The sequence below is a fragment of the Giraffa tippelskirchi genome, chromosome 2, assembly GCF_054371585.1.
Source record: "Giraffa tippelskirchi isolate mGirTip1 chromosome 2, T2T-mGirTip1v1.2.pri, whole genome shotgun sequence".
Taxonomy (NCBI): Eukaryota; Metazoa; Chordata; class Mammalia; order Artiodactyla; family Giraffidae; genus Giraffa; species Giraffa tippelskirchi.
In genome coordinates, this window is record NC_137276.1 from 13,425,003 (window position 1) to 13,497,091 (window position 72,089).

A 72,089-nucleotide genomic window follows, 5' to 3' on the forward strand; every position below is an offset into this window, starting at 1 on the left:
CATAATTAGTAGATTAAGGTGGTATGTGAACCTTAGTCTTCTGAATGAAAACCCAACAATTTCCCACCATTGGGTTATGAAAGCAGAAGTGATGTCAAAAGTGACTTTTTTCCCAATGGATGGGTTCACTGATGCATGTTGATCCCTCTGCAGTTTATACATACCTTTCTTTTGGCTGTGCCGAGAGGGCTGTGGAGATCTTAGTTCCTGGACCAGAGATCAAACCCACATCCCTTGCAGTGGAAATACAGAGGTCTTAACCACTGGACCTCCAGGGAAATCTCATCTCATGCAGTTTACGGATGCCAAACACCACAGTAAAGGCTGCTGCTTCAGAGAGTATGCCAGGTATTGCAAGATAGATTCTTTTGCTTGCCTCTGCGCTTTCACTAACGCAGTGTTAGGCTCTGGGATTGTGTCAAGGATGCTATGATAATGCTTAAAGCCAATTGAAGTACAAGAGTTGTTCTAAGGATATGAAGAATCTGGTTTCCAAGTGTTCTGTCTCATCCTGATGTGAGCAGTGCCTGAGAGGACAGTCTCCCTTACAACCGTCCTTCTTCTTTGTGATGGGATAGGAAAAAACAACGGTGACTGATGTTGATGTTGGTTGTGGCTTTATCTCTTTCAAATTAAATGAGTATGTGATGTTAAAGAATTTATCATAAGGTAAGCAATCATTAAACAGTGGCTATTATTATTATCAATATAGAGATGCATGAGTGCTCAGCCACACAGTCGTGTCCAACTCTTTGCAACCCCATGGACTGTAGCCCACCAGGTTCCTCTGTCCATGGGATTCTCCAGGCAAGAATACTGGAGTGGGTTGCCATTTCCTTCTCCAGGGGATATTCCTGACCCAGGGGTCGAAACCACATCGCCTACATTACAGGCAGAATCTTTACCAGTGAGCCACTGGGGAGGCCCCAATATAGAGATAACATAATTAAAATTAGAGTGGTATGTGGAAGTTTTTGAAAACACTGATCAGTCACCGAATGTTTATGTTACTAGATGTACCAAAGGATGCCATGCTTTTGTTTTTAAATTGATCACAATTCTAAGTAAAAATCTAATATATTAAAATACTATCTGGTATATGATCTATTGAGTTTCTAATTCAGCTGCTTGTAGAGAAAGAAGTTACATGATTTAGAGAGTCTTCATTATTTTTCTGCAACTCAAAATCTAATTAAGTTGTTAAAATGATATTTTTAAAAGTTAACGTTAAATGAAGCTCTGAAATAGTAAGGAGTTATTTTATTTTTATTTGGAAAAAGTGTCTGATAACATTGGGTTTGGCTTGAAACTAAAGTAACTCAGAGTCTCCACTGGCGTATTCTCAGGCACTGAGCTAGTGAGGCACCTCCTGCAGCTGTGCATGTGTGTGCTGAGTCACTTCAGTTGTGTCCGACCCTGTGACCCTATGGACTGTAGTCCACCAGGCTCCTCTGTCCATGGGATTCCCCACGCAAGAATACTGGAGTGGGTTGCCATGCCCTCCTCCAGGGGATCTTCTAACTGAGGAATCGAACCCACATCTCCTGAGACTCCTGCATTGCAGGCAGATTCTTTACTGCCGAGCCAACTGGTGGGGAGTTCCCACCAGCTGCAGCTCCAGGTCCTTAACTCCTTGGTGAAGAATAGCCCAGAATAACTGTGCTGCTGGCTGTTGCCTTCAGATATGAGGAAAACTGTTGCAAAGAGAAGTGGAATTACACCACCAACCCAACAGCAATGAACATCTTTTGAGCACTTCCTGTGTGCCAGCTCCTCCCTGAACTTTACCTGGACTCTCATTTCATCCTCCCAACAACTCCTTTTGCAGATGAGGAAGCCTAAATTTAGAGAGTTTACATAATTTTCCAAAGGTCACACTGGTAGTTAGTGCCCAGGGGACAAAACCTTTCCTGGAATGGACACTCAATGAAAGCTGAGTGAACGTTTCTATCTGAGTGTCTGTATGCCAGGAACTTTGGAGAAAATCTTGCTTTAGAAAATGTTGCAGCCCTTGATTCCCGAGATGTCTCATGCTCCAGACTTCACATGTACAAAGCTGGTTTGTCCCATTCCTTTCCAGTGTTCAAATGTATATAAGAAAAGAGAAACAAAAACCCTTGAGATCACAAAGATGATCTAGCCAAAACTTGAGCTTAGAAATTCAAACAATGTACTTCGTAGTTTGGACAGGAGTTGTTTCTTTTTTTTTTTTTAACTTCCTTAATTTGTTTTTTAAATTTATTTTTAATTGAAGGATAACTGCTTTACAATGTTGTGTTGGTTTCTGCCATACACCAACATGAATCGGCCATGGGTATACATATGGCCCCTCCCTCCTGAACCTCCCTCCCACCTCTCACCCCATTCCACCCCTCTAGGTTGTCACAGAGCAGTGGATTGAGCTCCTTGCCTCATACAGCAAATTGCTATTGGCTATCTAGTTTACATATAGTAATGTATATGTTTCAATGCTACTCTCTCAATAAACGTCCTTAATTTTTATTAAGGCCTCAGGTTACAAGAGCACAGTTATCAGCACAAATTACACAATCTAAATACCTTATCCTTCTGGATAAGCTTGATCAACAACCACAGTAAAAGGTTGATGTGAGTCTATTGGGAAGCAGTTCTAGATAATCTGAGATCCAAGTTTGGAAGTAGAAGAAATTTACAGACTGCTATTTTACTAAAGAAGAATTTAAGTTGCTTAAGGTCATACACACCATTGGTTGGCTGAGCCAGGGGGCCCCTCTCCATTCAGTGCCCCTTCCATCATCGCCTCACTTCCTGGAAGCAAATATTGCTTTCAAGTCTCCATTGCCAGACTAACCTTGTGCAGTGCTTAGTTATATCTGACTCTTTGCGAACCCATGGACTCTCCTCTGTCTATGGGGATTCCCCAGGCAAGAACACTGGAGTGGGTTGCTATGCCCTCCTCCAGGGGATCTTGGGAATCCAACCCAGGGGTCCAACCCAGTTCTCCTGGATTGCAGGCAGATTCTTTACCATCTGAGCCACCAGGGAGGCCCTGTCAAACTAAGTCTGATGCTTAATTTTGGCTACATAGATCATCAGTGATCATTTCAATGATGAGAAAATGATTATAATACAGGTTCAAAACCGTCTGTCCCTGAATCATAAACTGTAAGTGCTTGGAAGGTGACCTAATCCAGACCATGTAAAAGATAAGCACCCGGTTCTAAGCCCAAACTACCTTTATTATCAGACATTCAGATGGACTAAAATACTGTTCAGGCTGACTGAAAACTGCTTAGCAGAAACAGTTTGAAATCTGACCTTGGGACAAGAAGTGTTGGGTCTGTCCCTCAAAATGCAACACTTTTCACCCGGTTTTATATCAAACACACAAAATATAACACGACTTTTAAAGTCCTCTACTTTGTTTTGTGTAGTTTAAATAAGTAGAAAGGGAGAAAGGGCACTAGATCTTATGCAGGGGGAGAAAATCATCCCACCAAATGTTTTTGCCAGCTGCTCACCAGTTTCATGCTCTCCAAAGGAACATACATGTTAGTTTCAGAAGTATTGTAATTGTAATCCTTTATTTGCTTTTTAAAATCCTCCATCTTGGATTTTAACCGGTCATGAAAAAATATCATCAGCTGTTTACAAAGTACAAGGATGATAAGTTTATGTTAGTCTGATAAACATTTCTTTCAGCAATAATCAATATGATCCAGTCCTTGTTAACCTCCACATAAATCCAGAAAAGTAAGCATGTTCTGGAAGATTTCAGCAAGGCTCCTGACAATGAGACAATTGCAACTTGAAGACAAATACCTGTGTATTTGCAAAATCTTCCCAACCCATGCATCGAACCGGGGTCTCCTGTGTTGCAGGCTGACTCTTAACCATTTGAGCCACCAGGGAAACCTGAAGGTGTTAGTTACTCAGTTGACTTTGTTGAGGGAACAAAAATTGCATAACATAATAGTATGACATTATGAAGAGGAAATTTTAAAAAACATCCATATAAAATATTTTTACATACAAATATGTATCCTGGTCCACAAATTCTTATCTTCTCAGCATGTCTTCATAGTCTGAAAAACCTGTAATATGAATAGAAGTTATGTTTATTACTATAAATGAAAAGTTTAAGGCTTTTCAAAATCCTTTCCTCCTTTATGTAATTTCTTTCAAATCTTGAGTTGTTAGTGTCAATTTCCTCATGCAGGGTCTATGAACACAACTTATATTTACTCCCTTTCTGTAATGATCATTTTCATTTGGGAGAGAGAGATCTTTTTCTGCTGAATTAGAAGATCCTTTATTAATAAATTACATAAAAAAGGGAATCTGCTTTAGTATACCAAGCAAATTCAATTATACAATGATAATACAATTTGCTTCCTTGTGTTCTGGATGGACTACTTAGAATTATTAAATGATAGAGAATGCTTTAAGTGGTTCCTGTTAAAGACTCTTACTTTACAAATGAATAAACAGAGGTCCAAAGAAGGAAAATGACATCCCTAAAGATATGAAACTAGTAATAGGCAGCCCTGAGATTAAGACCCAGGCTGTTGAGTAGGGCACTTTCAACTACACACCACACTGCTTCTCCTGCATCACAAACTGTGTCCTACACTGCACAATCCCAGAGGCAGATTAATCAGTGATGAAAACAAGACAATCACAAAAACCCCAATACTAGTTTATAGCAATTATAATTTCAAATCAGTTTTGCAAGTTACTTTTCAATTGATTATGTAGAGATTATCTACGTATGAATCTCTAACATAATTCTGAGTTTTGCCATATAGTGTATGTGTACAAGGGCTTCCCAGGTGGCACTAGTGGTAAAGAACCTGCTCGCCAATGCAGGAGACATAAAGAGAAGTGGGTTCAAACCCTGGGTCAGGAAGATCCCCTGGAGGAGGGCATGACAACCCATTCCAGTATTCTTGCCTGGAGAATTCCATGGACAGAAGAGACTGGTGAGCTACAGTCCATAGGGTCACAAAGAGTGGGATACAACTGAAGAGACTTAGCACGCACCCATATGTGTATAAATTTTATATACATTTGAGTTGTATATATATTTGAAGCGTGTGTGTGTGCATATATCTGAAGACTATAATGATACATCGGGAAAGCTTGTGGCCGTGTGTCTCTGAACTTCCATATGAAAAACAATATCTGTTACATAATCTATATGTTATGCAATGTATATGTGGGCTATTTAAAAAGTAAGAGCACTATAACTGTCCTACAATAGATATTTAAGTCTCAATTTTAAAGATGTTGATGCCCAAAGAGGGGGGTAGGGATCTTTCATGATGAAGTTTAGCATAAGTCTGCTTGTGGGATTTTATTAAAGCTGCAGCATTAGCAAATATTTTCATCTGTGAAATCCTCCACTACTGGAGAGTATTATTTGTACTTTCTGAACAAATAGTTTTTATTCATTGCAGCAGTATTGTTAACAGTTAGAAATTTCACCGTTTTCCTCTTTTATAATATGTTGTTTTCCCAAACCCTTAATTTTGGAATTTCACCAAACATTTCTGGACATATCATTAGTCATAGGATAACTTTAAAAAGTGACTCTCGTCCATTCATGAGGTATGTTGTCTTTACAACATATGCAATCCTTTTTCTCTGTCTAAACTATGGTTCATGTATATCTTTCAATTAGTAAAAAGAACCTTTAAACTGTAAGACAATAAACATTTTGTAGAACCACTTTCATCTCAGATCTTGCATAATTACCATTATATTTCACAATGAGCCAACCATATATTTGACCCAACTGACATGTTTTTACTCTTAATACAAATAATCAAAAAAGAAAAAAATCTTTCTTATGGGAAATCACTTTTATAAATGCAATTAAAGACTCTTTTTCGTTCATTTTGATTTGCTTATTTATTTGCTTCCTCTGGGGCAAAAATAAACTATTTTCTTATTATGGCTCAGAACATTAAGTCATAATTTGTGAACTTGCCAGATAGTAAAACTGAACAATTTTGTCTCTGGCCAAGTTTTGGGGAAACTCAAAAGAAACTTAGGTGCAACAGGAAGAGATGTTAGTAATTCCAGTTGTTCAGCTGTTGCCTTTAGAGTATTCCCTGAATTGTGTTCGAGTGTGTTACTGCATTGCTGTGAACCATAACTGCCAACTTCCACCCTAGAGATGGCTGTATTTCAGATGAATGAAATGATACTTGTAAACAAGTTTGTAATCATTCATAAAGCTTACCAAACAATTTATGCTCTTCAGAAACACACATTCACTATTGTAATCAGTTGCCTATTGCTTACTTAATTACAGCTTTTAATAGAGAGGAAGACTTTTAAAAATGCAATTTATAATAATTCTAAACTTAAATTTATTTTTATGATGTTTGTTTTGCTTTTGTAAGTTTCAGGTGTCAATTGACTTCTCCCTGGACAACCTGGTTGAAATTCCACCCTTGACTATTCCAATGCACTCTTTAAAAATTCCTCAGAATATTTTTCTTTAAGGCTAACAACTGCAACTTAGCAGCAGTAGCAGCAGCAACAGCTGCCCACTCTGGAATCCAGATGCAATATTTACAGTATGATGATTTTGTTCTGCTTTCCACACATGGCTTTTTCTTAGACTGTCTCTCAGAAATGGAAAATTCTGCCTCTTTTTCAGATTTTAACTTTCATCAGAATGACCTGAAACCAGGTCTTTTCATCCTAGATGACTCAAGATGATTCAAGATTTACCTGTATTTTGGTTCCCTGAATATCTTGGTGGTAAATTAATCTAGGGCTGCCCATGGATGGAGGAGGAGCCTGGTAGGCTGCAGTCCATGGGGTCTTGAAGAGTCGGACACGACCGAGCGACTTCACTTTCCCTTTTCACTTTTGTGCATTGGAGAAGGAAATGGCAACCCACTCCAGTGTTCTTGCCTGGAGAATCCCAGGCCGTCTATGGGGTTGCACAGAGTCAGACACTTTCACTTTCTTTAGGCTCAAGTGAGTACCTTCTTTCTGCAAGATTTAAATAATATATCATGTTATCCCCTCTCCCCCCAAGGTTTTTCAGCTGTATGATTGTTCTTCTGACACAAATGTATTGGACTCTCCCAAATCTCCACTCAAAAAATATTTAATGAAAAGACCTTGTTTCTTAAAGAGTTTTAAGTTCTGCAGCTATTATCCATGGTGACACTGAGGGGAAAAAAACCAAAACATGGAGAATACAATGTTCTTCTCAAGTAGGATGTTTTAAACCTAATCTGAAAATAATAAACATAATACTTTACACTTTTGTAGTCATTTAGAGTTGGAAATGTGTATGCAACTCTAGCATACGGTTTTACTCTCAAAATTAGTCTTGTAAATGAAGAAAGGCACTGAGTTATTCAACAACTGTCTATTGCCTGCTAAGCACTCTGAAGGGATGATCCACGATACATAGGGCAATCGAAAGAGATTTGACTTTGCATGGGAAGATAAGACATAAATAGAAGTAAATACAATAAATTATAGCCTGCCAGGCTCCTCTGTCCACAGAATTCTCTAGACAAGAATACTGGAGTGGGTCATTCCTTTCTCCAGAGGATCTTCTTGACTCAGGGACCAAACCTGGGTCTCCTGCGTTGCAGGCAGATTCTTTACCGTTTGAGCCACCAGGGAAGAATACAGTAAGTGTAGTATATAAATATCTCCTGTAATAGAGAAATAGAGGGACAAAGGCAGGCTTAGAATTATGTTCCATACGATGCCAGGAAATGTCCATGAATTATCTCTTAATACCTTCCTAACTCTGTAGTAGCAATCTTCTGGACAATTTATGGACAAGGAAATCCAGGCTCTGAGAATCTAAGTTCTTTGTCTCAGGAAGCTAAGTGCTCATCATGAGCTCTGGACAGGAATTTCTGGCAGTTAGGACATCAAACAAGGCTCCTGACTCATCAGTCATTACCTACCCTTCTCCCACTAGGTCAGAATGGTTTTGGAAAAAATGCAGTATTAGCACATCTCCATTTTTTTTCTCTTAACACAGTACTGGTGTCCATCAGGCCTTGCCCTCAGGGCAGGTAAGGAACTTGTCATCCCCCCTTGGTGAAGGAGGTTGTTTGCTTTTCTTAGCTGACTTCCTTGAATATGACCAGAATCACCTCTGGGTTTGGCTTCTGAAGTTAGACAGACTACCAGACTGAGTACCCGGGAGGTCCTTGGACGTTGAGTCCATAGAGTCTCAGGTACGATGGAGACGTGTTTTGCTTGTGAAGAAACCGAGGTTCAGGCAGGGGAAATGACCTGATCAGGGTCATACAGTCTGATGTTGGCAGACGTGGGATCAGAACCAGGTCTCCGGACTCCAGCCCAGTGCCTCCCGGGATATAATTAATTAACCCCCGTGTTACTTTGGAATCTTTTATCTGCTTGCCTCTACTGTCATTTGAGTTGGGGATGTCATTCCAGTCAATCAACAGCCTTCTCTCTTCAAAAAGAGAAAAGTGGATAAGGGGGGTGGGAAAAAGTATGTTTTCGGCCTATGAAGGTGACTGACTCATTTCACCACCATTCATCCGATGCCCGCTCGGTGCCGACACTGGGCATCCAGGGTACAGCAAAGACCGCTTCCAAAGATCGAAAATGGGTCTCTCCCAAGACCGGGCAGGATACGCGCCTTGGCTGCCTCCTCTCGGATTGGTCTCCCGGAGGTTTCCCGCCCCATCCCACCCCACAACTGCCAGCCCCTGCAGGTCCCCACGTCCCCTGCGCCCAGCGCAGTGCCAAGCCCCAAGCTGGTGCGAACCAGCAGGAGGAACACTCAATATACCAGCGCAGAGCTCTCCCGGTCTCCCGCGAGGCACGCCCCCGGTCACCAGGGCAACGGGGGAGGTGCTGACCCTTGACCCCGGGGCCCCGCCCGGCCCCGCCCCGTCGCATTCCCGAGAGCAACATGGAGAAGGCCAACCCGGAAGTGCCGCCGCCGCCGCCGCCGCCCGCTCGGTGCTAGGAGCCGCCGGCCCGGCGAGGTCGAGCCGCGCGCCCGCCGCCCTGCACCCGCCGCCCGCCCCGCGGTCCTCTCGCGCCGAGGCAGCCGGGGGCCCCCGCCCCAGGTCTCACTCTACTCCCCCCACCCCACCACACTCCGCCCCGGGCGATCGGCCCCCGCCCCCACGCCCGCCCGAGAGGAGGAGCCGAGGCGCGGGGGAGGAGGAGGGAGAGGTTTGCTAGAGGGAGCGAGGCCGCGCGAGCCGACGGCGGTTCGTATTACCGGGGTCGGGAGGAGGAGCCCGGCTGGGCCCGCGCGGACTCGTGCAGGGCGAGCGGGAGGGGGGCGGCCCGGTGGCGAGGAGGCCGGCGGGAGGCCGGGGGCTGAGAATTAGGGCGTGGGGGCGCACTCCTTTCCTCCGCCGCCCTCCGCCGGGGCCTTGGCGGCCGGGCCTCCGCTGCCCGGCAGGCCCGGGAGCCGCCCGCCGCCGCCGAGGGCCCGTCCCGGGGCGAGGAGGGGCGCGGCGGAGCGTGGAGGTGCGGACGCGAGGCCTGGACGGCGCGGCCAGGTGATGCTGGGCCCCTGTGCTTCTCCAGAGGAAAGGGGACCCCCCACCCTCCCACCCCCGCAGAGCAGCCGAGCCCCCGGGCTGCCCCAGCCAGGCGTTTGGACCTCAGCCCTAGAGGGAGTCGGGCAGCTGTGAGTTTGCCTGCCTCCGTTAAGTGCCCTTAGGATGCAGTGATCAAGGCATCAGGCTCTCCCTGCGGGAGGGGCTCTTCCTGCGCTGGTGAACTCGGTGCAGAGAAAAAGGACATAATGATGCTCTCCGAGCAAGCCCAAAAGTGGTTTCCGACCCACGTGCAGGTCACCGTGCTCCAAGCCAAAGATCTCAAGCCAAAAGGCAAAAGTGGCACCAGTGACACATACACTATCATTCAGCTAGGAAGGGAAAAGTACTCCACCTCTGTGGCTGAGAAGACCCTCGAGCCAGTCTGGAGGGAAGAGGCCTCTTTTGAGCTACCTGGGCTGCTAATGCAGGGGAATCCGGAGAAATACATCCTTTTCCTCGTAGTGATGCACAGGTCCCTGGTGGGTCTGGATAAGTTTTTAGGGCAGGTGGCCATCAATCTCAATGACATCTTTGAGGACAAACAAAGAAGGAAAACAGAGTAAGTTACGTAATTTATTTTGAATTGGGGGGAGCTTAACTATTATCTGAGTGGGTTTTCGGTTCTTGGAAATTATTTGTCTACTTGGGGCATTGGTTTTTGGGGGCTGAAATATGACCCAGTTTTAAGCACCATATTTGCATAAATCTGAGGTAAAAATAGCCCTTGTGAAGACACATTTTTTTAAGTGGAGTCTTGAATGATCCATTACCCTGGTTTGAGGTAAACGTCTTCAATAATTGAACATTTTGCGCAGAATTTTAAGTAAATTAACATTGTTTCACTACTTATAAGAGGGCTGGGCCGTGGTGTTGTTGATCACTTTAAATTATTACAGTCTTTAAACATCACAATTTTCAGAAAAGGGAACATCAGAAAAGTAAATCTGCCAATATGCCCTCTTCTCTCTCTCTCTCTCTCTCTATATCCACACACACACATATATATTATTTAGTAGTTGAACTCTGAAGCTGTCAAGTGGTGAATTACCAAATTTGAACTCAATATTTTATTTCAGCATCATAAACACAGTTGGCTTTTATTTTAGCTCAGATTTCAGGGTCAGTACATCTTGGTGGAGTCTAAAGCTATTAAAAGAAAAAAGTTTTAAAAGTATGTGCAGACATCCTTCCTCATTCTTGAACACAGTTACTTCAAAGTTAGTTCTGCAAAGCCAGTGTGATTAGACCGAATGAAATGCTATCAGAGTGGAAACAGTGATTAAATTCTTGTGATGAAATGACATATTCATTAAAAACATGGACTTTTTAATATGACTTCCAAACTTGGGTTAGATATATTCTAATTTAAAAAACCATAAGTTAAAACTAGGATATTACGTCTTAAATTGAAAAATAGTATGTTTTCTGAGATTGTGATACCCCTTTCTTAAACTTACAATTACTCTGAAAGAATGTTTAAAGTGGATGGAATTAATGGGAGAAAAATATAGGTTGAATTTATAAGGGGACGTCACATTTCAAAAATAGCTTTGCTGTTATAACTGATATTTATTTACACTTTTAAAAACTTTCTTGAAGATCACGTTATTTTCTTATATTTTAAAACAACCATGTCATGTTTTTTCTATACATACCTTCCTGCAGACTTCTCTTGATTGAAATTTTTACTTTTATTGAAAAAATGTTTTTTTAATCAGGTCTTTACCTAAGGACCTAAAGGTTTAATATATGTAAGGTAAAAGGGTAGAGAGAGATAAGTAATACTAGGAATGCCAGAGGAAACAGAAGAGATGAAAATATTTTAGAAGGAGAGAAAACGGTTTAAATAAAGTGTAAAGTTGAATATATATCAGTTTTTTAAATAATACTGGTTGATAATTATGAAGTAGCATTCAGTTACCTCTTACGAGTTCTTCATCATATTTAAACTGAAAAATGGATAATCACTGATGAATTTATATCAAATTGCCAATTTTGGATGACCTTACTAAATAATACTTAAAAGTGTTGTGAATGTAAATTTTTTTAAGTTTATTGCATCTTCAAATTTGATACTACATTTGAAGTACTTTTAGTGTTAATGAATGATATACTACAGGCCTCCTCTGAGATAGAAATGTTCCAAGTGAAAGTAGGCCCGACTGTGAACCCAGGGATTCTGAAGATGGAATACACTTTTAAAGTTTCTTCTTGTTTTACTCCTTATCTTTGGCAGCATCACAGTTACAATAAGTTTGGCTATAAGCAATACACTGATACCATCGTCTCCCTACAGAAATTCTCTGTTGGCTACTAAAAAAAATGGATTCGAATTTTTGGGGGGAAGAATGCGTTTAAATGTTATCAACAGTGCTTGTGATGTTATTGCATTCAAAGTGATTTTTTCATGTTATTAAATCCCTAATATTTTCTTTGTGGCTAAATGGAGACCACGTATTTAATGAGATCTCTTTATTCGTAATATTTCTAGTTTTTTAATATAGTTAATAGCTTCCTTTTGCACCACAGCTATACATACGGCCCGGTAAGAGACAGACTTGAGCCACCGGTGTATTGCAAGAAAGATATTTAACATTCTGCACATTGCTGGGCCTTGTCAGCATATTCCTAAGTGCTTTTTAGAAAACGGGTATGGGTGATGAAGGCGACCAGCTGATTTGGAAGTCCTATGGAACTGCTGGGTGTGACACTTACTACTCTTGACACTAAAGACAAGTATTTACAGCTTGTTTTCCATGATAAGCAAAGAAGTGTGCTGGCTAAATGTATCACTTTATTTATTTTTATACCTTGAAATTAAAAGCTTTTTTTCTTCTTTTAAGGAGAGGGATAAAGGGCCTGAGCCAGAACACTTTCATGAGTGGGGCCTAGAAAGAGAACTTTTCAGTATTTCCTGTTTTAATGGGTGTCTGGGTTGGTTCGGGCACAAGGTTTAAGGAAACAATATGGTACTTAATAATAGAATGGTTAAATTGTTCATGCTGTTATGTCGTATTGATTGATTTTTTTTTTAACAGCAGAAGTGGGCAATGTTGATTTTTTTGTTTGTTTTTAATGCTCATGAAAAGTAATAACCATCCGAGTCCCTAAGTTAGGTATAACTCAAACATATGCAGGTTTTAGGACTTGTGTGTGCGGCTGTGCGGTGCACCTGCGTCCTGGCCTCTGGCACTCTTCCTGCCAATCTTGTCCCATTTCTGACCACACAGCACCAATTGCTTGGGAATAGCTCCCACATGTGTGGTGGTTTTTGAACATGGACCTGTGCCCACTCAAAAATTAAACAGAGGCCATGTACAGTTTAAATCCAGCACTCCAGAGGTGAAAAAATAAAATCAGCATTAATCCACTAAGCTTCAAATGCTATGTCTTCCTTTTATCTTTTTTGAAGCCAGGGAAAACAAGTGCTATCTCTGGAATGACTCTTGAAGGTCTCATTAATACTTCGCTCTTATATCACTTTCCAAACAAAGCAGTTAGAGTTATTTGTCACGCCTATATTTTGAGTTGGTATGTTTGTTAAAGTTCTTTGCAGTTGGGTCTTTGGGGTTTTTTTGTGTGTTTTACTTTTTTTGGTCAAGGAGGATGGAAAATTCTGTATTTAGAGTTTATATTCAAACACTGACTTGCTTTTATCCATTAAAGCTTACGTAAGTCTTCAGCTTTTCTTAACCAGAAAACAAAATGGTGCAACATACACAAAGACATACACAGAGTTGTAGTATTGTTGTTTTAAGAATATAGCTCTAGAAATGAAAATTCAGTAAACATTTCTTTAGTGCAAGGAAAATTGCCTTCAAGAAGCTTACACTCCAGCAAGACAAAACCTACGTTGCCCTTGTTATTGGCTCTTGAGTCTCCTGATTAAATACAGTGTCCTGTGATATACCTGGTATGCGTTTAACCTTATTAACATATATGTGGTTCATTAAATACAGAAGAACTACTATTTTCTTGCAGCTGTTACTGGTCAGCTTTGTCTGTTTTCCTTGTTGACTCCAGTCTGACGTTAATAAGCTACTTATTCTCTGTGCCTGAGTTTCCTCTTCTGTGAAATAAGGATTTTGGACTAAATGATTTATTTGGTCTCTTTTCTAAAATTCTGTTATCGATTTTTTTCCCCTCAGATTTGCTGTGCTTTGTTACATACACAGATCTGACATGCTTGGTGTTTTTGTTGGGTTCTGTTTTGTTTGGGGATTTGACGGGGTGGGAGCACATTTTCTTGCAAAGTGGATTCACCTATTTTCTGAATAACCTGCAATACTAACAGAGCATTTCTCACGGGTCATCCATCAGGATTCCCCCGCATCCCGAAAATGCTCTGTTTTCCAAAATTGTGAGTTAATAATTGGGTATATAACCTTGCTTTGTTTTCAGGCTTTGTGAGTGTTCAACTTTGTGTTGTTGAAGGTTCTCTATTCCACAGAGTTTATTGCTGTTATTTTTTATTTCTAGTCTCTGAGTTTTCACATTTCACCATTTGCCTCAGATAAAGGATTTTCTCTATTTAGGGTCTCAGGTTAATGCTTTCTGTTATAAGACTTTCTGTTTTTTAAAAGTTGCTTGTTTGATGCAGCTAGATCTTAACTGATTAAATTGAAAATATTTCGCTTGCATGTTACTTTCTAAGATGTAGCTGGTATATATATATGTATGTGTATATATATATATATATATGTACATATTTTGTGCCAGTTTTCTTTTGCGTGGAAAGACCTTAGAAACTAGTGTTCCACTTAATAGTAAATGTAGCTTCTGGTGTATTCTGTAAAATTAGATCTGAGTTATTTAAGAAAATTTAACACTTGCAGAACTGTATTTAAATAATGACCTGTCTGCAGGAATGGATATTATTCTTCATTGTTTAAGTAATATGAAAACATTGTGGGAACTCTCATCTCTGCTGGAGTTTGTAGTTTTTTTGGCTGTTTGCCCTATAAACTGACCATTTATGACACCAACAACTGGAGAAGTTCTCATGGATAAAAAATACTGTAAATAAAGCAAAATAAATTTTGCATTTTACACATCATTTGAAAATGGGCAGTGTAATTCACTGACGTGACTAAAAGCATAAGATTTGGGTCCAGTTAAAATATGTTTTATTTGGCATTGTCACAGTAGCAAGTTACTGAAACAAAGAGATTCTAAGAGGAAGCATTTAAGCTTTCTTTTTTTCTTCAAAAATACTTTACAAGATTTATTACCATTTGTCACTTCTTGCATTTTTACTTACTTTGCATATTTTATTCAGGAAGAGGCTTTGACCCATTTTGTATAAATCTAAATTATATTGTGGGCTTCCCCGTTGGCTCAGTGGTAAAGAATCTGCCTGCCATGTAGAAGCTGCAGGAGACACAGGTTCGATCCCTGAGTGGGGAAGATTCCCTGGAGGAGGGCATGGCAAGCCACTCCAGTATTCTTGCCTGGACAGTTCCATGGACAGAGGAGCCTGGCGGGCAACAGTCCATAGCGTGGCAAAGAGTCGGACACGACTGAAGTGACTTAGCACACACGCACACAATTTACATCGTAAGCAGTTTTCATGATGAACAAGCTGTATGGAGTAGTCTCCCATGTTAACATTTTTTTAATACCTTTTACAGAAGAACTATTTTGGGACAGAGGCTGGATATTATTTTATTAAAAGTTTGGTTATTTATTATTTTATGGTGCTCAAAAATAGTATGTAGTGATGAATTATTTCAGGGTCTACCTCAGGGTCTTTTAATGCTAAAAAATATTCTTCAGCCACGAGCCACACGTGCACTAGATGGGAACATAATAGCTGTGATTGGTGAGAAATTTTGATGCGTGATTTTCAAATCATGAAAGAAAAAGTTGTCTAAATGGCTTTTCAAAAAAGACTGATTCCTTCTGTATGTGATACGTGGCAGAGACCTCCCTGTTTTTTTAAATGTAAGCCATGAATAAAACCAGAAGCCCTCTGGCTGACAGTTTCTCCTTCAGTGCTTAGATTGCCTTGATGTAGAGTAACTTTACCTAAAAAGCTATTTGTATACAACAGAGCTCGATAATCCTCTCTTCATTACATATTACAACCCAGTTTTTCCTTCTCTTTAAGGTGGTTTAGATTAGAATCCAAACAAGGAAAAAGAGCCAAAAACAGGGGTGAGATAAAGGTCAATATTCAATTTATGAGGAACAATATGACAGCAAGTATGTTTGACTTATCAATGAAGGACAAAACAAGATCTCCTTTTGCAAAATTAAAAGATAAGATGAAAGGTAGAAAAAATGATGGGACATTTTCTGATACATCTTCTGCAATCATTCCAAGTTCTCACATGCCTGATGCCAATACTGAATTTTCAAGTAGTGAAATACAGATGAAATCTAAACCAAAAAAGCCTTTCCTTTTGGGTCCTCAGCGACTCTCTTCAGCACATTCAATGTCTGATTTAACTGGAGCCCACGTATGCTCGGAGAAGCTGAAGTCTGGAACTGTTGCTCAAACGCATCTTCTTGGCCGCCAGATAGATTCCTTTGGAGCAGTTCCGGAGAGTGGTAAGTGATGTATGCATTCTTTCTAGTTGATCCTCCATGATCTGAACTACCTTCTTAATTTTTAAAGTTTGACTTCTAAAGTTAGAGAATAAAAACTGAGGTTTCTTGCTAGTATTTTCTAAATTAGTCAGCAGATACTTATTGAGTACCTGCTACACTCAAAATTGGTAAGTTTAAAGACAGAGCTTGTCTGCATTCAATACTGTATTTATAGAATTAGATAATAAAAGTGAATCTTGGTCTCTTTTCATGGTCTGGCTTTTTTTTTTTTCACCTGTCATTTCTCCTGCCTCAGAAGCCTGAAACATAAATGAATATTCCATTTCATCAGAATTTTCCCAGAAAAGAATCTTACTGTTCAGAAATAAGAAAGTAAATTTAATACTACTGATGAAAAAACAATGAGAATTTATGTAGCACTATAATGCTGATCAGAACCTTTAGTTTTAACATTATAATTTGTTTATGTGATTGTTTCATTCTGAGCTGAGTAGATTACTAATTGTCTAGCAAGATACTAATTGTTATTAGCCTACATACTGCTATACCTTAGCATTTTAAGATTGTTTTCCTTGATTATTTTAAAAGGTTAATATCTTTAAATAGCTAATTGCTCTCATTCTAAAAGCAGCAGTATGCACACAGGATGTGTCAAATAGTGTGATATAATGTGTCACTGATTATGTACTAACTACAAAATTGTTTGCAGGAAGTCTCAAATCTCCACACAGAAGAACATTAAGCTTTGATACTTCTAAAATGAACCAACCTGACAGCAGTGTGGATGAAGGTGAATCGTCTTTCGGAAGACAAAATGACCCATTTACAAATGTGACTGCTTCATTACCCCAAAAATTTGCAACACTGCCAAGGAAGAAAAATCCATTTGAAGAAAGCAGTGAATCATGGGACAGCAGTGTGAATTTATTTTCAAAATCAATTGAAGTAAGAAAAGAAAACAAGAGAGAAAAAAGGGAGAAAGTCAGCCTCTTTGAAAGAGTGACTGGAAAAAAAGATAGAAGATCTGATAAACTTAACAACGGGGGAGCTGATAGCCCTTGTGACTTGAAATCACCTAATGCATTTAGTGAACATCGGCAGGACTATTTTGATTATGAATCAACTAATCCGTTTACAACAAAATTCAGGGCTTCAAATATAATGCCATCTTCAAGGTAAGCTTAAATGTGGGGGAAGTTGTGCTATTTTGGAAAATATTATACTTGAAAGTATCAAATATCCTTTTTAAATTCCTTTCATTTTACTTGAGAAAAATGCTAATCTTGTTTTTATAATTAATTCTGGAGCCAGGCAGTGTGTATATCTTTGGAACTGAACTTTTTATCTTAGAAGGATAAAAGATTCTTAATCTCCACTACATTGTATTTCTTTCTATTTAATGCTGGCCAGAAACTTATGAAGAAAACTAGCATTTGATGAGGTGTGGTGAGAGGGAATCACCAGTGGGTGCAAATTCAAGCCAGAAATCTTAAATGATGAGTTGGGTTTCTAGGTGTTATTTTTCATCAATTGGTTGTAGACCAATAGCAGCCTATGGACTATTCTTTAAGAAATACTGGCTTAAGTTAAGTACTAATAGTTTTTGTTGAGAGTGTTAGTTCTCAGTTGTGTCCAACTTTTTGTGACCCCATGGACTTGAAGTCTGTCAGGTTTCTCTATCCTTGGAAGCCCTTGGTTTTCATAATAGGTGTTGACTGTCCTTATTAAGGGCTTCCCAGGTGACACTAGTGGTAAAGAATCTGCCTGCCAATGCAGGAGACTGAAGAGACGTGGGTTCAGTCCCTGGATCTGGAAGATACCCTGGAGGAGGGCATGACAACCTACTCAAGCATTCTTGCCTGGAAAATTCTGTGAACAGAGGAGCCTGGCAAGCTACTGCCAATAAGGTCACAAAGAGTTGAACATGACTGAAGCTACTTAGCATGCACGTACATCCTTATTAAATGGCTATCTGGAGTAATGTTTTTTGGAATCCACTGAACCTTGGGGGTGCTGTAAATACATCACAGAGTATCTGTAATGATGACTTATAGAAATAATCTATCATGATAAGGTTTAGATTGTCAAAATCCTTGAGTTTTCAGTTATGTTAATAGTACTTTTCTAATTCCTTAGTACAGGTTGGAACTGTATGACTTAAGTCAGATGATGCATTTTGCAGAAATGAATGGTGGAATAGTTGATTAAGAAAACCTCAAGCAAAAAATAAGATGAATCTATTGGAGTCTTATGGAGAAGGCATGGCATCCCACTCCATTAGTCTTGCCTGGAAAATCCCATGGACGGAGGAGCCTGGTGGGCTGCAGTCCATGGGGTCGCTAAGAGTCGGACATGACTGAGCGACTTCACTTTCACTTTTCCCTTTCATGCACTGGAGAAGGCAATGGCAACCCACTCCAGTATTCTTGCCTGGAGAATCCCAGGGATGGCGGAGCCTGGTGGGCTGCCATCTCTGGGGTTGCACAGAGTCGGACACGACTGAAGAGACTTAGCAGCAGCAGCAGCATTAGAGTCTTATGCAGTTATCACGGAGGAGCATGGTAGACTGTTTGCCGTGGAACATAGACGTTCTTTCCCGAGCAAGAATGTGTGGTGGTCAGACTCCAGTGAGAAACCTGGCTCAGTGGCTCTGTGACCTCTCTCAACTTCTGCATCTCTGTCTTTGAAATAAGGAAAATGAGACGTTCTCAGTAGGATTGGGGGACAATTAATGATAAAGTACATGGCATAAAGCCAGGCCCCAAATAGGGAACCCATAAACAGTGGTTGCTGTTACATTTTATATAGTGCCGTGTCATACTTTGTTCAAGAACATTGCTTTGTTTTGTCCCACTATAAACAGAAAATAGTACTAATAATCGCCTTTTTAGGCTTGTGATCTCCTGCCTGTCTTCTGATCTCTTAAAACATGCGTTTAGAGTTTTCCAGGGAAAGCTAGTATTTCTTTTGTCTTCTTTTGTCAAAATAAGTGGGTATTCACTGTAGCTTTGGAAAGTATTGTTCAGTTTTCTTTATAGACTATACTTCAAAGAAATATGTTTTTATCATATGGTATTAATATTTTATTGAGAAGTCCATGGTTTTGATATGCTATTCTCAAATATTTCATTTTGGTATTTTACATACTGTACTTCACATATTGCGTTAAGAAACTACAGAGGTAAATAGAAATGTGGTTGCTTTTCCCCCTTCCTTAACTAAACTTTTTTTGAATAAAGTTATTGCCAAGAACTATCTGAGATAACTTAGAGACTGGATAATTTACATAATTTTAGAGTCAAAGAAAAGCAAAAACAGTGGGACTTGGTAGGAAAATGATTTTTAAATTATGGCAGTATGTGGAAAAATAGGTGTCCTCAAATTTTTAATTGCCTTATACTTGGCTGTTTACATGAACTTAAAAATTAATGTTTTAAAAGTGAGTGTGTCATTTTGCCAAATTGAGGCTTTGTTTTGGGTTACTTCAATATTAATGCTGTTTCTATCAAAATTAGAGTTGTAATCCTAAAGGAAATCAACCCTGAATATTCAGTGGAAGAACTGATGCTGAAGCTCCAATACTTTGGCCACCTGATGTGAAGAGCTGACTCATTGGAAAAGACTCAGATGGCTGGGAAAGATTGAGGGCAGGAGGAGAAGGGTCAACAGAGGATGAGATGGTTCAGTGGCATCATTGACTCAATGGACAAACTCTGAGAGATAGTTACGGACAGGGAAGCCTGTTATGCTGCAGTCCATGGGATTGCAAGAGTCGGACACAACTGGTGACTGAACAACAGCAAGATGATATATGTATAAAATGATTGCAAGTAGTGAAAAAACAATAGGTTTTTTAATTTAAAAATTTTCTCTTCATATTCATAAGATGCCAACTATGAAGACAAAAACATCTGTAGATTCCTGCGAAGTTACTCTTCCTTTTTATGTCACAAGCCATCTTCGTGGTAAATGGAAAACATTTGCAGTAAAGGGGTTTGTTGTTGTTTCGTCACCAAGTCATGTCCAATTCTTTGTGACCCCATGGACTTAGCCCGCCATGCTCCTCTGTCCTCTGCTAACTCCTGGAGTTTCCTCAAATTCATGTCCATCGGGTTGGTGATGCCATCTAATCATCTCACCCTCTGCTGCCCCCTTCTTCTTTTGCTTCAGTCTTTCCCAGCATCAGGGTCTTTTCCAGTGAGTCAGCTCTTTGCATCAGGTGGCCAAAGTATTGGAGCTTCAGTGTCAGTATCAGCCCTTCCAGTGAATATTCAGGACTGATTTCCTTTAGGATTGACTGGTTTGATCTCCTTGCAGTTCAAGGGATGCTAAAGGGTCTTCTCCAGCACCACAATTCAAAAGCATCAATTCTTCAGCACTCAGCCGTCTTTATGGACCAGCTGTCACATTGTACATGACTACTGAAAAAATCAGTTTTGAATGTACGGACCTTTGTCAGCAGAGTGATGTCTCTTTTTAATACACTATCTAGGTTTGTCATAGCTTCCCTTCCAAGGAGCTTCTTTTAGAGGTAAATTAATAGAAGGATTGACAATAAATAGATCTAGGAAGAGAGTGCAGTTCTAATTTTTGGAAAGCAACTTTGTCTCAAGTGGAGTTAGAAAGGATATAGTTGAGATAGTTTGGTCTGTTCATATTTTTCCTTCCAGTAGCATTTCTCAGTTATATGGGACATTTTCGATTTCTTACCTTAACATCTAAACCAAATGCACTTTTGAAACTATAGACTCGCATCATTAGGACACATGGTGTGAATTTTTTTTTTCCAGTAATGCTAAATAGATCTTATTTACAGAGTCTTCTGGACTCCTGTGACCAGTGTCTGTGAGAATGCTGAACAAAGTGAAGGGTGAAATATGTAGATGTGGAACTGAATTTTGTTCTTTGAGTAAACTGGTTCCCTGTGATCGCAGATACGTGGGAACCATATTGTTACCCTCTGGCTTAATAATGTGTGTGATCACGACTGGAGAATTTTCCTTATGCCAAAAAAGTTGTACTAAGGAACACTTTCTTGAAAGTTAGAGTTTTTATTTGTTTGTAAGTAAAGTCGAGCTGACAAAATCACGTAGTAATCACAGAAGTTACTGCATTTTGCTTCTGTTCTTGGAATAGATTCCATAGTCTTACGTAAAACTGAGAGAGGAAATGAGCTAGCTTTTTGTTGGGTTACTTCAACAAAGAGCAGGGCTCTTTGAAATCCCTTTCCCCACAGTTGCTAATTCTCAGTCTCTTTCCTCTTACCTACCCCCACTTCTCTGACCGGAAGTAACTGTTCTTGTGCTGCAGCCTGGTCGTCGTCCCTAGGTCTTCCTTTCTGTGGGCATCTCCCTGTTCACTAATCCGACCACTTTACCCCTCTCACCTCCATGAACAACATGATGACAGAGCCTGCATTTCATTCATCTTTTAACCCTTAATCTCCAGCATAATAGTAGGTAGCAGGTATTGGCAAGCAGTTTTTGAATAAATGAATGTGGTATGGCAGATGGATTTCCTAAAATACTCCTATCATCCCCTCATTCCCTTAGCCCCCTGCTTCTAGCTCAGTGTGGGCTGTGAAGGTCTTTCTGATAGACCAGCAACAGATCCATAAAGGCAAATGTGTGCATTTTCATATACAACTAAACAGGATTCCACTCCAGTATTTTGCTTGGGAAATCTGATGGACATCGGGCTACAGTCCATGGGGTCGCGAAAGAGTCAGACACGACTTAGTGACTAAACAGCAACAACAAAAGATGGTTAGAAATCTAAATGAGTCTTAAAGGACTACTAAAATGCAATATTCATATTCTGACTGGCACATTTCTAAAGTTTGTTAAGAATTCTGTATTATAATAGTTAGGGTAGATTACCAGCTGCAATAAACAACCTTAGATCTCATTGGCTTGGTCCAGTTAAAGCTTATCCCTCCTTATCATGACACATGAGTGCTTTGTTCCATGCTGTTTCTTGGCTCCACACGGTTGCTCAGGAACCAGGCTCTTTCCTTGTAATACTGCTGTTTAATGTGCGTCCCCCAAGGCTGTGCAGCAGAGAAAAAGAGTGGAGGATCATGTGGATGTCTTTATGTGCCAGGCGTGCCAGTGGTACCCACTACTTGTTCCGCTGGTGTTCCATTGGGCAGTGTTCAATCAATCATGTCCTAGCCTGAGTGCAACCAGGTAATAAACATAGTTTAGCTGCAGACCCAGAGAAAACTACTGGGTTTGAGTGCATAGTAGTGTGTGTGTCCTGGATGCCAGCTCTAACAAGTCTGGATAACATTCTAACACTTGGTGTGCTGTAGAAGTCCTACTATACATGTATGTGAAAGTGTAGCTGGAATTCTTGTAGTTTTCAGAAGAATGTTTTATCAGTTTACTGTTGGTGTTGAGTTGTTTATGTTTTAAAAGTATTGCTCCTCCTGTTTCTAATTACAAATCACAGGTGGTTTAGCAGCATCAGTATCAGTTAATGTTACGTGATTAACCCTACAGTTAAATAATCAGAAAAATAGTGATTTTTTTTTTTTACATCAGCAATATTTAACTTTCCAAAAACCAATATTCCTGAATGTTTGTTATACCATTTTCAATAATTTGTTCATGACTAATTCTTCAACACTGGGCTATTTTCCCTCTGAAAAGTGGAAATAGGTGGGTATGTTCAGCAAAGCAGATTTGCTTTTTTTTTTTAGAACAGAGTCACAGCTAGACTGTTCTCTTAGGTGGGGACAGGTGACCGAGTTCTGGCTTACTGAAGACTTAGTGGAAAAGAAGAATGGTCTGTCCCTCCATATCCCTAGGTTCTTTGCATCCATGGAATCGAGCAATCTCGGGTCAAAAATATTTGGGGGAAAAAATTCTAGAAAGTTCCAGAAAGTAAAACTTGAACTTGCTGCTTGCTGGCAGCCATTTACACAGTATTTACATTGTATTTTCAACTATTCAGGTAGCACTTACATTGTGTTGGGTGTTATAAGTAATCTAGAGATGATTTCAAGTATACAGGAAGGATGTGTGTAGGTTACATGCAAATACTAGGCATTTTTATATGAGGGGCTTGAACATCTAGAGGGCTGAGTAATCTGGGGTCTTAGAACCGATACTTTGCAGGTACTGGGGAGTGAATGTATACCAGTTTTAGGGCTAGTCCATGAAAACCTCCTATACAGCCCTCCATATTCCTGAGCTTTCACCATACCCTGGACAGAAGGTTGGCAAGCTAGGCTTGTGGGCCAAATCTGGCTTGCTGCCTGTTTTTTGGAAATAAGGTTTTATTGGAATGCAGCTTGCCCATTTGTTTATGGCTGCTTTTGTCCTGTAATGGTAGAGTTGAGTAGTTATGGCAGAGACCGTATGACCCACAAAGCCAAAAATATTTATTACTTGACCTTTTACACAGATAATCTGCTGAACCTGTACTAACTGGATGGAGGTCTTTGGATAGCCATAGACAGGGTCCCTGAATGCACGTGGAAGGCCACTTCATCAACAACAATAACTGCTGAACCTTGTCGTGAATAATAAATTTTCAGAATATTAAATTACTGTGATGTTTGCATTTATGTATAATAGCACGTAGCATCGTTATTTAGCATTTAGGCCATAATGCCTCTTGTTCTATTTAAGAAAGCCTAATTCAAAACACTTTCAGAGTCACTGGTTTGCAACACCGAAAATGTCTGTTTTTGATTGTCAAGGATTATTGTGTTTTAGGCTTTTCTTAACTGTTCAGCTTTTCTTTTAGTATACTTCACCTTTCTGTTCCAAGTGGGTTCATTTCTTTATTGCACCTCTCTACCCTGAGGTCCCTGTAAGCCTGGCCAGTTCCGTTCCTTGGCTCAGCTGTGAAATGCACTCTTCACTAATCTCTGAGTGTCCTCAGACTATCCTTGATGTTGAAAACTCTTTAATCCTATCTTGATTGATAACAGTGTTCCCTTCTGTGGAATTCTGCTGATATAGAACGTAATTGCCAAACAATGTTTATTCTGTCTTGGTTTTAGTTTTCCCAACTAACCTGTGTAAACTACTGAACGGTTGTGCTGTATCTTCTTTTGTGGGTGCCTGCAGCACCCAGGGGCTTCCCAGATGGCTCAGTGGTAAAGAATCCACCTGCCAGTGCAGGAGATGCAGGTTTGATCCCTGGATCAGGAAGATTCCTCGGAGAAGGAAATGGCAACCCACTCTAGTATTCTTGCCTGGAAAACCTCAGGGACAGAGGAGCCCACGGGCAACAGTGCATGGGGGCACAGAGAGACACGACTGAGCACATGCACGCAGCACCTGGACCACTGCATGTCCTCAGTGCTGATCATCAGGGGCACCTGGGTTTGGTTTGTTTTGTTTTTTTAAATCTCAGTTGAGTCCTACTGCAAGGCTAAATTAGAATCTTCAGTGGATAAGCCCAGAAATAAAAGTCAATGTTAAAAAAAAAGACTTCTTGCTGATTCTCAGGCTTAAAAATTTTTGATCTAAATTACATCATCTATTTCATAGAAGTTCAGTAAGTACTTATATATGAACAGGAATCAGGAGTTGTGCTGGTAAACTCATAGTTGAAGAGACGGTTTAGTCATATTAGCTTTGTCTGCAGGGCCCTAAGTAAGTAGAGGGATCAGTGAGGAGATCAGCTTGACTAAAACAGGGATGTGGAGAGAAGTATGTATTTGGTCGAATGGCTAAGAAACAACTAAATTATAGTAGGCATTGAAGATCAAGCAGAAATGTCTGACTGTTGAGTATTTATGGCATCTGTGGATGGATTGTTTTTTAGGATTCAGGCGACACCTAGGCATCAGTCGTGATGAACAACATTTAAAAAACATGCTTGTGTTTGTACACTACCTGTAAGAAATTGAAGAGAACCTCCATTTGTGATGTGTATTCTTCTGCGGTTCCAGTTTAGGACTGAAGAACTCCTCCTGGCTAAGGGAAGTCATTCATACAAGGAAAAAATTTGTAGTGTATGTCTTATTCTGAAATTTTTAAAAAATATATAGTCAAGAACATAAGCCTACTCTGTAGGATGAGCTAATGCTGTTTGAGGTTAGAGGCAGCTCATCGAAGTGCAAGACCTTATGGGAGATATTTTTACCAGAGAATTTTGGTTTGGGAACATCCTTCTATTTAAGACCTGCACAAAGCACCTGCTTTCCCTTCATTATTTTCTGCCTTATTGTAGTTGTGAAAACCATGTAAACAAACTCTTAGTTGTGCTATGACAACTTAATGGTATATTGTATAATAACATTCCTAGTATCTTTGACTTTATTATAGTGTGTGTGCCTGTGTTTCCCTTTGCAGTATTTGCTGTGGAAGAGTCTGTCCACTTCTTAGCTCTGAACTTAAGCCAGTTATTTTTTAGGGCAGTGCATAGTGTCTGAGGCCAAGATCTCATATTTATCACATGTACTTTACAATTTTGTATAATAGTATCAGTTCAGTTCAGTTCATTTGCTCACTTGTGTCCAACTCTTTGTGACCCCATGGACTGCAGCATGCCAGGCCTCCTTATCCATCACTGACTCCCGGAGTTTACTCAAACTCATGTCCATTGAGTCGGTGATGCCATCCAACCATCTCATCCTCTGTTGTCCCCTTCTCCTCCTGCCTTCAATCTTTCCCAGCATCAGGGTCTTTTCCAGTATCTTTGATGATTGTAACATGCTTTTCTTAGAAGCTGCAAAAAAAAAAAAGAGTTACCTAGAATATATATTTAAATGTGTTTCTAATTTTCACAGCAAAAATCACCATACGCTTTTGAGCGTGTAACGATTATTAGGAAGTTTTATAATATGTCTGTTAAAAAATAGACTTATGTATTTATTTTTCAAAGTTAGAGTAAACAAATGATCCTAAAGAAAAGACCCTATTCATAGTTTTAAAGCCATTGTTTTTATAATGTTCCTTACAACATATTTTTTTTCTGATTTAAATTTAAAGCACAGTCTTTGGTTTATTAAACCTCCCCCCACATAAGGTTTATTTTAATAGCAGTGTTTACTTTTTGTCCATATTTGTCTAATGTTAAAGATAATCTGCCTGTTATTCATGGCAGCCTATAAATCTTTTTTACACAGCTGACAATTTGAAGCTTCATTTATGAGACAGAAAACAAAAACTTTCGAGATGATTTTTAGAGCCATTAATCCATTAGTGCCCAGGGATTTACAGAATGTATCTAATGAAACGATGACTGGGAACATGAAATATGCGATGTGATTAGTTCCCTTAACACTAACTAGAACTTTTATGCCTAACTCCCCAGATGCGACTTGAAACTTTTTTACCCTTTGTCATCCTAATACTCATTATAATAGCTCTCATTAATTGGTACATCTCCCAATGGGTTAATTTGAAGATACCAACCATGCTATCCTTTTGCTAACTTACTAATGCAAATTGATATTTATAGACTTCAAAATTGAAAACAAAAAAAGCCCTAACAGAAAAGGACAAACTTTGCTAAGTTATTATTATTTTGAGCTGAGAGATTGAGATACACAGAGAATCTGTTGAGAAAAGAAAACAAGCCAAAAAAAAAAAATCCACAAAAACTACTGTAGGCTAATAAACTGATGTGAAAATTTCTCAATTTACAGCACTTGACAGGTGCTAAAAGAAAAGCATCTTTAATTTTAATGTGTTGTTAGGACCTCTTTAGAGAGACTGTACAAGTTATTAACAAGGTCCTCTGAGACAGGAGACGGGTAATTAACAAGACCTATGGAGATATAGTTTAGGTAATTAACGAGCTCTTAGGCACTGGACACAGGATAACACATAGCGAGTCCAGTACTTAAAGAGAACAGGTTGTTATGATCAAATACAAGATGCAGAATGTAAGTCTTCTTGATGTTTCTGATAGGAAAATATTAAGATTATATTCCAGTGACCTTAATGCACTAATTTTTATAAATCAATATGTAAATTTTTTGCTTTAAGATAGAATTTGAGAGGATTATTTTTTTGTAAAATCAACAAGCGCAAAGAAGCTTGTTACATGTAGATTAATAATCTTCATTAATTGCCGTTAATGAACTTTGAGAACAATACGTTGGAAAGACGTAACTTCTGTGATTCGTACTGTGCGCTGTGCTTAGTCGCTCATTCGTGTCTGACTTTTTGCAACCCCGTGGACTCCAGCCTGCCAGGCTCTAAATTTAGACTTTTATTCTGTTTATTTTTCACCTATGGGCTGTTGACTAAAACTGCCTGTTCCAAATGGGCAGTCCACTTTCTCTGACCGCTTTATAACAGTCAGGATCGAGGCCAGAGAAGACTGTCCTTCATCAGTTTGCTTTTTACATAATACACAAGGGTCCCTCCCATCATACTGTTAGGGAACCTTTAAGTCGGAGACTAGATAGTCTCAATTTCAGATACTCGATCTAGTTATTTCCTGTGTAAACTTGAAATTGTTGGGGTATGAGTTGAGATCTGGTTCAGAAAGCTCTCAGTCTGGAAGCCTTTATTAAAACATGTTACACTAAAGATTAAGGATATGAAGAAAGCTCTTGCAGGTCTTCTAATTCATTCCATTGCTTCCTCAGTGTGTCTGCTCCAGTCCATCAGGATGACTTTCTCTGAATTTCAGATCTGAAAATCAAATGATGTTTTCAGCTTTCATTATTTTTGGATGAATAAGATAAAACCTATGTCTCGTGCTGGGATATAGGAGGAGCCTGGTGGGCTACAGTCCATGGGGTTCTTAAGAGTCGGACACGACTGAGCAACTACACTTTCGCTTTCATATTTGCTATATATAAGGATAGCAGAGGTTATTAAGATACAAATCCTGCTCTAAGAGCTCATCAAAACAGGCACATAAAAATTAGGTCTAAATTCCATGCTAAAGACTAGACACTATATCAGCATTGGGGTACTATGAAAGATTTTTTAATTGGGTTGTGATACGATCAGAGTAATATCGTAGGTATTCTGTAGTATGGGGGTTTCCTGGGGCCAGGAGTGGCAGCAGGGAGGAGGCCTTGGAGCAAGAGAACAAGTTAGGAAGTTACCATGATTGTTGAGGTGAGAGTTTGATAAAGGTCACTTGGCGGTGAGGATGGAAAGAAGGGAACATCTCTGAGATACATTTCTGGACTAACATAGATGGGATATGACTATTCTGCGTGTGTGTGTGTGTATGTGTGTGTAGGGGAGGGATGTTGGGGGACTGGTAAAGGAGAAAAAACGAGGATTATTGCAGTGATGTGTCTTTAATCAGTGTCTTAAATCTGATGAATCACAGTGCTGTAAAAACTGTTTTGTAGCAGTGTTAGATCTTTAGTCTGTGAATCAAACTTGGCATTTCAGTCTTCATGAAGAGGTTTGAGTTTTCTGTGTTTTTAATGTGATGCTGTCTTGTTTATTTTAGAATTTTGTTTTTAGAGAATAGGAATTACGTATTTTGAGTTATCGGAGACAAGGAAGTTAGTATTAACCTAATAACAGTTCATGAGAGTTTGTTTTTGAAACCTGGAAAATACTTTGGCTTCTTTGAACACAAGAATGCACATTTCTGTAACTGCTTATGGACTTAATGCATTTAAACTGTATTCACCTTAACACTGTAATTACTACATGTATTTCTCTCCAGTGGCTTTGGCTTTACCAAATCTTGCCCCCTTTGGATCCCTTTTGTCAGTTTCTCACTAAGAGAATAACTTCTCTTTCTTTTATGCTTTTCCCTTCTTTGTGCACCACTTTTGTAGGCCTCCTGCTTCGATGTTTAGAGCATTTCTTTTTGGACTACTTTGTCCACATCACCTGTGGTTACCCTTCATAATAATAAAGCTTTAATTTTTAAATATAGGTGCTATTTCTATATATTTAACATGTGGTGGTAGTGTTAACTTTGGCCAGAGTGTTTTAAATAGCTGCTGGTGGTAGAAATTAAAGCAGTTAATTTGATTTGGAAATCATCTTCCTTATATGCATTTAGCTAGTTTCTAAGAATATTAGGATTCAGACATTCCACATTTGTCTCCTTGAACTTATATTTTAAAGATAAATTATTTATCTTTGATTTGATATGCTAAATAAAATTCAGTATTATATAACAGGCTTCCCAGGTGGCTCAGTGGAAAAGAATCTGCCTGACAATGCAGGAGACGCAGGAGATGCTGGTTTGATCATCCTGGGTGGGGAGGATCCCCTGGAGGAGGAAATGGCAACCCACTCCACTATTCTTGCCTGGACAGTTACATGGACAGAGGAGCTTGGTGGGCTGCCGTCCACGGGGTCGCAGAGTCCAGCATGACTTGGTGGACTGATGAGCATGCGTACATGCACACACATCATATGCTGCTGCGAAGTCGCCTCAGTCGTGTCCGACTCCGTGCGACCCCATAGACGGCAGCCCACCAGGCTCCCCCGTCCCTGGGATTCTCCAGGCAAGAGCTCTGGAGTGGGTTGCCATTGCCTTCTCCAGTGCATGAAAGGGAAAAGTGAAAGTGAAGTCGCTCAGTCATGTCCGACTCTTCGCGACCCCATGGACTGTAGCCCACCAGGCTCCTCCGTCCATGGGATTTTTGAAGCAAGAATACTGGAGTGGGGTGCCATTGCCTTCTCCACACCCATCATATAACAGATAATAATTATAATGCAAATATATAGAATTAATAAAAGTATTAAAGTACAGTATTATGTAACTAGTTTAAATATAGTATACAACAAATAAAAATGTTTTATGTATTTTATATATTTATTTTAAGCTTAGATATCTTTCTGACAAAAGTGCTAATACGACTTAATAGCAATTACATGGGTCAGTTTATCCAGAATAAAACTTAATTCAAATTGCCAATTTTTAAAGGTCATTTCAACAAACATGTTTGTAAAACTCTACAGGGGCTGCAGGTGGATGGGTGAAGATGAGATTCTTAGGTTACAAGTAGCCTCCTAGGCTAGGGAGAGGGACGTGTAAGCAGTGACCAGTAATCTAGGCCGAGTGAACTGTGTTGAATACGGTTTGTTATGAGAAGGGAGAGGAAGAGCTTGCTAGAGATTGGGAAGTGCTTCTTCAAGGAAGAGGCCTTTGAACTTGTGTTCTTGATTTTTCACCTTGGGGGAATAAGTAGACAGAGTAGTTTTTAGTACATAGCAAGAAGGCTTATTTTAAAAATGATGAGAAGCATTTTGAAAGAATGTTTTATAACAGTGACTATATACTGTTTTATCTTTAATTGTCTGCTAACTACTTAGTAATTTTACCATTGCTTTTCCAGTTGGATTCGTAGTCTCCGTCTGTCATTGCCTGCCTGGTAGGTTCCTGAGGAAGTGTGTTTGCTCCTTTAGGCTTCCAGGAGCCAATTAGTGAGTGCCCTGCAGCAGCTCTGCGTTAAGGATAACAGCCTCTTTGTTATGGAGCCTGGTGTGGGAATGGGGATATTCAGGTTAATCACATGTTTTGTTTACTTGAGGTGTACAATATATTGTTTCATGTAGATTTTTTCACTTTCAAAGAAATTAAATTCCCTAAATAAATTAAAAATGGAGATCATACCAGATATAACTTCATGTTTGATTCAGAAGATATATTTGATTAACTACTTCTACCAGAGGATTTTTCAGTGTTATGTAAAAGTATAAATATAGTCATAGTAGAATATCCTAAAGCCAGTATAGGATAGGTATCAAGAATTCAGGTTTAGGACTCAGGTCTGAATTTGAGTCTGTTGAATAGCTGTCCGACCTTACTTAGCCTTTCTAAGCCTCATTGTAAAATGGGATAACGGCCTTGGTGTTGTGGAAGAAATTACATGATGTAAGGCACCATAAAATGCTAAAGGTAGGTTTGCCACATAAAGCTAGAAATGGTAGCTCTTGCTGTGGCCTTACTACAAAGCATCTATAGAATCAGTAACAATTGCTTTAAATAAGTTAAATTATTTACAAGTAACTATATTCTCAGCTTTAAAAATCATAAATCATAAATAAAAGAACTTAGGAGCTCATGTTTTTCGCTAACTGATAAAGAACATATATTTGCTAAAAAGCAATAGACATAAAAATTCTTTTCAATGTGTATGTTCAGTAATAATCTTTGATGAAATAAACTGTATACCACATTGAAATTAAAAATATTCCCTATTTAAGTAGAAAATTTATGACTTTGAAGGCAGTGTATAATCCTGTGTTCAGAAATTGTTACATAACACTAATAAGAACAGTGCAGGGTAAATATCTAAGCTGTGGCTTTACCTTAAAGCTTGATGAGTTTTTCTAAACTCACCTGAGTTCAAATTAAATTGTTCAAAGCTATCTCAGTAAGAAGGATAACTGCTGCTTATGGAAAACTCAAAGTTTGAGTCCGCTTTGGGAAAAGGGTCCCTGCCTTAGGAAATTCACCCAGGTAGTAGTGTAGCCCTTCTAACCAAATAAGTGGGTACTTGTCTTGTAAATGTTATTTTCTTTTAAAAGTTCTTGTTTGGGAGAAGAGGCTAGAGAGTGTGTTTTTACACGGAACAGTAATTTTTTTTCTGGTGAAATTGCACGATTTCATAGTCCTGGAAAACCAGCTCTTAACTTGCCAAGATTTCTTAAGTCTGGGCTTTTCGGCCTAAGGTGTAGCATAGCCAGAAATCTGCCAGTCACCCCAGCAGCTCTGCTTCCAAGGAGGATGCATACCCAGAGCCTGGCGTTTGTGTCCCCCTGTGGAGGGGCCCCAGGAAGTCCGGTGGCCTCGCATACCTCTTCTTGAAAGCTCTGTAGAGATGATGGTTTAAGGAAGCAGGCGCTTTCCGGCCACAGCCCTTTGCAGCATGTTCTTGAACACCAGAGGCCGTCCTGGTGACCAGAGGGTGCCAAGGCTTCTTTTCCAGAACTTGGGTTGCCTGGTGGCTCAGGTGGTCGAAAATCTGCCTGCAATGCAGGAGACCCCAGGTTTGATCCCTGGGTTGGGAAGATCTGGAGAAGGAAATGGCAACCCACTCCAGTATTCTTGCCTGGGTAGTCCCACAGACAGAGGATCCTGGTGGGCTACATACAGTCCATAGCGTTGAAAAGAGTCAGACGCGACTGAGCAGCTAATACTTTCACTTTGTTTTTGGCTTTGTCCTGGGTGCAGAGCCAGCTTGTCATACTTTTGGCCAAGGGCATTGTGGGCCAACTTGCTTTTGTCCCCTCCTTCATGGAAGAGTTACCTCTGCCCAGATTGTCTTCAGCCTCTCAGAAGAAAAGGCTGATCAAGGCTGGGTTGGTCTTGATCACAGAGAGAGCCTGTGCTGTGTCTGGCCCTGTGAAGGTCCCTGGTGCCTTGTTCTCATCACTCCTGCCCAGTTTCACTATTGGGCTTCCAGAGTAAACAGAACTTGCTTCCTACCCGCTCCCCATACCCTCAAAAAGACTCCAGTGAATATATAGCAGACAGTGGGCCACGGTCTACTCAGAGCAACAGGATGATCACAACACAACTTCCCAGAGTGACATGGTTCCTAAAAATTTAAGGAGAAAATATTTTTTTTGTATTAAGACAAACATGATTATGGTATGGAGTAAAATGTAAAAATATACCTGAATTTTTAAGTTAACTTTGAGATGTCAAGGCAATTCTATGCTTGTTGTCAGATTTATTCTCATGCATCAAGCAGAGTACTAAAGAGAACAAAGTTTGAGAAACTTAGTTTTAAAGAAGTGGAGAACTTGGAATTTATAGGGCTTGTGTTTGGAAATTGGTAAATTGATTGACTATTTTTTTTATTTTGTTTTCGGCTATTCTTTTAACTCGGAGAAGGCAATGGCACCCCACTCCAGTACCCTTGCCTGGAAAATCCCATGGCTGGAGGAGCCTGGTAGGCTGCAGTCCATGGGGTCGCTAAGAGTCAGACACGACTGAGCGACTGAGCGACTTCACTTTTCCCTTTCATGCACTGGAGAAGGAAATGGCAACCCACTCCAGTATTTTTGCCTGGAGAATCCCAGGGACGGGGGAGCCTGGTGGGCTGCCGTCTATGGGGTCACACAGAGTCGGACACGACTGAAGCGACTTAGCATTCAGTTTAACTACATATTTATAACTAATTCTTTTTTCACCAGGAAAAAACAGTAAGTTAAACTTGATCAAACATGATATTCTTGATGAAACATGCCTTAATTTTATGGATATCCTTCAGTCCTCAATGTTTTAGGACTTCTTCAATAACATAGTGATTACCACATCACGACAGAGAAGCAGCTAGGTCTGAGTTTGCTGTCCATGTTCTGTGGTGTCACTGACCACAATTTCTTAATCATCTTGCCTGCGAGATCTCATAAAAGATACCCTGTGAGAATAAGTAAATTACTGTTAATCCCCATGGACATTTATGTGTTAGGTTCTGTTTTGCCATCCAGGTATCAGTGTGCATGCCCAGTCCCAGGAGAGATAATGGAGTATTTTCATCTCTAGTATCATTAATTTGATTTGGTACTCACTTCCCCCAACTCTCCCTTCAAAAGAAAGGAAAAAAGCAGTACTGAGTTGCACCTTGACTCTTAAGCCCTATTTGCATGTGTGATAGACATAATTGAAATGTGCTGAAGGTTTTGTTTTTTAGTGGAATCTCTCTACCAGCACTTAATTTTTAAAGGCTTTTACAAAAGGAATTGTTAACATTTCTTTGAACTCCTTTAACATTGAATCTCTATAAATTGTTTTCAGGATTTAACAGAATTTTCAATTTAATCTGTATTGTGATCCAATACCCAAAGTGGTAAACCTGGTTGGTAAACTGGATAAACTGGCTGGTGGAATGGATTTTATTAGGAGTTACCAGTTTGAAACTTATTTCAATTCATATTGGCAGTTTTAAGTATCAGAGTAATTCTATCTTAAAAAGAATGACGTCTCCCCCCCCCCAGTAATACGCTGTCAGGTCTAGATCAAAGTGATCTTCATTATTGAGAAAATTGATTTCCTCTGCTCTTTGGGGACTTGATTATTTCCTGTTGAAGCCTTTATTGATCAACTGTTTATTTACTCAGTCAATTATTAGCTCAGTTTTTATTAAGCACTGGCTATTAATTTATTCAACATACATTTGTTAAGCATCTGCCATACCCTAGGTACTATGTCAGATGTTTGGACTGAAAAGATTGAGATATTGTTCCTTTCTTCAAGCAGCCTGTAGTAGAAAGGAGTAGGGAGTTCAGGGATTAAGATAGATACCCAAAATGCAGACTTAAAAAACAATTATTTATAGAGCAGTTTGAGATCACAGCAGAATTTGAGCAGAACGTACAGCGATTTCCCATATACATCCTACCATCACACAGATGTAGCTTCTTCCATTATCAACATTCCCCACCAGAGTGGTACATTTGTTAAAATTGAGGGACCTACATTGACATATCAGAACTATACATAGCCCATGGTTTACATTAGGGTTCATTCTTGGTGTGGTATATTCTGTGGCTTTTGACAAATGTGTAATGATATGCCTCCATCTTTATAGTATCATACAGAGTGTTACAGTGATATGCCTCCATCTTTATAGTATCATATGGAGTATTTCCACTGCTCTAAGAATCTTTTGTGCTCTGCCTGTTGACTGGTCCCTCCTCCCAGACCCCTGGAAACTACTGATCTTTTTGCTGTTTCCATAGTTTTTGCCTTTTCCAGAAGGTCACATAGTCAGAATTGTACAGCCTGTAGCTTTTTCAGATTGGCTGCTTTCATTTAGTGACATGCTTTTAAGGTTCCTCCACGTTCTTTTCCTGACTTGAGAGTTTATTTTATTTTATTTTTTTAGCACCAGATAATATTCCATTGTCTGGATGTACCAGTTTATCCACTTAGCTACTGGAGGACATCTTGAGTGTCTCCAAGTTTTGGCAGTTGGGAATAAAGTTTCTGTAAGCATTTGCGTGCAGGTTTTTGTGTGGACATACTTTGCAGCTCCTGTGGAGAGATACCGTGGAGCGCAGTGGCTGGATTGTATGGTAAATGCTCCTGTTGCTCCACACCTTTGTCCGCATTAGGTGGTGTCATTGTTGTCAGTGTTGCAGATTTTGGCCGTTCTAGTAGGTGTGTGATGATATCTCATTGTTTTCATTTGTTTTTCCTTAGTAGCATATGTGGAACATCTTCTTATGACTAATGCCATCTGTATGTCTTCTTTGATGAGATCTGTTGAACTCTTTGGCCTGTTTTTAAATTGGATTATTATTGTTGACTTTTAAGAGTTCTTTGTATATTTTGATAACAGTCCTTTATCAGATATATCTTTTTCATATATCTTCTCCCAGTCTGTTACTTGTCTTTTCATTCTATTAACAGTGGTTTTTTTTGTACAGCAGAAGTTTTTAATTTTAATGAAGTTCAACTTGTAAATTCTTTCTTTCTTCGTGGATCATGCCTTGTGTAGTATCTAAAAAATGATTACCATACCCAAGATCATTTGCATTTTCTCTCTGTTATCTTTTAGGAGTTTTGTAGTTTTGTGCTTTACATTTGGGTCTGTGATTGATTCTGAGTTAATTTTTATGAAGGATGTAAGGTCTGTCTCTAGGTTCATACGCTTTACATTGGATTTAGCACTTTGTCATAAAAAAAAATGTTCCATTTTAAATCTCTTCTAATCCTAATTTTTTGAAATAGGTAATGAAATTTTTGTTTCCTAATTAAAAATAAAATACAAAATGTAAAGCAATTTAATAGGTTGTACCTGAGTGCTGAGTGGTGGGCAGTAAGTTTAAAAAGATATAATTAAGCACAATAGGTTTTGAAAGCCAGGCTAAGAAATTTTGTTATTGTCGTGGAGGAGGTGGGAGGCCAGTTTTTTGAAAGAAGGATGACGAGGTTAGACTTGAGCTTTAGAATGTCCTACCCGAGCCTGTGGCATAGCTAGATGGGATGGAAAGAGAGTGGTAGAGCCTGAGAGGAGGCTGTTACTGTGGTCCAGGCTGTTCTGGTGTAGGTGGTAATGTGGTCCCATGAGCAGAAGGGTAACCAACATTGAAAACGAGTAGCAAGGAAACAATGAGAGATCCCCGTCCAGAAGCTGAGTGGAGAGAACCGGGCAGCTTACAGGTGAAGCATGCAAGCTGGAGGCTGGAGTCAGGGATGCCTCTGAGGCTTCACCTTTTTGTACCAGAAGAGGAAAGTCAGACAGAACTGATAGAAGAGTCAAGGTGATGATTGGCTTGGGACAACTTTGAGGTGCAAGTAGTATACCCAGTCTGAGACTGGACAGACTTTTGTAAAGGAGGTATTGTTACAAAGGATAAAGCAATTGTGGTTGAAGATTAAAGATGTAGCAGTTATCAGTTCATATAGTGGTGGCAGCTGAAGTAGTGGGAAGATACGAAATCACCAAGGTAGAGTGGAAAAAGAAGTTTGAAAGCAGAACCTGTAGAAATAGCTAGTGTCTCCCACCTAGGGCGGAATGAGGAAGATGACAGGTAATCAGAAACATAGGAGAAAATTTAGGCCATCACAGGTCTTAGAAAGAGAGAATACTCTTCAGAGAGAACTGAGAGGTTAAAGAGAATGAGGCTATTGCCTTAAATAAAAATGATTTGTTGTTAACCTTCATAAAAGCGGCAGTGAGGTTGGGTAGTGAGGATGTGTTTCAGGTATAAAGGTGAGTCAGTAAAGTAACAAAGACAGCAGGAGGGACTTGGGAGGGGTTAGAGGTTGGCAAAATAAAAGCGGGGAAACATCTGAGGGATGATGGGCTGTAAGTATGCTCTGGTGAGAGGGGTGAATAAAGACAGACGGATTAGGAAACAATTGGGATGTTAGTGGGGGTCCACCAAGCAGGTCCAATAGGAGCAAGGGAGTGGGAGAATCCAAAGGTAAGATGGATCAGACGGATTTCGATTATGAGATCTTACTGTGGGAGACTGTATTCCAATGTATTGATTCCTGTTCCTTGGGAAACATGTTTAAAGGAATTCTGTTCGTGAAAATGTGTTATAAATTGGAAGGCAGCATAATAATGTATAGTAGTAGTATTCAAATGCCAGTCACTTCAGTTATACCATTTCAGAACTACAGTTTTGTTTTCTTTCTTTCTCTCCTATTTTAAATTATTGAGCGAACAGTGTATGGCGTTTATTGTATATTCTTACATCAGTTAAATTCCTAGCAGGAAATAGATGACACACTCAAAGTGAATAATTGAAGAAAGTTGAATGAAGAGATCACATATGGAGGGCTGGCTGGGGTTAGGACACCAAGGAAGGGGTATTATAGCGCTAGGGACCTGCTGTGTCGGGAAGGGACTGCCAGGCATAGGTGTGAAGGAACAGCTGTGGCTGTTTGTACAGAAGCTGCTGACAAAGCTGTAGTGCCATGGGGCTGAGAAGGGGGTAGGCTGGGACTGGGGTGCTGAAGTAAATACTGTCTCCCCTTCTTTCTGTCCTCCAGTCTCTTGCAAGTATCTCCCAGTGGTCAAGCACAACTGGAAACCAGTTAGCAAAGGGGCACTGGTGATGTACTTTCCAGCGATCAGCCATCTGGGGTGCAGAGATGGGCAGAATGGAGCAGGCGAGTTGGGAGGGGACAGACAAAGAAGTTCAGTACCTGTTAATTTTCAGCCTTTGTTCTGTCTGTAAGAATGTCTAGGTCTTGCACTCTTCTCAGTCATTCTGATTGGAAGAATGCTCAGGAATTGGGTTGGCTGCCTTGAGACTTGCCTCTCTGAGCTCCCAGTGGAACCTTGTATAGGAGGTGCAGTTTGTGACTAAGAGCTTGGATGGTGACCTTTGGCTGTTTTTCTCTGAATCCTGACTCTGCCCTTTAGTAACCGTGTTACCTTGAGCATTGTTGTTACCTTGACTTTGCCGTGCTTGTTTCCTCTTCTGTAATGTTCAAGGATTAAGTGGGGGTAGCATGTAAAGTGCTCACCAAGGTACCTGGTATCATGGTTAACGTCCAGTAATATCAGTTGTGACTTGACCAGTGTCATTACTTCCTGCCCTTGCTTCTCTGTAAAGGGCATATTTTACTTTTCCTTTTTTCACACTCATTAAAGGTTTTGTATTATAATTCTCAGTTTACACCCCTCCCCCAGAACTACATCTCTCCTGCAAATGAAGCTCCAGGTCTGCAGAGCCCCCTCTGTCAACTAAACAGGAAGATCAATATTAGGGTACCCTCCCTTGAAGAGAATTAATGTCAGGGGTTCTGCAGTGGTAAAGTTGTACTTACTTCCTATACACTGTAAGGAATTAAATGGTGTTTTTAAGAAAGTTACTTCTCTACTGCCCTTCCTCTCTTTGCTCTCCCTCCCAGACAAGCAGAACACCTCCTGAATTTTGCAGATAATTTGAATTCACTTCTTAAATACAAAATGGGTCAAGTTGTAGGCTAAAATGGACTTAGCTTTATAATTCCAGAGAAACACATCTTGGAAAGATGTATAATAGAAGATGTAATAATACTTGCTTTTAAATGCCTTCAAAAGAGCTTCGAGTGTTGTTATATGACTTCTCCTTTAAAGATATAAAATCCTAGAGCCAGGATTATACAGTTTGTATTGTCGTATACTGACAAGGTAGCTAGTTAATCAGTTTTAGTAGATCTTTGTTCTTCTGTGGGTTTTTTTTTTTGTCTTGATAAACTTTTTCACTGTTAACCATATCTCCCCTTTCTTAGGTATTCTCACTCCAAAAGAGGACAAAAGGAGTTTTAAAAAGAGAAAAGAAAGGACAAAGGAAAAAACTCAGGTCACTGCCAAATGCCTTAGTGATTTCTGTAGTTTTATCACTTTATAAACGTTGGTTTGCTTTTCTGGCTTATCTGTGGGAAGCTAGTCCATAGCAGAAATTGAAGGACAGTTTTAAGTTTCACTAATTTACTTACTCCATATTTATCCTAACTTCAAAGTAAATTTATGTGATATTATTGAAGAGATAGTAATGATCTCTTGCAATATATTTGAGTACTGTTAATTAAAAATTCTTTAAAATTTGGGAATACCACAAGGTAAAAAATAAGCTTTTATTAAACTTAAAAACCTCAGAATGTTAACCTAATGCATTTTATTAGTTTAAAATATTTTTTAAAATATGAATTTAAAAATATTTTTATCAGTCTAAAGGTACTTTAAAATCTCCTGCTGCCACCAGACTCTTCTAGTCATGATTTTGAAAAATAATTTTCTTGAATTGTAAAGTTTAAATTTGTGTAAGACCTTTTCAGTATGAACATGTCTGTTTATTTTTATACCTGATATAAAAAACATTTTCCTTAATCTGTCAACAACTCGGTTGAGCAGTCAGCCTATATTCCTCAGTATCTTGTCTGACACAAGGACAGCAGGCCAAGGGGAAAGGTGTCACAAATTGGTGCCACACGTCGATAAATAGAGACATTTTATTTCTCCCCAAGCTAATTCAATCCAGTTCAGTTAACTCTTTTTCCCCTTTAAGGACAGATCAAAAAAGGCAGCTGTGAATGACTGGGTTGGTCATGTGTTTGACACGTCAGTTTGTGAATATAAAGCCGACCACAGGGGATGGGTTCTGCCTTTGGATTTCAGACAATGGCCAGTACCAGAGCTCTGGCCTCAGATGGCTGCCTGGGCTGCGAGTGTGGGCGCACTCAGGTTACACACAGGTACAATGGTGAAGACCAGGGCTCTCTGCGCTCCACACCTCCTTCCCTTCCAGTTGTGACCATTCTTGACAATTCACAGACCATTTGCAGGTTGTCTCTGAGTTTCACTTTCATCCCATAGGCTAAAGCCGTTGGATTGTCCATACTATTAGCTTTGTGATTTTGATAAAAATTTTTGTCCTAAATGTCTTGTTCCTTTAAAACTCTTATTAACAATAAGTATAATATGAGCGTTTCTATTTCTTAGTTTAATAATGCATTCCTGAAACATGTAATGAGATTTATACAGCTGTAATATTGTTTATCCTTTAAGGATGTGGTGGGATCGATGTAGTCCGCCAGGCTCCTCTCTCTGTGGAATTCTCCAGGCAAGAATACTGGAGTGGGTTGCCATTCCCTTCTCCAGGGGAATCTTCCCGACCCAGGGTTCGAACCCTGGTCTCCTGCATTGTAGGCAAACTGTTTACCATCTGAGCCACCAGGGAAGCCCCTATGAAACATCTAGTAGCATTTATGAAAGACTAAATTTGTCAGAAGTGTCCTACTGCTCTGTGGATCAGCTCCAGAAGCCTCATCTCCTACATGACTACCCTTCAGGGGCTCCCTCCCATCCTGCTGCCTATGTGCCGGTCTCCTTGGTCTCCTGCAGTAGCAGACGGCATAGGTCCTCCCTGTCCTCTTTCTCTGGCCTGCCAAGCCTATCTTTCATGTAGTGTTAAGTCCTACTTTTTCCTGGGCTTAGACTCTCCTTGGCTAATATGCTACACTAGAATGCTCCCTTCCTCTGGGTGGTCTAAGAATTTAACTCAGGAGTGCTCTCTTCCCCCTGCAGGGGCGCATGTCCTGTGTGCTTACTCAAAACATTGGATTACTGCTCATGCCCTGTGTGTTCAGGGCTTCAGTGGTGCAGCTGGTGCTCACTAAGTGGATCCATGAGCAGAAAACAGAGCTAGGACTGTGTCACTTCCACCACTCACCTCCTGTACCACCTCCCAGAAGCTGCCTAACCTCTCTGTGACTCATTTCCTTCTTTTGAAAATGAAGATCATACCTACCTTAAGGGTTATGGAGCTGAAATGAGTTAATTTTGGTTAAAGTGCTTATTCGCACAGTGTCTGGCACAGTATAAGCGATAAGCAAATATTCATCCAATAAAATAATTTACTGGGCATGTGCTGTCTGCTAGCCACCAGTGCTGAGTGTTTTATCCGGGATCATCTCATGTGATCTTCCCAGGAGTCCTACATGGGACTGTCAGCATTCCTCCTGTTAGCATTCCCGTTTTACAGATGAGGGAACCCAGACACACCCAAAGGCAAGTGTGTAGAGGGAAGAACCAGGATTTGAGTTCACACCACCGCCTCTCTGCCTGTCGCCACTGTGGTGTGCTGTCAGACTGAGAGTCCATCAGTTTGTCCTCGAGAGTATCACAGTCGAGAGAGCCACCGCAGAGTGTTTCCTGACCCATTAGAGAACAGCACACTGAGATAACAGGCGAGGAGAGGTTAGTCCCTTGGTCCCTGACGTTGACCTCCTTGGACCGAAAACCAGGGAGGATGGGAACCGTGTGTGCTGTTAGCTGCCCCCGAGGCACTGTAGGCCTAGGGGACCACATGGCAATGTATGTTGGCTTTGTTTCTGTTTTCTTCTAAGCCACTCTTCTGTCAGACTTTCGAGGCTTTGCCGGTACAGGGACTCTAGTCTGGGACCACACAGAACACCATAAAGACGGTGAGGTACAGGGAATGAGAAAATGTGTCAGCCAAACTGGCCTGTAAATGGTGCATCATCTGTATTTAAAACATGTCTCAATCTTCCCTACCGTGTCACCAGGCTCTACTGAGATGCCACATTTATCCACAGGAGTTCTAGGTAGAAGAGGTCAGCCACCAGTTCCGGTAGCTACTGCCACAAACCTTTAGTCATAACGAATGAAACCTTGAATATGTGAGAAAACTCTCTCAAGGTGGTCATACATGCACACATGCCCTGTGGATTTACAGCTTGGGACATGTACTTGTGAAAATAGATATTTTTCAGTGTGAAAATAGATATTTTTCGGTGTCCAGACTTTCCATGCATGCAGTCAAAAGTTTTCAAAGTAAATTTCTTCAAAGGATTCCAGTTACTTGCACAGATAATGAAATATATATATATATATATATCTTTTACAGTGAAGTCTTTTTTGGGGGATTGTGGGGATTAAAAATGTTCCTAGGACATTAATGCTTTGTAGAGGTTCTGATGGCTAATAGTCGTTAAGTGCTGGGTAAAAATTAAACTTAAATAGCAACGATGAAATACTTACTCAGCAGATGGCTTTGAAGTTTAGCTTCTTTTTGGTTGCAGTCCCCTTCCTAATGGACACGTGTTAAAGAGGAAAATGATTATAACATTCAGCTGTGATGTTTTCCTCCTCTGCATGGAAGAAATCCATTTTGTTTTGATCCATCTGGGTATTTAAATTTTGAAGACCAGCCACTTAAAAATCCATTAATGACAGAAATGGTTCACACAGCTCTGAATCCATTCTCCTTGATAGGAAAATGTTTAAAGGTTAATTTTTCTAACACCTATAGGAATAATTGTTTCAAAAGATGGCTTCAACTCTTTCATTTGTACACGCTTCCCACCCTAAATTTATTTAAGTCTCCTTAGTTTTATCTCAGAAGGCCTAAGGTGCGTGTGTGTATTAAATGAATAATATTACAGACTTTAATTTTATAAAGTAGCTCACTAGGTAAATATTTAAACATGTTTAGAAACTACGTATTTAAAGATACAATTCTTCAATTCTAGTATTAACTGAAGGGTTTTCCCTCAAAGTTTACAAGTATAGACTGTTGCATAAATCTTGTTTTTCTTTTACATCCTGGATTAAATGTCACTCACCCAGGTGGTGTAGGAGTTTAGAAATTGTTGTTGCGGTGCTGGTTGAAATGTTCTGCTTTTATGTTTCCTCCCACATAGACTGTGATATGCTTTTAACATTTATGCTTGTCTTTTATTGCTCAGTTTTCATGTGAATCCGACAAGTCATGAGGACCTCAGGAAGATTCCGGTAAGTTGTATCGAGGGTTTGAGAATTACCAAAACCCAAGCCACACGCTGTCTTTCTGTCTGCAGCACATTTTTAAAAAGGCCTCCATCTCCGTGAATCCCTCTGTTACCTACCGATTATGGTTTAGTGTGATAATCTGCAGAGAGAGAAGAAACACAAAATATACCATAGGGTGTGACTTAGGTATGATCTATGGAAGTATAAGCAAACGGTTTTAGTTAAAATTGAAGTTCATTTAGAATATACAGATTTTGTTTGCAGGCTCTTTAAATATGAATAAGAAAGCTATATGTCAAAGTCAATATTATAATAGTTATGAAATAAGAGCATGTGGAGAAAACTAGCATTTTGTTGTTGTTGTAGTTGTTATGACTAAGATTGAAGGAAAAATAAAACTGCTTGTTAATATTTAACAATAGGGAAAGCTTCCTGGCAAGAGATCCAGTTAACCAGGAAAGTGTGTTTGAAAGAACCTGTAGGACATTTACTAAGTCAGAATGAAACCAAATATGTTAACAGACTTGGTAGCGACCTGCTAAATTAACTCGCATATTTTGCAAGGATTACTCAGATATTTTAACTTCATTTCATTGTTATTTCAAGTTCAGTTCTCAATCTCTGTTCAGAGGTTCAGTAACATCTTCAGTCAATTCTAAATACTATATTAAACCTAGAGAATAAGTTACTTTATAAAATATGGGCACATGTCTTGGTAGGAAGCTACATTCTCACTGAGTAACAGAAATGGAGCCTTTATTCCAAGAGGCTGATGGTTGCTGTTTGAACCATCTGTCCTTAATGTGTGTGATCCAGATGTATAATAAGAATTTTTCAAAGCAGTAACATATCACAATTTTCTGTGATGTGATAGGCCTAGAAGAAACCATGGTGTTGTGTAAACCACTCTAAACATAGTTGTCTTTAAAATGGTAGAAAACATTATAGAAGCAGAGGACTTTGTACTGTGTTTTTGCTGTTTTATGTAAATGATTTGTACGTTTTGATGTTTCATAAATACTCAAGTCTTTATATTATGGCAGTCTGACAAGAAATGTCAGAATATATGAAGTCAGCCTTTGATCAGATAGTAAAATGAATTCTATCAGGCGGTTACTTAATCTCAAACAAAATGCAACATCAAAAAATCGATTTAATGTGCAGCTATTGTTTATTAAGTAACCTTAATTACAATTTCTGTGTGCTTGTAAATGTACTTTTCCAAATCTTGTAATTTATTGCTGCAAAAGCATCCTTAGAATTCTTTAAAGAAATAAAATGTGAAAATTGTTTTAGCTAAGGGATTTAAAGGTGATAAAAGAATCCTTGATGTGTGATTATTTTTCTCTGGAATACTAACTATTCTAAATGACAGTTAAAGGATTACTAGGTGTTGTTAATTTACTGCAAGATACAATTAAGAGGAGAAAGCTCATCCTCCTACTGATCGTTATTGAAAAAAAGTATTTGAACAAGTTTTATGTTGAAGATTATAAGATGTTTGAAGTAATTTACATTAAGTTCTCCAATAATAGCCATCCACTAAGTTATATTTTTTCCCCCTTCTGGACGTAGTATTTTGTAATTAAGTTTGTATGTCTTATATGCTAGTGCCAACACCTGTCTGTGAAAGCACAGTGTTTAAACAGGAGCAGTAGCCAGTTGAAAGGGCAGTGTGAGCTCTTTAAGGCCTAATTAAGAACTGAAAGGGAGATGAAGGGAGTAGGACAAAAGATGTGAAAGTAGCTGAGATGATATTCCCAGAGCAAAGTTCCTCATTAGAACAATAATGAGATGATCAGAGAATGCCAAGCCTTCATCTTATCTCTCTCGCTCTCCTCTAGTTGCCTTGGATGTCAGTTAGTACCCCACCAATATTTGGTTACCAGGACAACCTTTCTTTAAATCTTCAGTTATTTTGAGTTTTGATAATTTGCTTTTGTTGAAATTTAAATATTGTAAAAAAAATATACATTTCCTAGTTTAAAAGGCTAGACTATGAGTAAAGTAAAAATAGATCACTAGTAATTCTCAAGGTCGTTTGCACAACTGTTATTTAAAATTCCAGTTAGAAAGCTTCATGTAGTAATTCTTTTCTCTCACCCAGTACTTATTTTCTTATATCTGCGTATGGAAAATTTTAACAGAGGTCCGGTAGGAATAAAAAGGATTGGTTATGAAAGAGGAATAGAGGAGAAAAATTTACATTAAATTTCAATATAAGATGACATCTTAAAAACATATGTGCCATCTATATGAAGTGCTAGAGGAAAAATATTGAGTACTTAGGAGTCCCGTGTTAAGTTTTTTGAGTCTTTACCAGTTTGGAGATTTCTCAATTTTAGCTTTTGCAAAAATAGTATTGAAAGGATCTTTTGAAAAAATAATTCATTTTTATATTTGCCTGAGAATTCTTAAGAAAAATAATTTTTGAAACTAGAACGTATTTTTTATTTCCTACTGTATGTATTAATCTTTATTTTATTTGGAATTATATCAAAAACAAAGATAGTTGTATTTATTGAGTATATTTAGTCAATTAAGAATCTTATGCTTAAAATTAGGTTTACATGATTTTCAAATATGAGATAAATCTGGAGCTAGGCATAAAACTATTTTTAATTATTTTATATTATTTCCCAGAACATAGTTATAGTACATGTGTTTCTAAGATTTTTCTCTTTTTTTGCATAGAAACTTGATACAGAAATTTGGGGTAAAATTTTCACATAAAAGGACAAATGGAAAATTTATTGAAAAGCTCAGAAGTGTATTTCCAACAAATCTTATTTTCCCATAATTATTAGATGATTGTGAAGAGAAAAATAAGCCAGTTAATGGATTTGTATATTCTAGATTATGGCTGTAAAGTATTGAACAATATTGTGGGATAATAATTGACTATTTTGAGAGATTAAATTTTAGATTGACTTGTATCATGATGTAAGCTACTTATGTCAAAATAAAAGAATTTTCTGATATTTTTAATCCCCATTGTAGAGAAATCTTTAAAAATTATTTTAGCTACATTCTCTGGTAGTGCTGGTATAGTGTTAAATGTAACAATATAAATGATTTTCTAAGTGTATATTATCACTTAATTAATTTGGAGAAATCAGTTCATAAATGTATAATTTGATTAAGAGAGGCTCAATCTGACTCTATTATTATGTTAAATTAAGAAAAAAAGTAAAACAATCAATTGATAATGAATCTCATTTAGTTTAATTTCATTAATCCCTGCAATTCTCAGAAGAACTGCTATTTTTCAGTAAATGTTGTATTAGAAAAATGAAATCACATTAGTTGGACATTATTATTTTTTTTTAAATGCAGTTCAGAAAAATCACTTTGTAGACCAGGAGATGTTAGAGTTGAAAGGTAACTTGGAGAACATCTCATTTATCAGAGAAGGAAAAGTGAGACCTATGTGGGTTTCTGTCTCAAATTTGTACAGAATTACTTCGGTTAAAGTAAGAAAGTAGCTTATTTTCAATTAATGTTTTAAATATACTTAGCTCTATGGTATTTCTTACCTTTTTTTCAGAAACGTGCTTAATATAATAAATGTCAATAAGAATATGTTTAGAAAATTATAACTTTTATATCTCTAGACTACTTATGACCAATTAAATAAACTTACAAATATGTGTGTGTCCTTACTCTAACAAAAGGTTAATTGCTCTGAAAGAAAAGAAACTAAAAAGTAAACCAGCATATCTCCAGAATTGTCCTTTAGTTATAGTAAAACAGTTTCAAAACATTTTGAAATGTTTGGGGGACAAAGATAGCACAGCTCATAAAGTTGTATCTGTACCAGTTTCTAATGGTAAAATACGTTATTTTTAATATGTCTAACAGAATTTAAACTTACTTTCTTTTAGTATCCTTTCTATTCTGTTAATCTAGTAGAGGCTCTTAGTAACTTTTGTCTGTACTATTTAAGTGGGGGCTTCTTAAGTGGCGGGGTGTTATCCACCTGCCAATGCAGGAGACTCGAGTTCAGTCTCTGGCTTGGGAAGATCTCCTGGGGTAGGAAAATGGCAACCCACTCCAGTAATCTTGCCTGGAATATTCCATGGACAGAGGAGCCTGGTGGGCTACAGTCCATGGGGTCACAAAGAATCAGAACAACTGAGGATGCATGCACCACATACTATTAAATAACTTTGTAACTAATCATGATCCCTCCAAATGGCCTTATCCACTGCTATACCATTTTGCTAGAACTTAGCTTTACTCATCTTTCCTCTCTTCAGAAACCTTCAGTAGGCTCTGTTTCCCATAGCACTAAGTCTGATAGCATTAGACATCCTTGATGGCCTGTTTGGAACCCACCATTTCAGCCTCTCTCCTCTCTGCCGTGTCCTGAACCTTCTTTCCCAGCTGTACTCTGCTGATCACCTTTATTGACCACTGGGCCTTGAGCTTTGTTTCCTCCTTTGAACAAGCAGAACCCACTGCTTGAGATGCCCATACGCATTTGTACCTTCCAGAATCTTTGAAGGTCTAGTGCAAGCTATGTCTTCTCTAAAACACCTGAGGGATTCTGTGGCTTGGAGGAGTTTTCCGCCCAGAATATTTTTTTGCCTTTATCCTAGCTAGAGAAGGGAGTGTGCTTGGCTAACACAAACATCATATTGCTTATGCCTTTATATGTTCTTGCTTATGCCTTTGGTGCAGCACAGTCACAAGGTCTGGGGGAAAAGGATGAAAAGTTACACTTTGACTTTACTGATGAAAGTGCCTGGATGCATAGCAGATTAAAATAGATCCTGAAAATGAATACAAATCTAATTTCTATGACCAAAAAAAAAAAGACCTGTCTATATTTATCAGTCCTGGTTCTCAATCCTCTACTGAATAGATTAGATACTGTTAGTCCTTAAGAGCAAGGTCAGTGTCCTCAGGATTTTAGTGTATTTTCTTTAAAGTCAAAAGGAAATGTTTGGAAAGAAAGTGATGAACACCAATTCCAGTTGTTGAATGTAGTGATAGAACTATATATAAAATGCCATAAAGATTGCTCCTTTACATTTTGCATAATGAAAAATCTCAATATTACACACTTTAAGTAGATGATGATACAGTGCCTTTTTGATTAAATTCCTGAGAAATATTTTCTATTAATATTAGGATGCTTTATAATAAACATTAATCAGTGCCTTTTTGGCTTATATTTTACCTTTGTGTTAAAAGAATTTTCACCAACAGAATAAGATTAAACAAAATAAGTGAAATGGGAGACAGTGCAGATATACTAATCTTGTTAGCATGATAGTAGCAGAACTCTGAGTTTCCTGACAACCAGAGCAAAAAGGGAGATAAATTGTACAGGTATTAGTACTAGGAGGAGAAAAGTAGACCAGTTTCTCAGAGGAGGAAAAGGTCTATTTGCTTATAAGTTAAAATAGTAGTTATTCCCATGGAGCTTCTTGCAAGGGTTGCCCGTGGATTTATTATTACTGTATACTATTATTACATAGTAATATTATTATATAATAGTATATAATAGTTCTGAATGCCAGCAACATTTCATAACAAATTGGAGAAGCAGAGTTGATAATGCTGTTTCTTGTAACCATCTTCAATAAAAAGGCAAAAGCATAACATTAAACTCTAGTTCGGTGGAAGCAATTCCATGAGGACTAAATTACTGTCCAAAGGTCTAGTTTTCAATAGCTTCTTACATTTCCTGCAGTTGATTCTTACAGATCTTTTGGTTTCGTCTTCTTAAATTATATTTATTATAGAACATTTTATCTGTTAATCTAATCTTAAGTTATATGGTCAATTTCTTAACACTAGGACATTTGTCCACAGTGTAAAAAGTGCTTTTAGAAGAATTTAGAGTTGTAATCAAGGCGTGGGTACATCTGCTCTAGGCCTTTCCTGAGAACTGTCTAGCCACTCTGTGAACTGTCGCACAGGTTCTCGCCAAGGATAGGGACGAGAGTTTGAAAAAAGCCGAAGTTCAAAATAGTTCGTAATCTGCCCCTGATACTCTGTTGAAGTGACCGTCTTCATCCTGTTCTAGGAGAGCAACCCCTTTGATGCCACCGCAGGCTATCGTGGTCTGACCTACGAGGAGGTCCTGCAGGAGCTGGTGAAACACAAAGAGCTGCTGAGGAGGAAAGACTCTCATATCCGCGAGCTGGAGGACTACATCGACAACCTCCTTGTCAGGGTGATGGAGGAGACGCCCAGCATTCTCAGAGTGCCGTACGAGCCGTCCAGGAAGGCGGGCAAATTCTCCAACAGTTAACAAGCCAGTGGTACTGCATTTATAGTCGGGGGCGGGGGGGGGGGTGACGAAAAAGAAAGAAAGAAAGAGGAGAGAAATAGAAGAAAAGCTTGTTACTGAAAGAGAGACCACGCTAATCAGGTTTCATTACATACTCTCCTTCATTGTGAAAAATTGTTTTACCTGTAAATATTAGCGGGGACTATCAAGAGTGTCCTTTGAAGTGAGCTCAATAATTTAAACCTTTAAAGTGAAAATGGGCCAGAGTCTCGTGAATAAGCCGTTCCTTAGGATTCACTCAGGTGCTGGTGCTGGCCCACTAATCTCCCTTAGGCCTAGAAGTATCTCCGGAAGTACATGACGTATTCCTCAGGAACAGGTTTCTCATAAAGCAAAATTGAAATTGTGGTTGGTTTCTCAGAAGTCAATTTATAGACACTTAGCTGCAGGAGTACTGATCATTATAAACACTACTAAAAAAAAAAAGGTTCATATTTTATATACATATATGTGTACATGAATATCTAGATGTTCATGTATCTTTGTATGTAAAATACGTGCATATACCTCATATATACGTGTGTTTTTAGAACATTTAAAAACAACTGGTTGCCTCTAAAATTATAGGATACCAATTAGGGTTTCTTAATCTGGAAATATATGTGTGCTCTATCGATGCAAAACAAATCAGCATTGCTATTAATACTCTAAATGGTTTGTTATAGAGAAGCTGCTTCAAATCACTCTTGACTACATGAACCTTGGTTTCAAAATAAGCTGCTACTATATATTATTCTACCATCAGATCCTTTCTCTTTTTCCAAAGTAATGACCCACAGTCCCTTTTTAAAGAATGATGTATTTTAGGAAACTTCATTAACTTCATAACAGCATGAGTTTTTTTAATTAGTTTTTTGTCTTAATATCTGAGCTTTGTTTGAGCCGTAAGCAGAAGATAAGCAAATGTGATTTGTTTTGTTGAGATTTTGAATAAGAAAATATTGGGAAGTTATATCTGAAGATAAGTTGGGGGGGAGTAGGTGATCATTCTGATGCCTGATAACCCAGAGCAATGAGCAAATTCTAGGAATGATGAATTAGGCTTGGTTTCAGGTTACATAAATAATGGAACAGATGGTTGCATTTGTGTTCTGAACCACAATAAGATTTACTAAAGGAGAGGTGAGTTCTTAGATCTTTACTAGGATGACAATTTATACTGTTCTGCATACTTAAAACGCTTTAAAAATAAATCAGTATCACAAAACTGTATGTCAACTTTTTTTAAAGTCTGCTCCCCCAAAATGTTGACTACTTTCATGAATTTTCTTTATATGTTTGTACAAAATTAGTCTTTAAAGTGAAAAACAGTGATACAAAAATATTACTAGTCATCTGCTGCTCATTTTTTAACTTGAAAAGTCTGAAATACATACTGCGTAATACTGAAATCTGTTTCTTCTAAGGAAATTTACAATGAAAAGTTACCTGTATACGGAGACATATATTCCCCAATCTTTTACCAAATGCATTTTTGTCTAATATTTGTCTCTGCTAAGACTTCATTGAGAGTTAAATAACAAAGCACATGTAATTGTTTTCCCCAGTTTAATATTTTGAATCAGATAATACTTGGTCAAGTTTATATTCATAAGCTAAAATTCCTTATTATTTGTATTTTTCTGAGTTGCTTTAGTTTTCCTATGAGAGCACAAATTTTGAAATTCTGAAAAAAAATCCCAAATGTTAATACAAAAAAATTTTAATATGAGGAAATAGAGAAGGAAAAATAGCTCTTACCAACTTATTCCTTCACTTCTAAATTTCTGTAGTAAACCTCACAGTCTGGTATAAAATTTTATTTTCCCAATTGAGGTCTTAGTAGTTCTCATTTTTTAACATGGTGCCATTTTTAGTTAACATTTGTTAAATGTTGCACAATTCTTAGCTTTTCTATTGTTAGTATAATTGAGGCTCTTACACTTTTAAAAGTATTAGAATCCATGTATTTTCAGTATTATGACATTATCTGCAGATATTTTAATATGCTTTTGCCAAATTTACTTTCTATAGAATGACCCACGATACCATTGTTATACTGGGGATATGTTTTATGTAAACAAAGCTCATGAAAAAGTATGATTCAGGGACTACTATTTTTTTAACGAGGAAATTCATTTTTAAGGAGAGAATCTTGGCCTGTGTGAAAACTGTTAAGGATTAGACTTATCCTTGGTGAATGATTTGGCTATAACTGCACCAATATTTTTATCTTTTATTCTGAGACAAGAACTGTATTGAAAACTGAATCTGCATTTATCACTGCCTGAAATGTTCTTTTCTGATGTTTATGAACTTTCTTTCATTCATGACCTAGAGTCAGACTTACTCTGTATTTTCATAGTCAATTCGTCAATATAATGAACAAAAAGTAAAAATGAGTTCCTAAGTAAACATATCAGTGTTTCCTGTTTGTGAGTGGAAGTGCAAGTGGAGTAGTATTAATTTCTAGCATTGTAGAAAAAAGGCCAAAAGATCATATTGGTTTATTTTTCCAAACTGTAACTTTTAAGTATTATAATGGTATGTTTTGTCAGTAACTTAGACATGGAAATAAGACATATGTATTCATTAATGCACAACACAATAGACTTATAGACAGAGATTACTTCTGCTTTTATGCTTAAAAAAGGCATGCTCAAAAATATTTCCACAAAAAAGAGGATATTTTTTTTTAATTGCAGCGTTTGTGATAGTCTCAGACCTGTCTTAAGCTAACACAGTTCTGTTATGTAATTAAAAATGTCTCTGCTAATATTTTTCAAATAGTGTAGTTATACAACCAGCTCCCCTCCAAGTTCTAAAATTCAGCTTCAAAGTACTGAACATACCCTCCTACGACTTAGGCTTCAAGTTCATTTATTGAATACCAGGGAGTAAATCTTAGAATTGTATATAAAATAACATGTCACTCATTGACAACTCTTTTTTAAGTATCGCTTTTTACTGCTGTATTCTGCATTGAGCCTAGTTCTGCCATCCTCCCATGAATGTAGTATTATCCTTAGATTATACATAACTATGTCTGTTGCTTTTAACAGCAAATGAAGATTTTGTTGTAATTTTCCAGCTGTGAAGATGTTGCCCTGTATTTAAAGAGGTTTCACGAATGGACACCTAAAGTAAAACTCAGCTCGTTAGTGACAGACTTGCTTTCTTTTCATCCTTCACCAACTCCTCCACCCTCGTAAGAGTGCTTATTCTTCAGCAAAGAGATCTCAGAAAAAAAAAGAAAAAAATTGCTGCCTTTAATGTATCTATTAATTGTTACACTAGAGCTTTTATTTTCTTCTGTAGCTTTTTAGAAAAAGCAGCCTACCCTGGATTTGCAAAACAAGGTGAAACTTCCTGATGTCTGTGTGCTCATATGTCTTATAGATACGGTTGGTGTCACTCGTGTATGTAAGTGAAATACGAAGCATGCTCATTTCCCCTATCTCTTTGAAGTAAAAGGAAAAGGATCGCAGTGCTGCTGGCTCATGATTGTAGATGGAAGGGTCTGTCAGCCCACACCGAAAGCCCCCATTTTCACAGATTTATAACTTTAATAATCCAGATGCACTCATTGGAAGTATTTAATATGCAATAGGTAGCACCTTAACTAATTAATCTGCATATGAAGGGTTTTCTGATGTATTTAATAAGAAGTGTAGAAGCTCTTCAAGCATTAAACTAGAGTTGACATTTTATTTCATTTATTTTCCATGTCAAAAAATCCACTCTTACAATGGAACCGAAGTCTGTAACAAACGATACATTGGGCTTATAATCTTAGATCTTCTAGGTGGTTTGTATTTTGAGGTACAAAAAAAATGCTGCAGATCTAGAAATGTATATATTTAGCAGGTATTTGAAAGATAACAAGCATTATTTATAACTGAGGAGTATTACAATTACTAAGGAAAATGCTCTAGTAACTTGTATACATTTTTGCAGGTACAAACTCAAAAGTATGTAAGCATTACATAATGTGACAGTTGTGTAATTTATGTAATCTGATGCATGAATCAGAATTTTTATATAATATATGATTATTGGTTTATTATAGTTGATTAAAGTGTTTAATCTTAATCTGGTTGTCATAATTTCTTATTGTAGATAGCACAGCATGAATATGCATTTGTCCATGAGCCCTCCTTGTCTTCTAAAAATGCAGTACTTGGATGCCTTATCATTTGATGAGTCGCAGCAAGGATTCTATAATACCTGCAGACTCATTTCACTATGAAAATAGTTTTGAAAAGTCATTGAGAGAGTGGCTTGTACCTCAGCGTCGACACTGTTTAGTAGCCCTTCATATATAAATACGTCATCCCCTCACAGGGACAGAACTTAACGATTTGGTGGAAAATTACATCTTGAGTGTTTGTATAGAGTCTGAGACCTGTACTGAGTGCCTTCTCTTTATGCATTATCTCATTTATTCTTCACAACAGCCTTCTAAGGTAAGGACTGGACAAGCTTTCAGAGGAAATCAAAGACGGTTAACGGAATATCTATTTCTTGAACTCAACAGTAGACTAGAGTTGGCAGTTCCATAGCATTTCTCACCACTGTTAATGGTCTAGTTCTTGGCAAAGACCACTAACTCCTGCCCACTTCCAGCCCTCTCAGCCTGCAGTGCAGGAATACAACACCTGTCTGTCCCAGCTGCCGTCGGAGGCAGCAGGAATCAAAGGGCGTGGGATGGTGGTGGATGTGGCAGTGTGTTAAGTGGTTGTATTCTAGATGAGACGTGATCCACACATTGTAGTTGTGAAGATAAGGAATACACACTTGGAACAAGGAAGTTCTCTGCAGACAGAATACCTTCCTCACCCCTAACTGTCTTCAGTTTTAGAGGTCCATTTAATGTATCTCATCACCTCCTCTAGTATTTCTCTAGGTCGTTCCCCTTTCTGCCTGTCCCTAGCACTCACATTTATTTTCCTTAGTCTACCGAGACAAAGATATTTGGGGTAATTTGGGAGTAGAGTGTTGTTATTCTGTTCAAGTGGCTGTTTTCCATATAGGTTTCCTCTGTTGCAGTGCCTCTCAGAAATGTTTTTGTTCAGCTTTTCAAGTAATAAGCTTGTAGGATGCCTAGCAGTCTACATTTCCCCCTAAATGATTTTACATGATAACACAAATGTCATATTTTCACATTTTTATGATTGTACAAATGTTTACCAGCCACGTTCTTCAGTTCAGTCGCTCAGTCGTGTCCAACTCTTTGCGATCCCATGAATCACAGCACGCCAGGCCTCCCTGTCCATCACCAACTCCCGGAGTTTACCCAAACAAACCCATGTCCATCGAGTCAGTGATGCCATCCAACCATCTCATCCTCTGTCGTCCCCTTCTCCTGCCCCCAATCCTTCCCAGCATCAGGGTCTTTTTCAATGAGTCAACTCTTCGCATGAGGTGGCCAAAGTATTGGAGTTTCAGCTTCAACATCAGTCCTTCCAATGAACACCCAGGACTGATCTCCTTTAGAATGGACTGGTTGGATCTCCTTGCAGTCCAAGGGACTCTCAAGAGTCTTCTCCAACACCACACTTCAAAAGCATCAATTCTTCTGCGCTCAGCTTTCTTTATAGTCCAACTCTCACATCCATACATGACCACTGGAAAAACCATAGCCTTGACTAGACGAACCTTTGTTGACGAAGTAATGTCTCTGCTTTTCAATATGCTATCTAGGTTGGTCATAACCTTCCTTCCAAGGAGTAAGCGTCTTTTAATTTCATGGCTGCAATCACCATCAGCAGTGATTTTGGAGCCCAAAAAATAAAGTCTGACACTGTTTCCACTGTTTCCCCATCTATTTCCCGTGAAGTGATGGGACCAGATGTCATGATCTTAGTTTTCTGAACGTTGAGCTTTAAGCCAACTTTTTCACTCTCCTCTTTCACTTTCATCAAGAGGCTCTTTAGTTCTTCACTTTCTGCTATAAGGGTGGTATCATCTGCATTATCTGAGGTTATTGATATTTCTCCCAGCAATGTTGATTCCAGCTTGTGTTTCTTCCAGCCCAGCGTTTCTCATGCCACATTCTTATATACCTATAATTACATGAACTAGAAGTGCTTGATTCTGTTCTTACACCCCTTAAATTTGATTCTTGAAATTTCAAGGGTTTCATCATGTGTTAGACATACTCAAAAGCTGGAATGTATGCTAGGAAGCTTGAAATCAAATTTCTCTCTCAGAGGTATTCAGTGGTGTGTTGTCAAGTGTGAGATATGGTCCACTTTTTTAATAATATTAGAACCAAAGTTTGAAAATGATTTAAAAAAAACTGGAAGAGAGTAAAATGGTCACTATTACAATGTCACATTCTCTTGTGCTCTGGTGAATGCCAGAAAATTCCATGAGACAGAGATTATGGTTATTTATGGTTCCCAGCAAACTTTTTCATTTATACCACAACCTTGGTGCAGGGGTTGTAAACTGAAATGTTTATAGAGCCGGATAGGTGCGGTGGAGGAGAAGGCAGGCCAGGGGCAGGAGAGGAGAGGTTGCTGGGGACAGTGGCAGTGTGGGAAAGCTGAACTGCTCAGCCCCAGCTCATGGTGGCCAGATAGAAATGAACGTGAGGCCAGGGTTGCTAAACCTGATCATCTCAGTGACTGACAATACAGATTTTTATGTGAAATATGATGTCCAAATTTAGTAACTGGTTCTTAAAAAAAAGTGCGAGCCGTTAGTACACAGTCTCTTCCTAAGTGAATCTCTATTTTTTTTTTTTTAATTTAAAAAAGTATTTTTAACCGTACCAGCATGAGTGAAGTCTTAGCTCCCCTACCTGGAATTGAACTGGTGCCCCTTGCATTAGAAGCACAGAGTCTTAACCACTGGACCTCCGGGGAAGTATGGTGAGCCCCTATTTCTGATGTACCACTATCATTATCATCTTCAGAACAGTGCAGAGTGTACTTATTTACTTCACGCACAGATGATCTTGTGTTTAATCAAAACCTGACTTGGCCAAGGGGCATGCAGGGCCCGTGTGATGTGGAACCACAGCTCAAGACTCTTGGGCGGGAGGCGGGAGGGTATAGGGAGTAACTCTGAATGACTGTAAAGAAGTTTCAGTTACATAAAATGAGTCAGTTCTAGAGATCTGCTGTGCAGCATGGTGCCTACAGTTAACAATACTGTATTGTGCACATAAAATCTGTTAAGAGGGTAGAGCTCATGTGAGATGTTCTTATAGCAATAAAGAAAAAGCCTTTCTCGGGTGCACCTGCCCCTGAGCCTGGCAGTACAGGTAATCTGACTGACAGTCCACGGGCTGCTGCTCTGGTGATTAGAGCCTTCTAGAATGTTACCTAGGAGCTGACACACACCCCTTTCTGGTAACTATGACTTTTCAATGTCATTTATGATGGTCTTGCCTTTTGGTAAAAACTAAGTATCCCAACGGTCAGTTTAGCACGTAATACTGTCCTGTGTTAAGGTCATATCACATATGGTGTGTGACAGCTTCCAGTCATCTGAAGTCAGTGTGGTGGTGTGTGATGTGTTTTGGGGATATAAAATACATTTTTCTGTTGAAATACAGTGGTCCTTGATTCCATAGTCTCTTTGATTTTGTACATCAGCCGTTTAAAATTCTACTGTACTTTTGAAGGAGTTGGCCAGCCAGATCTGGAAAGCTGGTTGGTGAGATCACTGGTTCTCAAAGTGGTGTCCCCAGAGCAGCAATGGCAGTAGCACCTGGGAACTTGGAAGAATGCAGAGTCTCAGGCCCAACTCCAGACCCACTTCATTAGAAACTCCGAGGACAGGACCTAGAAAGCTCTATTAACAAGAATTGCAGGTGGTTCAAATGCATATTTAAATCAGTACCACTGAGATAGAGACCCACTCCCTTTTTTCTTAGTTTAATGTAGTTTAGAGAATTTTTTTTTTTTTTAACTTTAAGCAACTTTCCTTGCCAGTCCTGAATTTAATTATGAACATGTTTTGGTTGGCTTTCTTTTTTTTTTCCCCTAGTTTTTTGATGATATGAATATTTTGTGTTTTGAAGAAACTTGTTTGACAAAACTTCATATAGCTCGACTGCTTATAAGATATGCAAAATACATTATGCAGAATAGATGCATAGTTAATACTGCTGATGCTTCTAAATGATTGTTGTACAGTAAGATTCGCTGTTGTGATAGGGAAGGCAAAAATGCACACAGGCCTTAATGTGAAACTGCCAGAATGCCTTCCTTTGTTCTGATGTGGTGGCCAAGCTTGATTCAGGAGGGCATCCTTCTCAGCCTCACTGAGGTTTGGAAAAGTGAGGTCCAAGATGTTAGTGTAGAAAGAAAACAGAATGCAGCCGCATATGGAAAGCTGTAGAATCAAGTTTTTGAATGTATGTGTGAAATTGGGCGGTGAACCTTGATACAAGTGAAGCCAACTTGTGACCTGAAGGTGAGAGGTTTTATTTAACAGGAACTTTGTAACTTTGCTAGTTATAATCATTTTGTCAAATCGTTCATAAAAAGCTTACATTATTTTCACAATCAAAACTGAGTCAAGTTCTCATTTCTGGGGAAATTGAGAATGAAATGTAAGAGTCTTGTTAGATCTTGCATCAGATTCTGGAAATGCTGGATGATTAGGAAAAGACCATTACGTACTAGGTTGAAAATAACAATTTAAAATAAGCATAATGTGAGAGAGGAGGGCCTCCCAGGTGGCTCAGTGGTAAACAATCTGCCTGTAATGCAGGAGACCCAGGTTCAATCCCTGGGTTGGAAAGATCCCCTGGAGAAGGGAATGGCTACCCACTCCAGTATTCCTGCCTGGAGAATTTCATGAACAGAGGAGCCTGGGGGGAGCTACAGTTCACTGGGTTGCAAAAGTCGGACACAACTGAGTGACTAACACTTTCATACATGAGAGAGAAACATTCAATAGCAGAATATTTCATTGGTTTTTATCCCTCGGTGGAATAATACCTAGAAAGTTAGGAGTGTAAAATGAATTCAAAGACATCTGTACACTGGCAAAAGTTATTGGTTTTTTGGCCTTTGTTTCAATCATCACACAAACCCTCAGTGGAAACTCCAGTGCCAACCATTAGATTAGTCTCTTGCAGAAAAGGAACTAGAGAGCATAGGTCATTAAAATCACAGCAGATTATTCTGAATTCTCAACTTGAACCTGTGCTTTCAACTTCTTTCAGCAAAATTTTGCTAAAGTTGGACAAATGGTAACAAATTGACTTATGAATTTCATTTCCTTTCCTAGTTAGGAAAGAGGCATTAATGAGGGGAAAATGCAGAGAAACCTGGGGAATTGGATGGAGAAAGTGGGAGTAGGCCAGGCTCATAGGAAAACTAGTTGCCAACCTCAGATTAATTTAGGTTATAATCTGAGACCATATAGGACTAGTGCTTCTTCTACAAAATAATTCATTTGTCATAAACGGTTGACTGATCCAAAGGCAGTATTGAATGTTTTAATTTAAAGATTTTTTTATTAATATACTGTTATTGAACATCTTTCATGATTTTATAAACTGTAAAATATTTTAATCCTTGACTCATTTGTTTACCAAGCTCTTCACTGAATGTTATATATGTAGTACTTGAAGCCATCTGTTAGGAATACTTAAAAATAATATATGCACGCTGTGAAGATATGTACAGCAAATAAAGCAGAAAACACCTGAAATATTCAGGAAGAGTTTGTGAAGACAATCCTGGTATTTTAATTAAAAAAAAAAAAAAGTCTGAAATTTAGCAGGAAGTCTTTCCAAAAATGAAGCTCTTTTCTTATTCTGGGCAAATTACTTTGTTGAGTGGCATTCTCAATTCTCAGTTCAGTCGCTCGGTCGTGTCTGACTCTTTGCAACCCCATGGACTACAGGATGCCAGGCTTCCCTGTCCATCAACAACTCCTGGAGCTTGCTCAAACTCATGTCCATCGAGTCAGTAATGCCATCCAACCATCTCATCCTCTGTCATCCCCTTCTGCCTTCAATCTTTCCCAGCATCAGGGTCTTTTCCAATGAGTCAGTTCTTTTCATCAGGTGGCCAAAGCATTGGAGCTTCAGCTTCAGCATCAGTCCTTCTAATGAATATTCAGGACTAATTTCCTTTAGGATTGACTGGTTTGATCTCCTTGCAGTCCAAGGGACTCTCAAGAGTCTTCTTCAGCACCACAGTTCAAAAGCGTCAGTTCTTTTGTGCTCAGTTTTCATTATAGTCCAACTCTCATATCCATACATGACTACTGGAAAAACCATAGCTTTGACTAGACGGACCTTTGTCGGCCATGTCTGCTTTTTAATATACTATCTAGCCTGGTCATAGCTTTTCTTCCAAGGAGCAAGCATCTTTTAATTTAATGGCTGCAGTCACCACCTGCAGTGATTTTGAAGCCCAAGAAAATAAACTCTGTCTCTGTTTCCATTGTTTCCCCATCTATTTGCCATGAAGTGATGGGACCGGATGGCATGATCTTAGTTTTTTGAATGTTGAGTTTTAAGCCAGCTTTTTCACTCTCGTCTTTCATCAAGTGAATCAATGCTGAGTGGCATTTTCATCAGTGCTGAATGGCATTAAGATGTCACTTTGACTTTAAGTGAATAGATTTTAAATAAAAATATTGGCATTAGTACTAATTAGAATTGTGCTTCTGTGCGTTCTTCACTTAAGTATGAGAAGTTACCGCAGAGTACCGGTGGGGAACCAGGACAAGCAGGCTGCTTTGTGAAGTGGACCAGAGAGGAAAACTGTGACTAGGACAACCTGGGTGTTTTGGGGTCATCCCTGGAGGACAGGTTTGGGAGGAGCATCAGGTTAAATTTGGTAGCCTTGGAAACAATGAGCTGAGTGCAGGGGAATCCTAAACCTTGGAGGAAACTTTAATCCGGTTGGAGGTTGAAGCTATTTGTTTCTTTCCTCTGAATTGGTGAAGGATGGAGGGAGGTTGGCACCATGGGTGTGTCTCCCCAGAGCAAGGGAGCCTGTGAAAGATTGAAAGCTTTTCTCAGCCACTCAGCTGCCTGTAGACACCTGGATTCTTAGTCAACCTACCTGTTAGCCAGGAGTGGTTCTAAGGAGGTTTGCTCACTCCAGGAGGCTTGTTGTTATTTACGGGTCACACCACCTGATGAACTATCTAGCCTAGACACTTGTCATGATGCTGCTTGCCTGTAAAATGTGCCAGAATGGTATCTATATGGGACAAAATTTAGTTCCCCCCCATGCCACAGGAGTGCCTTGCCAATGGTAAATCTTAATTCTGGTGCTCACCCTTCAGCCCTGCCTTCTCTGCTTTCAACTCTTACGTTCTAATGTCTAAACCAGATGTCCTCAAAATTAAACCTTCTCTTTGTTTAGTGACTGATATCTTTTGGTGTCTCAATAGTAGGAGTGACCTCACTCGTGTGTGTCCCCCAAACACAATTGTCAAAGCCTTAATAAGACCACAGCAATGGACCACATGTTAATTTCTGGTTAACTATGGCATAGAACTCACTATTTTTAGATACTAGCTTATTTCCACCTTTTGTCTGATCCTTACTCTTTCAACAGGATTTCAGACACCTAGGTATTTATTATTATCCACCTAAAGTAGGTTGGGACTATCCCTTCTGTTGATTTCCACAAACTGGCTAATCATTTAATTTATTTTTTTAGTTTGATGCATGCTTTAATTAAAAAGCATGTTGTCATGTCCTGCAGTAGAAAATACATCTGCTCACACATAAAAGAATGTTTCTTTAAAAAAGCGTGATTTTCAGTTCTTTTAATAACAATAGTTTTTCCATGTGTTCTCGCTGAGCATGACCATTATGTAGTATAGTCGATCATCTTACAAGTGCCTTTTATTTGTCTGTGCATTAAATTCTTCCTATTTGCAGAAGAAATCGTGTTAAATAGGCTTTACCTACATTTCTCTTCCATTTGGCAATCACTAGTGGTTGGCTTTCCTGAGTAACTAAATGAATTTCAGAAAGCATATCTCAACGACTGAGCGACTTCACTTTCACTTTTCCCTTTCATGCAATGGAGAAGGAAATGGCAACCCACTCCAGTATTCTTGCCTGGAGAATCCTAGGGACGGCAGAGTCTGGTGGGCTGCCGTCTATAGGATCACACAGAGTCGGACACGACTGAAGCGACTTAGCAGCAGCATTCCCACCTTTATTATTTTAATATCCATATTTCTTTGTACTGACTCATTTATTTCATTGTTTTGAATTGTATGTATCTTTGTGCTGTGCTGTGCTTAGCTACTTGTGTCCAACTCTTTTGACCCTGTGGAATGCAGCCCGCCAGGCTCCTCTGTCCATGGGGATTCTTCAGACAAGAATACTGAAGTGGGTTGCCGTGCCCTCCTCCAGGAGATCTTCTCAACCCAGGGATCGAACCCAGGTCTCCCTCATTGCAGGCAGATTCTTTACTGTCTGAACCACCAGGGAAGCCCAAGAATACTGTAGTGGGTAGTCTCTCCCTTCTCTAGGGGATCTTCCCGATCGAGGAATTGAACTGGGGTCTTTTGCATTGCAGGTGGATTCTTTACCAGCTGAGCTACCAGGGAAGCTCATATATCTTCATAAATCACCTCAAACCTCTTGTGGGATGAGACATCATATGAATGATTTTTTTTTTCTGGCATTTCTTCTACTACATGCAAAGTGCTCTATCTGAGCTTTGCTGACCTCCAGCAATGCGCAGTCTTATGCATTTATTTGTCTGTGTTTTTAAGTCTACTAGTAATTTAAAAAATATATACAAAGAATTCCTGGCAAAGAGTTTGAGCCTCTAGCCATTGGAGCCCTGACATTGATGTAGCACAGTGCCTGGTATTTAGTTGGTACTCAATAAATATTTTTTGAGTGAGTCGCTCAGTCACTCAGTCGTGTCCGACTCTTGCGACCCCATGGACTGTAGCCTACGAATTCCTCCATCCATGGAATTTTCCAGGCAAGAGGACTGGAGTGGGTTGCCATTTCCTTCTCCAGGGGATCTTCCTGACCCAGGGATCAAACCGTGATCTCCCGCATTGCAAACAGGTGCTTTTACCATCTGAGCCACCAGGGAATGTGATCAGATGATTTTTTAAGGTCCATAAGGTTGTTATGAATATTTGTGCTCCAGGAGATGTTATCTCCTAAGGAAGCCAGGTCCTTTGAAATGAATAAAAGCAAGGGTTTTTAACAAGCAGTGGAAGTTGAATCTAGAGGAGAAATGGTTACTACCAAAACCTTGACAGTGTAAACTGGGAACAGGCAGAAATAAATGTTCATTTTAAATTACAGGCAGTCTACCAAAATGTAAGAAGCAGCTTCTTCAGTCCTTCCCTGACTTTAGTAAGAGCTTGTCATCAGCCACTCTCGCTGTTTGTTTGCTTGTGTACACTCGCTGCTTATCTGTATGCAAGCCCAACAGAACCAAATGGCTGCTCACCTTTGCTGCCAGCTCTCACGTACAGGTCATGTGTCACATTCCAGGTCCTGAGTAAGAAGAGCCTGTTAGAGGAGGAAGGGGAGGAAGGAGCCAAGTGGCTGGTACTTTGAAATATGGTATAAGAAGATTTTACTGTTTTGTTGTATATGATTTGGATGGCAGCATGCTGAGATTTTAATTATCTGTACTTTAAAATACTGCAACCATGGCTATTATAAAAATACTTCCCATTGTCCTTGATGAAAGGAGGAGCTCCCATTCTCATTTGGCTTATATTTGTAATTAATGAGAAGGAAAGAAAACTTGAGTGGTCCCTAATTGAAACAGGGAGTACATCGGTCCACTTCTGTTTAGGAGACTTATGGAAACTCGAGATATAAAAACAGTTTTCTTAATCATATCATGATGCAAAAATGAGCAAATCATTTCGATGAGAACACCAAGCAAGATAGGCTTTTCTGATTGAAGTGCTTTCTTTAATATACATGTCTTTCATTGAATAGTCAGGAAAAATGAGTCAAGAATAAAACCTCAGTGTAGCACAGAAAATAGATTTCATCTTGAGTGTTTAATTGCTCCATCAACAGTTGCTGCTGTGTCAAGGAAGTTGGTGAGTCCTACATCTGGACTCTCCCATCCACCCATTGATCCATCCTTCCTTCCATCCTTCTACTCAACCAACTGAATATCTGCTATGTGCAAAGGACTGTTCTAAATGGTAACATAGAGGTGAGCAAGATGGACAAGTGGAAATAAGATTCTGTTCCATCAATGATGTCTACCTAGGGCTCGTGAAGTCCATAGGCCCTCCCTCCCCCCATTTTTTAAGGAGCATTTTTGAATCTTTTTAAGGCCTATTCAAGTTGAAGCAGCCTGCAAAGTACTCTCAAGTTTATTTTAGCAGCACCAACTGATTGCACTTGAATATTACCTTCTTGTGAGGGTAGAATTCAAGTCATCTGACAAATACAGATCCTAGGCAGTGAGTTAACAGTAGAGGTATCTCATAACATAAAGAACTAATGATGAGCTCATGTGCAGTTTTTCCATGACTCTCGTTGTTAACCCATGAGATTAGTATTTTTTTTAATGTAGTTGAAACCTGGAAGGTATCCCAAGCAAGACTGGAACAAACAAAAACACAGAATAATTTCTAGTAACGGACCAATTCTTGGGTAATTAAAGGTAATGATGCAAATAGTCTATGTTATCCTTTTCTGCATTGCAGAGAATTCATTTTCCTTCTCTACTTGGACTGCAGCCTTATTGCTAAGAAATGAAAGATGAATGGGAGTAAATTTCATTTAAGAAAACTTCATCAACATTTATGACACATGAATTTTTGGTTTGGAGAAAAAATAAGTACTATCTGCTGAATGGATTTAGAATTGTGTATCAAAGGAATTTTTTTTGCCAGTATCTTCTAAATTGAATAAACTAACTGAAAAATTTTCATACCCAGGATCTAATGAGTCTGATTTAGCCTTTTAATTGAGAATAATTACCTTCAAAAGATGAAAAACAAACATCAAAGCAATGGGAAAGAGGTGGGTCAGTCAGTAAATAGACTTAAGGCAACTGAATTCCATTTGGAAAAAAATGCAACCTCAAATCCATACCTCATTCTTTATACCAAAATTAATTCTATATGGATTAAAATTTTAAACAAAATATGAGATGTATCGAAACAGTGTGAGAGTTTTTTTCTGTCTTGTTTGGTTTCCAGTGGACATGGCCTCTGTATTCAAGTCACAATATCTAAAGCTATAAAGGAAAAGATAGAAAAGATAGATGTATTTGACCACAGATGAATTTTAAAACATTTGAACACCACCAAAAAATCCAACAAACAAAATCAGAAGGCAAAAAAAGGAGGGGAATGCGTTGCAGCACAAATGACAGACAGGTTTTGATTTTTCTATAATATAAAAAGCCTTCATATGCCAATAAGAAAAAGACCATTTGGAAAATACTCAGAACGCAGGCAGAAGAAAAATCCAAATAGCCTATGAACATCTGCAAATTAGAAAAGACAAGGAAGATGCCATGTTTCACCTGTCAGGTGACTCAGCTGTGTTAAAGCACAGGCTTGCCAAGAGAAGGGGACATGGATACTGGGTTATTTGAGATATAACTTGAAACAAACTCTTTGAAGGGCAATTTTATCAATATCTATGAGTATCTTAAATGCATATCGCTTTTGATGTCCAGCAATTTTATTCCAGGAATTTATTTTACAAATATCCTGGAAAGTGTGTACCAACATGAAATTTTCAGGATGTTGACTGCAACACTCTTGATAATGACAAAATACTAGAAATTGGCTTCTAGTCAAACACTTTATGGTGCCTAAAGGAATACTATGCAGCAAGTAAAAAGCATGAGATCCTTATCTGGTGTGCCAAAATAATCAATTACTTTGTGAAGTGGTAAGAAAAAAGCAACAGAAAAGTATAGAGAGCACTAGTAATCTGCATTTTAAAATATATATGGGTATGTATGCATATGTAGGAACATTTCTGGAAGAATATTGAGATGGTGGTTACTTCTTAAGAATACAATTGGGTTTGCATAGGAGATGGATTAGTTTCTCATAAATCCTTTTTGGTTTTTTCTATGCATGTGCCATTTTCAGAATTAAATAAGATACATCTTTTGATTAATTTAGGAATATTTGACTATTAACCTGATTTTAGACTTTAGCCACCCTTATATAATTTGGCGGTCTGTATCAGAGCCCCAGATAACCACTGCCCTGCTGAAGTGAGTGGTTCACCATCTGGTCAAGAAGAGGAGTCAGACTCCTCCAGTTGCAAAGCCACCAACTGTCTCACTCTCACATCTGGCATCCAGAACACATGGGGCCCTTCCTGCCAAAGCACAGAATCCCTGTGACCCAGGCTTTCCGTGAAGATTGATGCTGCTTCTGCTGGAGAACCACAGGAAGATGCTGCTCATCATGTTTCTTATGATACATTTCTGGTAGAATTCAGTCCAGGAATCTCTTTTTAAATTTTCTATAGGAGTTGGACTGTGAAGTTCTAGAATTGCCTTTCTTTACCATGTTGCTTTCTTTGCCTGGAATTTTAGCATCAAAATCAGTGTTCCATTCATAGCTGGCTTTTTAATAACTATTTTAAAGATCTGCTTGTGACTAAGATAATTATTGAAAATCTTTTTGTTTTTTGGTGAAACCATGACATCAGTATAAGTTGTAAAGAAATGAACAGGCTTAATGCTACTCTGACTAGAATCTTTTCTGTCCTGTAGGTGAGATGAAACCTTTAAGGTGTGTTTTCCTTCAAGGAAAAATGGTATCTCCTGCATAGGATTCTTGCCAAAGATAATTTAATTTTAATCTGATCATGATAAAGCAATCAGACAAATCCATAACATGGTTTATTCTAGTCAGTTATCTTTTAAAACCTCAGTGTCATGAAAAATAGACAACAACAAAAAACTTGCTCCAAATTAAAACCTGCTCCTGAAATAAAACCAAATGTATTGGACAATATGACTGCCCAAATATTAGATTCTGGATTAGGAAAGAAAGGCCAAAAAGAAGATATTTGAGGAACAATTGAGAAAATTAAATATGAACTATATATTAAATAAAATTAATGTTAATTTTCCCAGGTATATTGATGGTTATGGCCTATTATTAGGAGATGCATGTTAAAAAATTTGGAAATGAAGCATTTTGGTGTTTGCAACTTATTTTCAAATGACAGGGAAAATGTTACAATTAGACAGCTGAAAGTAAATGTAGAAAGATGCTGACAATTGTAAACCTAGGTGAAGGATATATGAGTAAAAAGTACATTTTTCTTTCAACTCTTCCAAGAGAGTTTGAAATTTTTCAATGAAAAAAAAAATGGAGACAAAAAATCTAATTTGACTTTCATAAAATTACACTGTATGAGAAACATTCACAGGCATAAAGAACAGACTAGTGTTTGTCGAGGCGGGGGGCGGGAGGAGAGGGGATAGAATGCGAGTTTGGGGTTAGCAGATGCAAACTATTATATATAGAGAATGGATAAACAACAAGGTCCTGCTGTATAGTACAGGGAACTATGTTCAATCCATCCCTTGATAAGTCATAATGGAAAAGAATATAAAAGAATGTATATGTATCAGTTCAGTCGCTCAGTCGTGTCCGACTCTTTGCGACCCCATGAATCGCAACACGCCAGGCCTCTCTGTCCATCACCAACTCCCGGAGTCTACCCAAACCCATGTCCATCGAGTCGGTGATGCCATCCAACCATCTCATCCTCTGTCATCCCCTTCTCCTCCTGCCCCCAATCCCACCCAGCATTAGGGTCTTTTCCAATGAGTCAACTCTTCGCATGAGGCATACATATACAAAACTAAATCATTTTGCTGTACAGTAGAAATTTATACATTGTAAATCAACGATACCTCAATTTTAAAAAAATCATAGTGTTCGTAAACAGATAGTTATAGCCAAAAAAAAGGAAAAAAGGAAGAAAAAGGACATTTTTAGATTAGGCTCCTGTACTTTGTGCCATCTCCTGACCTGACATTTATTCCTTATTATTCCCAGGTGAGGACACTCTCTTAGTAACATCCCTGTCCTTCCTAGTTCCTTTGACCTCTCTTGACTGACGGCAAACTGCCTGGTGGGCAGTGCCAGCCCCTCCGTGGCCTCCATTTCTGCCCTCTGGTTTCTGCCAGTCTCCTTGACCTGCCTCCTTTACACCTCATCCCGCTGGAGAGTGTTTCCATCAGGGTCCCAGGTGGCTTGTTTTTCTCAACCTTTGCCCCGGCCCCCCTTGGCTCCCCAGGTGTCTCTGCTTTCAGACTCCTCTCCCTCCCCCTGCCTTTGTCTAATTAAACTGAAGCGGTGCCACCTGGTCAAGCCTTCCTTCCTGGGCCTCTTTGGGTGGGTTTTTCCTTTTCCCCCCTCGGGGGCTGTCATGAATTTCTTGTCAGCATCCTTGGCCTTTCCCACCCTCCTCTCCCCTGAGTTGGCTCTGTGGCTTCCCCAGGTGTCCAGTTCTTAGCTGTGATGGAACGTGCTGATGGCCTTTTCAGAAATCAGAAGGACCCAACTGGGACTGCCCTGTGCCTTTGCAGACAGAGATTCCAAACAGGAGTGCCCGGTGGATGTTTGTAATCAGTCTGATCCCTGGAGCTGGGGCACACGTGTGTGTGTGTGTGTGTGTGTGTGTGTGTGTGTGTGTGTGTGTGTAAATGGTGTCTTTGCCTCTTCTTCCCTGGTGTGTGTATGTGTAAATGGTGTCTTTGCCTCTTCTTCCCTGGGGGCCCTCCTGCCCTTTCTCACCTTGGTGTTGACCTTATCACTTTCACACTTTGAAATTTAATACCAAAACTTTCCTATCATTCTGCTGGAATCCCCAGGATCCCCAAAACAACACCCCAAACAAATAAATCTTAAAGAGTCAAGGCTAATTTAATGACTTACATTCTGGGTTCATTAAAGCAAGGAAGCACACTTAGGGATCACCTCTTACCTGTATTTCACAGATTTGAGTTCTGATCTGGCCAGTGGGGTTGGATTTTAGTATAAAGTGTATTGTGAAGAGAAATAAAAGCTGGAAAAATGTGAGGACCAAAGGACAGCCATGCTCTGGACCAGAATGTGCAATCCACAATTTACTGCTGACCTTGGTGAAATTCTTCAGCACTAAACACAGAATACAGGTAACAGGGAATCAGTCACACTGCCTTCTTCTCTTGACTCTTGGCTATTCTTCCTGGAAGTTCCCTACAGTTGAGGAGCAGAGGTGATGAAAGATGAACGGAGGACATGAAAAACTGAGTTCTAGCTCTGACCTGGTCACTGATGAGCTTTGTAATTTTGTTCAAGTTCCTAACCTTGATTGCTTCTGTTTCCCCATTTCATAAATTGAGGATGTGGGTTGGAGGGCTAGTAGGTTTGATGATCCCCCAGCTCTAAAACTGCACATCTGAAGTTTTACATTCTTTGCCTCTATTTTTCACAAAATGCCTTTTAAACATCCAGAGGAGTAGCTGGATGTAATCCGAGTAGCTCAATTTTGAGCAATCAATCCTGATCTGAACCCAGGGCTAAGATGATACAAAAGGAACTGTGTGAAAATTAAAGACCACAGTGTGGGGGAGACACCTGCAGAGCATAGACACCCAGGTGTCTTCCTTACTGATCTGAACCTCAGGGGAGCCACTCTGCAAAAAATGTAGCCACTCGGCAAAAAATGTCCTTGGATGCCCCTGCCTGCATGTCTGCATTCTATACCACAGAGCTCGCCCTGGTGTCATCACCTCTCCTTAAGTGTTCGACAATGGTGACTTTGATCTGAGCCGGAAATCCCAAATCAAAGTGATCATTTGTTTAATATCTGTCACAATCCGGAAATTCTAAAACCCAAAACAGAGTAGAAAACACTATAACAAGGATTCTTCTTCCGAGCCAATTAAGGTCATTAAGAGCATTGTCCTGATTCAAGTAGCTATGCTTAGAATTACTGAGTTTCCCTAGCAACGGCTTAGAGAAAGAGTCATAATACAGAACCGAAGTAAAATGAAAATATGTAAATGAAGGTATGACCAAGCAATTGCTTTGACAATAACATGATTCAATCTAAGTAGAAGGCAGATTTAAAAACTGGATCTAAAGAATGATATGAATTTTAAATTTGGAGGAGTATTTGCTAATACATATTTCAGTTACCACAATAAGAATAGAGTAGTGAAGCCCATATAGTTTTAAAATCACAAATCCCCGTGGCTCCAGTCCGGTCTATGGGGTCTCAAAAAGAGTTAGTCTTTAGCTACTAAACAACAACTAAGCGTTCACTTCCACAAGTGTATGTCTCTATTTGTTGTTTAGTCGCCAAGTCGTGTTTGACTCTTTTTGAGACCCCATGGACTGCAGCCCTCTAGGCCCTTCTGTCCATGAGATTTCCCAGGCAAGAATACTGGAGTAGGTTGCCGTTTTCTTTTCCAGGGGATCTTTCCGACCCAGGGATCAAACGCAAGTCACCTGCATTGGCGGGTGGATTCCTTACCACTGAGCCACCTGGAAAGCCTGTATGTCTCTGTAAAGGAGTAACAATTCCCACTCTGCTTCCAGAAGGATAAAAGCCTTTGGAAAACTTCCAGCTTCTCTCCACCCCATCCCCCGGCAAAAATGGGCATGGCTTACCTGATTGTGGGTTTGGGAAAGGAGCTGCACCTCCTTGGCTCCAGTGAGTTTCTTGGGGGGGAGGGCAGTGAACTTACAGGCTCCCAGTTGTAGGGGGACTTCCAGTTGGCCAGAGCTGAGTGGCCAACTCCATCTAATTCAGGGTGAGGGATTCAGAAGTCCACTTTGTATTCACAATGCTGCCATGCCCTCTAATTTAGCTTTATCTTGAACAGAGCTGGTATTTTTGTCTCCAGCTGTCTGACTCTTCTGTGGATCTCAGGTAGGGAGGAAGGAGATGTTATTTATTGTGGTGGCTGCAATTTCACTAAGTTACCTCCTGGCAGACGGGCTCATTTCCAGAAACTGAGTCTATAAAGAAGGCTAAGTCTTGGTCTCTGTCCTGAGAAATCTAGAGGCTAGGATTACCAAAGTCAATTTCATTAGTGTTAATTGTGGCCAGGGTCTTTCCTCATTCTTTTTTTTTTTTTTTAAATCTCTTTGGGTGTTATCATTCTGTCCTATAAATAAGTAAATAGCAGTTGTGTTTCTAATGTGGATTATGGTTCAGCTATTTTGGTCCTCTTTGTATTACTGTTGGGTTTTAATAGCTCACATAGAACAAATTTGATTGTGTTTATATTTAAACCTTCTTAACAAAGGAAACAGAAGGATTAGATTTAATAAAAACAGGAGCAGCATTCTGAATGTGTTTAAACAAGTTTTCTCCACTGACAAATAGAACTATTGAGTATCATTTTCAACTAGGCTGACAAGAAAAAGTCATCAGTTCTCCTGAAGAATTTGTACAATGCTTCAGGCAAGTTACAGCTGGATCGTCTTAAAGAAATCAATCTTTCCTAGAAAATGACTCATAAGACCATTTAAATCTATGAAGCTTTTCAGTAAATTTATTCAATTAAAAGGATTTTCAATATTTTAGAAAATATTGAATCACCCGTAATATTCTCGCAATGGCAGAATGGAAAACAAAACACAGCCAACACCCAAAAGCCTAGCTCTGGAACTGACAGCCTATGTGTCAGCAATCCCCCTCCAGCTTTCAGACAAGTCTCATGTAGATTGATGCAAGTTACTTTGCTGCACTAATGCTGACAAATTTACTTATCATTCATGATAATCACTCCTGCTGCTTTAGGGAAAAAACGTTTTTAAGTACCAAACTATTGGGGGACATATTATGCCACACAAAAAGGAGAAAAAAAAAAAGCAACTTCTATAATGACAAGACAACATCAGTCAAGACTCTGGACTAGATAATAATAATATGCTCTTATTAGAGTAACTTCTCTGTGACCATAGTGAATTTCATCTCAAATTGGGACTGTGACTTTTTTTTTAAGTCACTTGTAAAAGTTCATTTTAGAGACTATGCTTTGGACTTCTACTCATGTAACTTTCATTATTCTTTGAATTTGACAAAACATCATAGTAGAAAGTATGTCTTATTATTCCCACCCAAGAAGTACATTCTAGTGGTTGGAATACTGAACTGAATAGATGGGGGAATGCAATGGCTAGAAAGGCAGTTCTCATCCATCCCTCCTTGGCAGTAGGTGGAATTCACCATTTCAGAGGTACAGTCAGATTTTGACTTTGCCTTTTGTTATGCAGTGAGTCAACTATAAAGTAGGGAGAATCACCTACCTTTCGGGTCTGAGGATGAACACGGAGTTTTAAAGTCTGTTGAGGTTCCCAAGATAAATTGTTTGTGTTAATTCTGGAAGCACCCACTGGACTCAGAGCAATAAAGTTTCATTTTCCATTAAGCTGGAAAGAAGTTGGATGATGCCAAGTGTTGGTGAGGATGTAGGAATATATGCACCTTCCTACCCTGCCTGTGAGACTGGAAGGCAGGACAGTGCACAGTAAGCCTGCATATCTTGCTCTTGTTCAGTCACTAAATTGTGTCCAACTCTGTGACCCCATAGACTACAACACACCAGCCTTCCCTGTCGTTCACTATCTCCTGGAGTTTGCTCAAATTCATGTCCATTGAGTTGGTGATGCTATCTAATCATCTCATCTTCTGCCACCCTCTTCTCCTTTTGCCTTCAATTTTTCCCAGCATCAGAGTCTTTTCCAATGAGTCGGCTCTTCGCAACAGGTGGCCAAAGTATTGCAATTTCCACTTCAGCATCAGTCCTTCCAATGAATATTCAGGGTTGATTTCCTTTAGGATTGACTGATTTGATCTCCTTGCTGTCCAAGGGACTCTCAAGAGTCTTCTCCAGCGCCACAATTTGAAAGCATCAATTCTTCGGCTCTCAGCCTTCTTAACAGTCCATCTCTCACATCCATACATGACTACTGGGAAACCATAGCTTTGACTATACAGACCCTTGTCAGCAAAGTGATGTCTTTGCTTTTTAATACACTGTCTAGGTTTGTCATAGCTTTCCTTCCAACGAGCATGCATCTTTTAATTTCATGGCTGCAAGTACTGTCTGCAGTGATTTTGGAGCCCAAGAAAATAAAA

General features: G+C 39.1%; 1 protein-coding gene across 4 annotated transcripts; it reads left to right on the forward strand.

Annotated features, from left to right (window-relative positions):
• Positions 1-8,905: 8,905 nt before the first annotated feature.
• RAB11FIP2 (RAB11 family interacting protein 2) lies at positions 8,906-53,104 on the forward strand. 4 transcript variants are annotated; one of them, XM_081536532.1, is made up of 6 exons: positions 8,906-9,074; positions 9,894-10,119; positions 15,670-16,112; positions 16,822-17,287; positions 42,687-42,732; positions 48,767-53,104. In XM_081536532.1, exons 2-6 carry the CDS (start codon positions 9,983-9,985, stop codon positions 48,992-48,994), a joined length of 1,320 nt encoding a protein of 439 aa, XP_081392658.1. In that variant the 5' UTR covers positions 8,906-9,074; positions 9,894-9,982; the 3' UTR covers positions 48,995-53,104. The 4 variants fall into 4 exon arrangements, 3 of the variants coding, with proteins under 3 accessions (XP_081392658.1, XP_081392650.1, XP_081392665.1); XR_014067469.1 differs by lacking the exon at positions 8,906-9,074 and adding an exon at positions 38,709-38,779 and having other exon boundaries at positions 9,174-10,119; positions 48,767-51,427; XM_081536524.1 differs by lacking the exon at positions 8,906-9,074 and adding an exon at positions 9,174-9,273 and having other exon boundaries at positions 9,592-10,119.
• The last annotated feature ends 18,985 nt before the right edge of the window (positions 53,105-72,089 follow it).

Bases quoted from the DNA above. Each gene is read 5' to 3' on its own strand.
- RAB11FIP2 (XM_081536524.1), top strand. From the start codon at position 9,767: ATGATGCTCTCCGAGCAAGCCCAAAAGTGGTTTCCGACCCACGTGCAG. The intron at 10,120-15,669 runs GTAAGTTACGTA...CTTCTCTTTAAG, and splicing joins AAACAAAGAAGGAAAACAGA to GTGGTTTAGATTAGAATCCA. The intron at 42,733-48,766 runs GTAAGTTGTATC...ATCCTGTTCTAG, and splicing joins AGGACCTCAGGAAGATTCCG to GAGAGCAACCCCTTTGATGC.